Source organism: Rhincodon typus, chromosome 28 (assembly GCF_021869965.1).
Source record: "Rhincodon typus isolate 14 chromosome 28, sRhiTyp1.1, whole genome shotgun sequence".
Lineage (NCBI taxonomy): Eukaryota > Metazoa > Chordata > Chondrichthyes > Orectolobiformes > Rhincodontidae > Rhincodon > Rhincodon typus.
Genome location: NC_063359.1, coordinates 29,632,973 through 29,705,061, shown reverse-complemented (window position 1 = coordinate 29,705,061; position 72,089 = coordinate 29,632,973). Strand labels below are relative to the sequence as shown.

Genomic DNA, 72,089 nt, shown 5'->3' with positions numbered 1-72,089 from the left:
CAAATAAGAATCTCATTAATTTTCTCTCCTCACCTAGATACAAGATACTATAATTATATACAACACAGGGCAACTTAAATTGACACTCCCCTGTTATATTGTAAGGATTTGCTATGCAGAAGGACAGCGTTTGATTTAGAAGTGGAGACTGACCAGCATTTCAGTTCAAAGTGTATTTTGCTTCTGATCTCAGCCAAAAATAATTCTAAAAAAGGACATTTTAAAAAGGGAGTAGATGTTGTGCGCCAAAGTCTCTTTTTATAAGAAGAGACTTTAGTAATATTTGAGAATTACTAAATATGACTTAGCAGATGAGGAACTGAACCAGTTGCTTAACTCCATTGTTTGTAGCGATTACGACTACAGTGTAACCTGCAGAGAGCAATGCCAAGCTATTGTAACATTTCCTATTACTGAACTAAACAAAACAATCCACTCATTGCTACTGAAGCTTCATACTGTTCAGCTGGTAGGAACTCTTGCAATGCAACTGTTTAAGGCAAGTCAAGAGGGGAACAAGGAAGTCATAGAACAGTAGTGTGTTTCTAGAACTAGAAGAATTAGTTACAAAACGGCAGACAATTTGAATTCAATTAGGAATGCTTTGGGGCAGTTTCATTATGGATGTAGCATGGCTGCCTATCTACACATCAGAAAAACCCCTAACAGAAGCGAGTTACGCCAGACCCGAAACGTTAACTCTGATCTCTTCTTCACAAATGCCGCCAGACCTGCTGAGCTTTTCCAGCAACTTCTGCTTTTGTCTGCGAGTTACTGGCTGTCTTTAGTTAAAGATTTCAGATAGCCATCTGCAGTGGTCAGGACGAGGTGGAACACAAGAATCAAGTGCAAGTGTTCTTTATTTTAAGCCCTCAGAGGAAGGTCCGCAAGGCAAGGACTTGTTGCTCAATTTCCACTCACCCCCCACCCCCCACCTCCAAATTGCTCACGTAGGGGAGCCACTTTCTTGAACTTCACAGTCCATCTGGTATTGTAATACCTACAGTGCCACTGAAGTGGCATTAGAGCTCAAAGCTCTCAAACAAGGTGTACATGACCCTTTTCTTATCTTCCCTTGTCCAGATTTAAGTGGACAACTCCCATGTGAGACGATCACATTGTAACAGCACCCTCTCCTGCCATAATATTGCAGTTTTTGTAAGAAATCAGACTGGGAAAGGAATGCCTGTATATTACAATGTTTGTTTAACATTGAAAATACTTCCAATGTATTAGGTATTTATGAAAATACAGGCTTACACAACTCCCTCACTTATGGGATTGTCCCAATTGTACAATAGAGTAATCCAGTTCATTGCTGAACCTTTACATATCAGAAGGCTTTGGTCTACATGGAGTTAACAATGGCATCTGGAATAGTGTTACAGATTAGTCTCATTGCCACCCACCTCCACCAACCCTACCCCCATAGAGATCTAAATTAGAGAATGGTTATCAAAAATATGTAGAAAAGAATTGGGTAAAACAATGAATTTCTGCCTGTGCTTCAGTCACTGGTCAGCACTTGTCAAGACATGTATCAATAGTATGTCCATTAGTAGCTATTGATGTGTCCAGAACGGTCATGGTTATACAGCATGGCAACAGACCCTTCGGTCCAACCCTTCAGAGGAATGGCAGGAATCTGGGTGAGAAAGACAACAAGATGCAGAAGAATGTCCCAAAAAGAGTGCTCTGGGAATTTCAGACTGACTGAGGCAAGCAGTCAGCTACAAACATGCTTCCAGTTCCTACAATGTTACAAAATGCTTATGAATCCTACTGCAACATAAATGTTATATTTGAGAAAGCTTGTCAAAGCAGGTGCGGAATGTTTTGGCAGGCCACTCAAAGAAACAGAATGCTTAAAATTGGCTTCGAGTTAATAGGCAGCTCCCCTTAAAATGGCTGCATATATGCCACTCACTGATCCAAATAGGATATCCTATTTCCTGTTTATTCTGATTCTACACGTTTGGAGTTTGAGCCAGGATTCTGTAAGCAGGAGGAAAAAAGGTTCATGTCAGAGAGGTTAGTGTAATTTGTTATACCTAATAGCTGTGAACTTGATTAAACACCCTTATGAACAAGATACTACAGTAGATAGCAAGAACTGCAGATGCTGGAGTCAGATACAATGCAGTGTGGAGCTGCAGGAACAGCACGTCAGGCATCATCTGAGAAGTAGGAAAGTTGATGTTTTGGGTTAGGACCATTTTTCAGAACACAAGAAGGGTCCTGACCGTAAGTGTCGACTTTCCTGCTCTTCTGATGCTGGCTGACCTGCTGTGTTCCTCCAGTGCCATGTTGTGTCGTCTCAAGATACTAAAGTACTCTTCAGAGAAGCTGGCTAGAGAATGCATACTGTCGTCAAGTAGAGAGAAATAGGAGTAGGTTAATCTCCTCAAACCTTCTTAGCTATTTAATAAGTCCATGACAGATCTCCACGTTCCTCAATTCCCTTAGAAACCAAATTTCTCAGATCTCAAACTTGAATATACTCAAGTGAACATCCAAAGCCCTCTAGGGTAGAGGGCTCCCAAGCCTTACAGCCCTTTGAAGAAATTTCTCAATCTAAACTGACCAATTCCTTATTCCAAGATTCTGATCCCCATATTCCCTAGCTGGGAAACACTAACATCTATCCCATTAACCCCCTTGAGAATGTTATACATTTCAATGAGATCAACTCCCATTCTCAAGTCCACAGAATATGGGCATAATCTTAAGAGTCATATAGCGGAATAACAGACCCTTTGGACCAATTTACCCATACTGACTGGATATCCCAAACTGATCTAGTCCCATTTGCCACCATTTGGCCCATATCCCTCTCAACCCTTCCTATTCATATACCCATCCAGATGGCTTTTAAATACTGTAATTGTACTCACCTCCATCACTTCCTCTGGCAGCTCATTCCATACACACACCACTTTCTGCGTGAAAAAGTTGCCCTTCCAGTCCCTTTAAGTCTTTCCCAGCCAACCTTAAAACAATGCCATCAAGTTCTGGATTCCCCTACCCTGGGGAAAAGACCTTGTCTATTCACCCTATCAATGCCCCTCATGATTTTATAAACCTCTATATGGTCACCCCTCAGCCTCTGACTCTCCAGGGAAACTAGCCCCAGCCTATTCAGCCTCTTGCTATAGTTCAACCCCTCCAGTCCTGGCAACATCTTTGTAAAATCTTTTCGGCACCCTCTCAAGTTTAATAGCATCTTTCCCATAGAAGAGCAACCAGAATTTTACAGTATTCCAAAACTGGCCTCACCAATATCTTGTACAGCCACAACATGACCTCCCTATTCCTACACTCAATGCACTGATCAATAAAGGCAAGCATACCAAATGCCTTCTTCACCACCCTGTTTACCCAGGACTCCATTTCCAAGCAGCTATGCACCTGCACCCCTTGAAAGCTCTTCATAGGAGATCGTCTTATCTCCTGAACCCTAGTTGCACTCTTAAAGTATATACACCTTATGATCAAAACAGCAGTGAGCCAGGGATAGTAGGAACTGCAGATGCTGGAGAATCCGAGACAACAAGGTGCAGGGCTGGATGAACACAGCAGGCCAAGCAGCATCATAGCAGCAGAGAGGCTGACGTTTCGGGCCTAGACCCTTCATCACGTCAGCCTCTCTGCTCCTATGATGCTGCTTGGCCTGCTGTGTTCATCCAGCCCAGCAGTGAGCCAGGTATGGTTTTACAATTAAAAAAAAGTTGTTCAATTTCCTCTCTCTTACTCCAAACCCTTTGGCTGAAAAAGGGTAGCGTTCATACACAATCTTGTACATGAGAAAGCATTACCTTGCATACAGTGAGGTTGAGTCAGCCTGCAAGCTATTATCACATCAGGTATCCAACTTCAGTAACAAGTGCCTAGGTCTGTGACACTAATGAGTGTTGACAGTCCTTTCAAATGGACACTGAGGACATGTGTCTGTTACTGTTTACAACCAAATGGGTATAGACAAAACACGGCAAAGGAAAAGTTCAGAAAGTATAGAGAACTACATTGCCATATTAAGATTAGATAGTAATTCTGAAACACTCCCTTGTTCAAAGAGACCACAAACAGATTCATTCTTTGTTTGGTTTAACTGGAGATTATTTCACCCCCTTCATTTATTCTATTTACTTCTAATTATTTTAACAACAACATTTTAAATCACAAATTTATTTTGTGAATTTATAATGGCCAATCAGTACCCATAAAAGGCTTCACTCAGTCTTTTTAAAAATAACAAGGAATGTAAATTTAAAGTTGTCTCTCTCAATGAGATGTCAAAATTTAGTTGAAAGATGTACACTGAAATGAAGAGATTGAAGGTAAATACTGCTCAATGAGACTTAAAATTAAAATAGAACTGCTGAGCTATTGCTATTGTAAATAACAGCTGCAGTCAAGAAAAATTGTTTGCAATTTTTTTGAACACCTTCATTTAAGTCTGCATTCACTCCATTGTCGGTAAACCACTTAATAAGGCACACATTATTCTCAAGAAAAGAAAACCCACATTATTTCTTGAATTCTTCAGTCCAGCTGTTTGGAAATCTCCTCGTTATAAAAACACAAAACAATGCGGTACTAAACTTCTCTGCATGCTTCCTCAGTGTGAAAGCTGTGTCTGCAACCAAAGTAACAGCTTACTTCCTCAGAATTTGATCAATCCTCCTTAACTTCCTCCAACACACGTTATAGTGACTACCTGATAAACTACACATGAACAAATACTGAGCTCAGTGATTACAGTAATGTAGTGAGGACGATCATTCTATATACTCTTGCCATTCGCAGATGTATTTCCCCCAAAATATTGAGCAAGACGGTTGAAAATAACACCTGTAGGACATTCTTAACTGCCCACTGATTTCAGCATTGCTTTCCTAAAAGATCATTAAAACAAAAATTGCAGGCAAGTGTTTATGGCCATTAAATTAAAATGCCAGATTTATCAGTCATAATTGAATTCACTGGTTAGTCACAGTTCCATTTAATATTTCACTTATCCACAGCTTTAAAAAAAGACATTACAAACCATTGGAGAATTAGAGTTTTAATCAAAATAGCATTTTTCAAAAAGTGAACCATAGTGTTAACAGGTGCTCTTTTTGTTCTAAAGAGAAAGATAAAGATAAAAGGTAAATTTTACAGTTTAAAGAGCACAAAACATTTTAAAAATGATCATGCTATTGTCTTGTTTCAGTAGAAGTTCACTAAAGCAAAAAAGGGAAGTGAAATAAAGGAACTAATGAATACAGATGAAGCAATATAGCAAGATTACCAACAGGTAAATTTACAGCTAAGCAACTGAGAGATACAGGTAAAGAATTATAGTTTTATGAGACTAGAAGGCTGCTTTCCCATTAGAGACAGATAGTGTTTAAACTGAGGGTCACCACGCCACAGGCAAGGGGAAGAAATTGAGAAGGACAACCCTTCATGGTAACCTCAGCAAGGGCAGAAATTTAACCCACACATTCTGCATCACGAACCAGCCATCAAGCCAACTGAGTACATCACTTAACACTGAAGGACTTTTGTGGTGCACTGGTAGTGTCCCTACCTCTGGATTAAAGATTTTTTCCCCCTAAAGATTTGACTGCTTGACACACAAGGGTCTGGTCTGCAATGTACATCAGCCTCAATAGCTCTGGGCTTAGGGGAACAGCAGCAGAAAGGATTGGGCACAATTTAGAGTCTCGATTCAGAAACAAGTAAAAACATGCTTTAAGTGACATGATCCTGATGGGGGGTTCGACTGTGCTTTATCCACTTTCTCATAGGGAATGAGAATTGAGACTACATAGAGCTGACCCAGAGGAAAAGTACAACAGGACAAGCTATCTATGAAATCATGCAGTGATTCATACTCCTGACAGTCATCAAGAATAGTTTCTTCCACATTTAAATTGCTGCTCATTACCCGGGTGCGGCTGCATCCCCATTTGACTGAGATTCAGTATCTTGAGACTGGGGAATCAGAACTCAATCATCATCTCATGAACTGAGTGTGTTTATTTTAAAATAATTATATAAACTGTAAGTCAAGCCAATGTGGTCGAAAAAGAATCATAAAAATTATCTTGCATACACTTCCAGAAATACTGGCAGTTTTTCCTGTACTTGGTCCAACTGCAGAAAGGCTCCCACTAATTGTGGAAGTGAACCCTCGTCGGATTTACTACCTTTAAAAAGGAAAAAGGGGGCACTCAAGGATGATCATTTTAGCCCCAGTATTTTATTTTGAGTTCTTTCATCCCGTGCCATTACTCTGTCACAAATACCAAACACTAGTGTGGATAACCGGTTAACAATTTCCACAGATCAGTGCGTCTGAATAGCCGCTGCTGGATTATAATCGATCGGAGACGTGGCACCAGCTGTATTCCCAATGTCTACTGAAAAGATTCTCGCCCTGTCACTATCAAAATGATGATGTCGAGCCGTTATGGCAATTTGGTTGATAAAAGATGCCCAACTCCAAAAGTTAACTCGTTTAAAAGCAGCCACGGACTAGTTAACTTCTATAAATGGCGAGACGAGTGAAAATCACCACAGCAGTAAAAATAGCCCAAATTCTTCGGCTTTACCAGAAGATAAACAGTTTTTAAACATGGAAAAATGTACTTATACATTACAGCATTAGTCATCAACAATTCTTCCCATTGACTCATTCTCCCAACAGACCACTATCAGCTTAGCGAAACAACTCTAATTGCAGAAAGTTTGCACAAACTAAATTCTTTTAAATCAAAAAAAACTTTTAAACTGAGTTCGACTTTTTAAAAGAAAAACCAAGACCATTTGAAGATTTTTCTTTTAAGTGGAAAAAAAAGTCCTTCCATTCTCGCAGCCTGTAGGAAAATATGCAAAAACTTGAATTAGATCAATAGTGGACCCCGGTTAACGCCCATTTGAGAAGGAAACAATACTCCAGGCAGGGAATTAACACAGAATGCAAACGGAGGCGAGGACAAGTCTGAACATTGTGAAATCCTTTTAAGTCTGCAGGATTCTAGACGGACAAACACCCATATTTGGTTACAAATATTCCAGTTTTCAATAAAGTGAAAATTGAATAATTGTGCAGGGTGAAGTGGTAAAAGAACATTTTTTTTTTAAAAAAAAGATTTTCAACTACAAACCACATAATGAGAACGATAGTCGGCGAAAGTCACGCACACTACCCATAGCAATTTCACCCAGTCCCATACAATAAGGCCGAGCACAACTCCCTCATTCATTTCTACATACAGCACATTCCTCAGCCTGAGCAGCTCGCAACTCGGGGAATAAGACAAACGTAGAGTAAAGAACGCCCCTTACCTCCCGATCTCACTTAATGCACAGTGACAAACAAACCCTAACGAAGGCACAATGGCTTTGAAGCAGCTGATATGTAAGTAGGGCTTGGCTTAAACAACCCCGCCCTCTAAATCCACATCTCAATTCTCCTGCCTCTCGGTCGGGCAAGAATAGAAACTCACTGAGGTGGCGCCAGTGAGCTCCTGAAGTGATATCCGCAGCTGCAGCCTGGTCAGATTTCAAGCGAAGCCTTTTCATTTCAAAACACTAACAACATGTTTCCTTCCATTAAACCCGTGCATTTTTTTTCCCCCTGTGATTTTGTCAGTTCCTAATGAATTGTCATTTAGGGCAAAGTATGAGAGATTTCGAGCAACTAGCCATCCTGTGAATCAATTTTAAGTTACTGTACTAGGAATTCTTTGGGATTAAAGTGGTAATTGAAGGAGAGCCAATGTTGAATATTCGACCCCAAAAAAGGCAAATCTATAAATTTTCAGCATTCAATTCTGTATTTTAGGCAATAAAACCCGCAAGAACTGCAGATGCTGTAAATCAGAAACAAAAATTGAAATTGCTGGAAAAGCTCAGCAGATCTGTGCAGCATCTTCTGAGGACAGGTCACTCGACCCAAAACATTAACTCTGATTTCTTTCCGCAGATGCTAGCAGACTTGCTGAGCTTTTCCAGCAATTTCTATTTTTGTTCCATGAGTTTAAATGATGTATAAAATCCAAACAGAAATTGCAGGAGAAACTCAGCAGGCCTGGCAGCATCTGTGGAGAAATCTTCAGTTCCAGACCGGCTGAGTTTTTCCAGCATACTTTTTATTTCAGATCACCAGCATCTGCAGTATTGTATTTTATTTCAATGATGTTTGTTTTCTCCTCTTTGCCTTCTTGAAATCGATTCAATACAAAGTGCCTCCTTTTTGAACAATAGTCCCAAATTTATAATTTAAATAAAATAAGAATGCTGAAAGCACAATAAAAAGTTGTTTGTTAATGCATAGGTTGTGATGAAGGATGAAGTAAAATTGGATCTGGAAAGTTTTGAGATAGAGTGAGGTGGTTCTTCAGATAGATGTGAAGGGAGTACATGGCACTAAGTGTCGATCTTAAGAAATATGCACATGAGTAGGCTGTTCAGCCCCTCAAGTTTGCTCCACCATTCAATAGGATAATGGCTGATCTGACATTCCTCACGGGCCTCACTTTCCCGCCCTTTTCCCGTAACCCTCAATTCCCAAAGGATTTATCTCAGCCTTAATTATAAACAAGGACGCTGCCCCCACAGCTCTCTGTGGCAAGGAGTTCCAAAATCCCAAAGCCCTCTAGGAGGAGAAATTTCTCCTCATCTCAGTCTTAAATTGGTGCCCCTTCGTTCTGAGACTATGCCCTCTGGTCGTAGACTCTTCCATGAGGGAAAACATCCTCTCAGCATTGATCTTGTCAAGCCCCTTAAGAATCGTTTATGTTTCAATGAGATCACCTCTCATTCTTCCAAACTCCAATGAGTAGACCTGTTTAGCCTTTGCTCATAAGACTTTCCCTCCATATCAGGGATCATCCCAGTGAACTTTATTTGAATTGCCTACAATAAAAAAAATTTAAGGGGTCAAAACTGCTCACAGTACTCCAGATGTGGTCTCCCCAGCACCTTGTGCAGATGTAGTAAGATTTCCCTACTCTTATGCTCCAACACCCTTGAAATAAGGGCCAACATTCCATTTGCCTTCCTGATTACCTGTGCACCTGTGTTCTAGCTTTCTGTGTTTTATAGAATCATAGAATCCCTACAGTGTGGAAACAGGCCCTTTGGCCCAACAAGTGCACACCGACCGTTGGAGCATCCCACCCAGACCCATCCCCTTATAACCCACCTAAGCTATACATCCCTGAGCACTATGGGCAATTTAGCATGGCCAGTCTGCCTAACCTACACATCTTTGGACTGTGGGAGGAAACTGGAGTACCTGGAGGAAACCCATGCAGATATGGGGAGAATGTGCAAACTCCACACAGACAGTTGCCTGAGGGTGGAATTGAACCCAGGTCTCTGGTCCTGTGAGGCAGTAGTGCTAACCACTGAGCCACTGTGGTGCACTCCCCTTGTGTTGCAGCTTTCTGCAGTTTTTCACTACTTAAATAATATTCTGTTCTTTCTGTACATCTAGGAGAGTTTTGTAATCGTGGGTCAGGATATTTTATGAGGAAAGATTGGACAGGCTGAGCTAGTTTCCAGTGGAGTTTAGAAGAGTGGGGGGGCGGTGGTGGTGACTTAATTGAAGAATACCAAATACTGAACTATCTTGACAAAGTGGACATGGAAAGGATGATTCTTCTTGTGCATGAATCCAAAACCAGGGTGTCACCTTTTAGGGACAGAGATGAGAATTATTTTTCTCTCAGCCAACTGTGTGACTGTGTCTCTGCCTCATAAGGTGGTGAAGGCGAATTGTGGGGGGGAGGTGTTCATTAAATAATTTTAAGGCAGAGTGGATAGATTCTTGTTAGACAGGGGAATCAAGGGTTATGGTGGGTAGACGTGAGTGTAGAATTCAAAACACATTCATAATCAAATGGAATGGCAGAGCAGGCTCACGGTACTGAACGACCTATGTCTGCTCCTAATTGCTTTGTTCAATACACAAAGGGTCAAATTTCCTGGTATATTTATTTACTTTGTTCTTCTCACAAAATACACGCTTTGCTCATTCATTCACTCTCTGTCCAATTATCTATAAATGGCCACTTTCCTTTTCGATTCCATATTTATTTACAGTTTGTATTAACTGTAAAATATTGAGACAAATGTAGATAAAAGGACACAATTTATCTCCAGTGTTGGAACATTTCAGGATAAATATTTATAATGATAATGTTCTTATGGTGTAAGATACATCGTATTGTCTGAGAAGTAAAATGAAGGAGAATACAAATAATTGGGAATGAGTTTAAGCAAAAAGAACTCTCATTTTGGGACCAAATCTTGGAAGTATGTAATGACCTGATAGCTTTTTTGGGAGAATTTCCCAACTGTCTGAAAATCATAAAAGCTTATTTTAAAATAAAATGTAACCATTATTCTTTTATATATAACAATCAAGAAAAAATATTCCCTCTAATAGGTCAGCCATTTCCCAACTAATGGTGACAGGAAGGGGTAGAAAATATATGCAAAAGATGGAAGAAAAATTATAAGCTGAGTAAGTAATAATGGTAAGAAGTTAAAGCTCTTCATTTTAATGCATGCAGGAATTGTAACAATATAGACGAGTTATTGGTACAAATGGAAAAAAGTGACTACAATTTGATAGTTATTACAGAGATGTGGTTGCACGGTGACTAAGACTGCAATTGGAGAATTAATAATGGGGAACACGGAAATGGGAGGTCATCAAACCAATATTTTGTATCAATCTTCACAGTGGAGGACTCTATAACCACTCCAAAAGTAACTGATAAACAAGGTGCTAATGGGAGGAAAGATCTTGTAACAGCCTCTATCATGAAGGACAAAGCATTAGACAAACTATTGAGACTAAGGGCAGGCAAGTCTCCAGGACCCGATGGCCTGCAACCAAGGGATTTAATAAAAGTGGCTGCAGAGACAGTGGAAGCAGTGTTTGAAATATTCTAGAACTCGCTGGGATCCAGAAGATTTCCAGTGGGTTGGAAAACTACTAATGTGATGCCCCTGTTCACGAAGGAAGGGAGACAGAGAATGCAGGAATCTATAGGTCAGTTAACCTAACATCATGGGCGGCACATCATGGGCTTAGTTGTTAGCACTGCTGCCTCACAACACCAAGGACCCAGGTTCAATTCCAGCTTCAGGTGACTGTCTGTGTGGAGTTTGCACATTCTTCCCAAGTCTGTATGGTTTCCTCCGGGTGTTCTGGTTTCCTCCCACAGTCCAAAGATGTGCTGGTCTGGTGGATTGACCATGCTAAATTGTCTAAAATGTCCAGGAATGTGTGGGTTAGGTGGATTAGCCATGGGAAATGCTGTGTTATGTGGATAGGGTGGGGGGTGAGTCTGGGGGGTATGCTCTTCGGAAGTCGGTATGGACTTGTCGGGACGAATGGCCTGCTTCCACGCTGTAGGGATTCTAAAATAAAATCTATCATTGGTAACATGTTAGAGTCATTATTAAGGAAGAAATAGCAGAATAGTCATCTCTACCCTGGGAAAAAGTCTATGACAATCCATTCTATCTACGTCTCTTTTATGAAAGGGAAATTATGTTTGATAAATTTGCTCGAGTTCTTTGAGGATCTAAGAAGCAGAGTTGATAAAGGCGAATTGGTAGCTGTATTATAGTTGGATTTTCAGAAAGCCATTGATAATGTATTACTTAAGGTTATTGCACAAGATAGAAGCTTGTGGTATTTGGGGTAACGTATTATCATGGATTGAGGACCAGTTAACACACAGAATGCAGAGATTTAGGATTAATGGAACTTTTTCTAGTTGGAAAATCGTGACTAGTAGAGTACCACTAGGATTAGTCCCAGAGCCTCCATTATTTACTACCTTTATGAATGACTTGCTGGAGGGGCAGAATGTAATGTGTACAGATTTACCAATGGTACAAAAATAGATGGAGGACATGTTGTGATGATGACATAATGAATATGCAAACGACGTACAGAGGTTGAATGAATGTGTAGAACTTGGCAAGTGGAGTTCAATGTAGGAAATTGTGACGTTATGTAGTTTGGTAGGAAGAATCAAAAGGCAGAATATTATTTAAATGGACAGAGACCCTAAAAAGGTGCAACATCGAGGGATCTGGATTTTCCTGTGCATGAGACACGACATGTTAACATGCAGGTTTATCAAGTAAGTAATTAAGCAAATTTAATCTTGTCTTTCATTGCTGAGGATGTTGGAGCTTAAAAATAAGGAAGTCTTGTTACAATTGCTTAGGATGTTGGTGAGGCCACATCTGGGATACTATGTACAGATTAGTTCCCCATATTCAAAAAAGGATAAACTGGCGTTGGAAGCTGTTCAAAAGAGATTGCTCGGCCTATTCTTGGGAAGAGGGTGTTGACATATCAAAACTAATAAACAGGTCAGACCTTTATCCTTTACAGTTTAAAAAAATGAAGGGTAATCTTTTTGAAAATTACAATAGTCTAAGGCGGCTTGACAGAATAGATGTTGTGAAGATGGTTAGTAAGTTTGCAGATGACAGCAAAATAGGTAGTATAGTGGGTAGTGAAGAAGATTATCTCAGAGTACAACGGGACCTGGATCAGATGGGCTAATGGGCCGAGGATGGCAGATGGAGTTTAATTTAGATAAATGTGAAGTTTTGCATTTTGGTAAGGCAAACCAGGGCAGGATTAATACAGTTAACAGTAGGGTCCTGGGGAGTGTTGCCGAACAAAGAAACCTAGGCATGCAGTTGCGTAGTTCTTTGAAAGTGGAGTCGCAGTTTGACAGGGTGGTGAAGAAGGTGTTTGGTATGCTTGCCTTCATTTGTCAGGACTTTGAGAATAGGAGTTGGGACATCATGTTATGGCTGTACTGGACATTGGTGGCGCCAGTTTTAGAATACAAAGTACAACTTTGATCATCCTTCTATAGAAAGGATGTTGTTAAACATGAGAAAGTGCAGAAAAGATTTACAAAGATGTTGCTGGGATTGAAGGATTTAAGCTATTGGGAGAGGCTGAATAGGCTGGGGCTATTTTCCCTGGAGCATTGGAAACTGAGGGGTAAACTTATAGAGGTTTCTAAAATCATGAATGGCATGAATAGGGTGAATTGCCAAAGTCTGTTTCCTAGGGTGGGGGGAGTCTGAAAACTAGAAGGCATAGGTTTAAGGTGAGAGGTGAAAGACTTAAAAGGGACCTATGGGGAAACATTTTCATGCGGAGGGTGGTGCGTGTATGGAATGAACTGTCAGAGTAAGTGGTGGAGATGATGATCTTACAAATAAAACCTTTAAAAAGCATCTGAATGGGTACATGAATAGGAAGGATTTGGAGAGATATGGGCCAAATGCTGGCAAATGGGACTAGGTCAGATTGGGATGTCTGGTCAGCATGGACAAGTTGGACCAAGGGGTCTGTTTCCGTGCTATATGACTTTATGACTCTGTGTTCCAACAGTGGGGGAGTCTTGATCTAAGATTACAGAATAAGGGGACATTCATTTAAAACTGAGATGCAAAAGAATTTCTTCTCTTCAGAAGGCAATGAATTCTCTAGAGAGATTCAGGAGGCTTGATCATTGAAAATAGTTAAAGGAATATAGAAACATAGAGTTTTACAGTACAGAAGGAAGACATTTGGCCAATTGATTCTGTACCTGCTCCTGAAAGAGCTACCCAGCTACTCTCATTTTCCAGCCCTATTTCCATAGCCCTCTAAATCAATCACTTTCAAATTTATATCCAGTTCTTTTTTGAAACTCCTATGGAATCTACCTCCACCACTCTCCTGATAATGCATTCCAAATTCTAACAACTCTCTGAGTAAGGCAATTTCTCCTTATCTCATTCCTAGCTCTCTTGTTGACAATCTTGAAATTGTGAGCCCGGGTTACCCAATATACCAATTGGTCGAAACAGAATATTCCTCTTTACCCTGTCAAAACTGTTCAAAATTTTGAATACCTCAATAAGGTTACCTCTTAACCTTTTCTGTTCCAAGGACAATAAGCCCAATTTCTCTCATCTTTTCCTTGTATCTAAAATCCTCCATCCTTGCTATCATTCTAGCAAATCTCATTTGCACTGTCTCCGGGGCTTTAACATCCTTCCTTAAATAAGGTGCTCAGAACTGAACACAATACTCCAAGTGTGGTCTAAACAATGATTTGTAGAGATGTAGCAACACATCTTTGCTTTTATACTCTACATCTAGAGGAGGTAGATGGACTTTTTTTTAAACTTAATGGAGTTATTCGAAAAGAGGAGTTGCGGCCTGGGACAGGTCAGCCATGATCTTACTAAATGGCAAAGCAGATTTGAGAGGCTGAATGACCCACTCCTGCTCATATTTCTTGTGTTCTTGTTGCTTATCCATTGCAAATAATTATATATTTTGATAAACCAAGAGGCAAATACTGAAAGATGAGATTATTATTATTTCTTTCACATATCTTTGGCTTCAATGTTATATCATATTATGGTGCCATCTAGAGGCTATGCATATTTACCCCATGAGGAACATGGCAACAGGATCTTGAATCACAACAAATATTTTGTATTTATAGAGCAATTTTAAAGTAGCAAGTATGTTCAAAGATGTTTCAAAGAAACATTAGCAAGCAAAATTTGACATCGACTTGCATAAATTAGGACAGATGATCAAAAGCTCAGTCGTAGATTTCTTATTCATCTTCTTATCCAAATGTCTTTTAAATGTTGTAACCATACCCGCACCCACATGTGAACACGTAAGAAAGTTGTCCCTCATGTCTTCTTAAATCTTTCTCCTCTCACCTTAAAAATATGCCCCCTACTCTTGAAATCCCCCACGCTAGGGATAGTGTTGGCTCACAGATGGCCCTATAGCCTTTGCTTCCTGGACTTTGGCTGATGCAGAGCGCAGATATGCCCAGATAGAGAAGGAAGGTTTAGTGTCCTCTTTGGTGTGAGAAAGGTCCACCAATACCTTTACAGACGTAAATCTGTAATAATAACAGACCACAAATCCTAGGGCTACTCAAAGAGAAGAAGACCATGCCGCCCATAGCTTTGGGTCGAATTCACCAGTGGGTTCTCATTCTAAGTGCATACAGTTACAAGTTGGAAGACTATCCGGAAGGCCAAGTAGCAAATGCTGATGCCTTGATCTGCCTCCTGCTGGCCGTTGGTACTGCCTTTGCAAGAGTCCATTCTGATTTTAATCTTTCTGTTCACCCTTCCGGTCACTGCTCACAATATCAGACTGCGGATGCAAAAAGATCTGTTCCTAGAAAACTAAAGCAGCTGGTGGTGATGGGTGAAACAAAACAGCTGGCACAACCAACATTGAAACCTTTCTGGACCCGGTGAGACCACATTACCGTAGAGGGTGGTATTTTATTATGGAGAGCAAGAGTGATTGTCACAAGAAAAGGTCACCACCAGATACTTGCTGAACAGCATCAGGGTCATCCAGGGGTGTCCAAAATGAAGATGTTGATAAAAGGTTATGTCTGATGGCCAGCATTGGATGCAGACAGAGCCACATTGGAGAGGCAGTGCCAACAAGGACAATGATTAGCCCCTGCAGCACCCCCACATTCATGGGAATGACCAGGTAGACCCTAGACTTGGTTACACATCGACTATGCTGGCCCTTTCCAGTGCTCAATGTTCTTAGTTGTTGTGGATGCCCACTGAAATTGGCTACACATGCAGAGAGTTCATTCGTCAAACATGGGGATGACGATGGAAAAGCTGCAAGCGTCTTTTGCAATACACAGGCTCCCAGAAGTATTGGCGACAGACAATGGGCCTTCACTTACTAGCAGGGAATTTGAGTATCTCCTAAAGTCAAATGGCATTCAGCACTCCATACGATTCATCGTCCAATGGTCTGGTGGAAAGAACAGCCCAAACTTTGAAGGCAGGCTTAAAGAAACAGCCTAAAGCTTCACTCAATACCAAACTGTCATGGTTCCTGTTTGATTTTTGGACCAGCCCTCATGCAGCTACAGGCAGAGTTGCCAATGGGGAGAAGACTCTACACCAGGTTAAATCTGATCTTCCTGGACCTGGAAGGGAGGACAAAACAGCATCAGGATTACCAATGTTGGAAATAAGACTCCTCTAAGCAAGAGAGGCAGTTTACTTCAGGGGACAAAGTTCAGTGTCTAAACCACAGGAATGGCCCTGCATGAATGAGGGGCATGATTGACTAGTGGTTAGGTCCCATGACGTACAAAGTTCAGATAGGTGCAGGCTGTCCTGAACAAACATGTAGACCACATGAAAGCTGCAAACTCGCAAATGGGGCAGGAGCAATACATACCTGGCCCCTCGGAACAGCTGGAAAGGCTGTCAGAACCCATGCATTCTCCCCCTCCATCTAGCATCGAAGGAACCTTAGAATCTGAGATGGACATGGTGGATATCACAGCCTTGACTTCTTTACTGCCTGAAGAAGATGAAATTCATCAGAAATGCTCCAGATGCAAGAGGCAGACCACATTCTGGGACACGCTGCCCATATCTTAAGCTACAAGATAAAGAACGTGCGTAAGTCCTCAGACTCAAAGGGGGAGGGATGTAATGATTGTACTGAAATCAGCCAGGTGGACCTCATAGATATGACTTCCCTTATTGGGGACATTAACCTGGTTCTATCAGGGAGCCCTGGCTGGAAGATATGAGCAGGAATGTTAGAAGTTCTGTTCACTTCAAGAACTCGCTCCGAGGAAGTCGGACCAGTGTTGAGTACTATACACATATAAATAAAGGGTGACTTGATGACAGGATACCGGCCTCTGTGGGTTTATTTCACAAATAAGCAAAGGAAGGATTTCCTCTTGATAAACTATTTCTTTTTGATGTCTGAAGTTCTAACAAACATCCTCAATCATCTGTTCCTCATGTATGTTTCCTGGACTCAGCCAAACTTCCCACCTCATGTATTTTTGAATATTCTTTTGCTCCCTGAGTACACATGACTCCTATTTATACAATCTATCCCTGTGGATGTGCTGCACAATGTCAATTTTGTCTCAGGGGGTAGTAGTCTTGCCTCAAATCAAATTGGATAATTGCTTCTGTAAAATGTCTTCAGATGTTTTAGAGGTGTTATCCAATGACAGTTGTTATTAATTCCCCTCAATCAACAACTGAAAAAAAATTTCAGGTGTATGAAGCCACAATGTTAAGTTGTTCATGTGAAAATTTGTTCTTGTATTTACTCATGTAAATTTTTGGAAAAGATTACATTGGATGCTGTGATGAAAGGTGGATCATTTATAGATAGTACTGCCATTTTTTGAATTTGGAGATGGAGTAATTTCTCTGGATTTCAGTCTCTCTAATGGATAGTGTCAGGTTGAGGCTTTGATTGACTCTGTGATTTGGGTTCATTCTAGCTATCGTATACAGTCGGTTCTGCCAAAACGCGTGTTTCTTCAATGTGAATTAGCTTTAACACAATTGAAGGATTTAGACCGTTATTTGTAGAATGTGAAATTTCCTTACCTGTATTGGCGATAATGTGATCCCAGCCCCATTAGTTTAAATGGTGCAGCTATTGCACGATTTTCTCATAACACAAGATCGCACAAGAATGGAACCGACTGATATAACTTGGATTTTTTTCTAAAAGAAATCTTTCATGTAATAACTTCTGTTCTGTTGTTAAAGAAAATCTACAGTCACGTGTAAATATGTCTTAGTGACTAACCACCATGTGATGGCCTAGTGGTATTATCGCTGGACTGTTAATCCGGGGACCCAGGTTCAAATCCTGCCATGGCAGATGGTGGAATTTGAATTCAATAAATATCTGGAATTAAGGATCTAATGATGACTGTGAATCCATTGCCGATTGTCGGGAAAAACCCAACTGGTTCACTAATGTCCTTTAGGGAATGAAATCTGTCATCCTTACCTGGTCTGGTCTACATGTGACTCCAGACTCTTAACTGTCCTCTGGGCAATTAGGGATGGGCAATAAATGCTGCCTAGCAGCGAAGCCCTCATCCTGTGAATGAATAAAGGAAAAAAAAGACTAACCAAACACAAAAGAAGTATTATCTATCAAAGCAGATTTGGGATCTGACTTGTCTAGTAATACCATCAGCTGGGATCATAACAATGCAAAGAGCTTTGGGGATTTAAAGCACTGATAAAATGCATCAAATTTTTGGATTTCTATTTATTCTGCCACGGAGGCACCTTAACATGACTTAAAAGGAAAGGAAAGACTTCTTTATAGCACCAGTTACAATCTCAGCACTTCATCAATTTTAACCAATGCAATGCTTTGGAAGTGTAGCCATTGCTGTATTGTAAGAAATGCAGAAACCAATTCAGACAAAGCAAGCATCCACAAACACCACTGAAATAAATTGATCAGATCATATGTTTTGCCAGGTGCTAGTTGAGGTATAATATTTGTAAGCACAGGAGGAAATATGGAATACAGTAATTACTCAGCAGGTCAGGAAACATCAGTTAGTATTTCAGCTCAGAACCACTTGGATAACCATGCTTACGATCTGAGATTGTTGAACCTTTGTTTTGCCTGAAAGGTTGTGAAGTATCTACAATCAAAAGATGAGGTGTTGTTCCTCGAGTTTCATTGGCACAATGTCAATATGGATGATTGCTTTGCAGAATACGTCCATTTCATCTGCAATCCTGAAGGTCCAGTGCTCTATCATTTCAATTCTCTGCCTCACTCCTACTCTGATCTCTCTAGTGTCCTACACTGTTCCAATGAAGTGTAGTATAAATTTGAGGATCAGCACCTTGTGTTTCAGTCATGCACTTTACTGCCTTCCAGACACAACACTGAATTGAACTTCAGATAATAACCTTTGTCCACATCTTTTGGATAGCAATTGTCAATAATGATGCTGTTTTTTTTCCGTTCATACCTCCTGTCGACTCATCTGTTATATATTTACTGACTTCATTATCATCCACTTTTGCCTTGCACTATTGTCCCTTTTGTCATTGAATTACTCCTGACTTCCACCTTATCAATCCCTTCCCCCATCCATGTAGCTATCCAAATGTTTTTTAAATGTTGCTAGTGTACCTGCCTCAACCACTTTCTCTGGCAGCCCATTCCATATACAAACTACTCTCTGCATGAAGAAGTTGCCCTTCAGGTCCTTCTTAAATCTTTTTGCTCTGACCTTAAACCTATGCCCTCTACTTTTCAATTCCCCATCCCTGGGAAAAAGACTATATGCATTCATCCTATCTATGCCCCCTCATGATTTTATACACCTCAATTCTCCTACATTCCAAGGAAAAAAGGTCCTATCCTGGCGATCCTCTTCTATAGGTCTACTAGTTCTGGCAACATCCTCGTAAATCTTCTTTGCACACTTTCCAGTTTGACTACGTCTTTCCTTTCACAGGGTGATCAAAACTGTACACAATACTCCAAGTGCAGTCTCACCAATAACTTATACAACTATAACATAACGTCCCAACTACTACACTCAATGCCTGTTGAGTATTTGCAGTGTCTTCTGGTTTTATTTTGGCTTTCCAATATCCAAAGCATTTTTGATTTTGCACTGGAAGAGCTATCCTGTTCTTCTTGAAATATTTGTACTTGCTATTATGCTGGAAACAAGCATTTCAAATTAAGTATTGAATTGAATTCCCTCTTCTTTAATTTCCTTCTCCAACTCAAGTTAGTTATTTTATTGTTTGTCATGTTGATTGAGGAACAATTGTTGCACAGGACAGACTGGAAGCTCCCTGCTATTTTGCACATCCCGCCCCCGGCTTTTCAACACCAATCCAGTCAAAGCCTCGGTTTAATGCTCCATCAGAAGAAAAGTATCAGCCCATAAGCTCAAACCTGGGGGGCAGAGATCATGCCAACACCCACTATTCTCACAAGTAGACAAGAGCATATGAACTGTGTCAAGTCAACACAATATTTGACCATCAAAATTTCAGTTTGTGCACGTAAATCTTTTAGAGATGCTGGCTAGACCAGCATTTGTTGCCTACTCTGAACTGCCTCCGAAAAGTTGGTCGTCAGCTGCCTATTTGAATTGATCCTTTGCATCCGGTTTAATTGTACCCACATTGTTACTTGGAAGGGAGTTCCAGTTTTTTGACTTAGTTACGTAGAAGTAAAGGTGACATGGTTCCAAGTCATGATGGTGTGCGGTATGGAAGGGACACTGGTGGGTGGTGGTGTTCCCATGTGCCTGCTGCCTTTGCCTTTCTGGATGTTAGAGGACTTGGGTTTAGAAGGTGCTGTTGGAGGACCCTTGGCTGCATTGCTGCAATGTATCATGTACATGGCACACTGTGTGCACGAGGTGGAGGGTGTGAAGGTTTAAGGCAATGGCGGGAGTTGGGGAGGGGTCTGCCAATCAAATAGACTGCTTGTCATTGATGACATTAAGCTTCTTGAGTGAATTTCATGTACACATGTCAGAGATCATTAATGATAAACACTGGCATTGTTATAACTTACGGTTAGGTAACTAAATATAGCGGTTGTACTTAAGACAAGTTGGTTAATTTGTGTTCTCGTTTCCCCAGTTTTGGCATTCCTCTGCTGGCCTTATCTCATGCTGTGATACAATTCCAGGAACATTCCTCAATTCTGTCATATCTATGATCATATTTCCTGTAGGAGTCCAGAAAAAAATACTACAGGTGAAGATGTTTGTTCCATGTGTGCAGTGGTTCCAGTAGTAGTTTATTTCCAATGATTTATGTCTCTCATCAGTCACTGCAGGAATTATTTTTATGAGCATTGCTGACTCAGTCTTGGTCTCTGGGCAGTGAGCAGTATATTCCCTGGCACCAACAGTGAAACCACTAGAGCACAGAGTCAGGATTCCCTGAAAAGAGAAAGCAGAAAACGGAAATACAATCAATAAACAGAATTGCTGAGACAGACCTGTTGTGTATTGAAATATTCCAGGGGGCAGTCCCCAACACAGTTTTGTATGGATTAGCTATTTAATTTATAAATCATTTATCTGTCTGAAGAAAATTCTGGTTTTCAGGATAGGCCAACACAACTGATTCTAATTATAGGTTATGAAAATGTATGATAGAAAGGTGCATTGCAAAGTATATATAAAATATATCCGTGGCCATTTACCTGAATAATAAATCCAATGGCAATTCAATTGCTTCAGAAGAAGTGTCGAATTATGGCTCCATGAATCTGTAGCATTTCTGTCAAGGTTGGTTGCATGTGAAATTCATGGATTTTTTTCTGGATAAATACAAAAATTGTAACAGGGTGCTCACTGATGCATTGTCTGTTTCAGGCCATTAAAAACTTTGGTTCAGCATTAATCAAATGCTTTGAAGGAGAAAGGACATTAAAAATGGTAAAACTGTAATTGGTTTTACAGATGAAATAGTTGTCTTCTTTTTTAGTGTGTCAAATATAATTGCAGAGGTGGATGTTTCAGCATCTGTGAATATATTGCTGGGTGTGTATGGTCCTTTGTTCGTGATTGCTAGCCCTTACAGATCCTGAGGATTGCTGGACATGGAGAAGTTTTGTCGAAAGGGGAGGCACTGTCTTAGTGGAATCACTGATAGCAGTAATCCAGAGACTCAGAGTGCTCTCGGAGCCCAGGCTTGAATCCCACCAGACAACGTTGGTGAAATTTGAATCAAAGAAAAATCGGGAATTAAAAGTTCAAATGATGACCATTTAAACCATTGTTGTAAAATGCCACCTGGTTCACTAATGACCTTCAGCAACGGAAATGAGCTATCCTTACCTGGTCTGGCATACATGTGGTTGACTCTTGATTGCCTTCTGAAATGGACCAGCAAGGGACTCACTTGTATCAAACCACATAAGAGTGTCAAAAAAGAATGAAATTGGACAGACCACCTGGTATTATCCTAGGCACGGGATACAGCAATTGCTAACACCGCCATGTTGACCCTGTAAAGTCCTTCTAACAAACATTAGAATGCCAAATCAGGAAATCTGTCTCGCACACTAGTCAAACAACAACCTGATGTTGCCATACTCACAGAATTGGACCTTACAGACCATGTCACAGACAGTGCCATCTGCTCTGCCAGTGTGACCAGACATACCCAGCAGAGATGGCAGCACAGTAGTACAGTATACAGCTGAGAGGGAAGGAGTTGCTCTCAGACTCCTCAACTTTGATTCCAAAGCCCACAAATTCTCACAGCATCAAATCAAACATGAGTAAGAAAACTGCCTATTGATTATCATCTCTGTCTCCACTGGAGGTCACCAGCGTCACATAAGCCAGTCTTCAGCCAATTCAATTCAGTCCACATGATACCAAGAAACACTCCTTACGTCATTACAGCCCGTGTTCAAAAATGGACAAAATGGCTGAATTCTGGAAGTGAGGTCACAGTCATTACCCTTGATATTAAGGCTCCATTTGACTGAGTGTGACAAAAAGGAGCCCTAGCAAAATTAAATCCAATGGGAATTGGGGAAAAACACTTCATTGTTTGGAGCCATACCTGGCACAAAGGAAGTTGGTTTCGGTTTTTGGAGGTCAGTCATCTCAGCTTCAGGACTTCATTGCAGAAGTTCCTCAGGATAGTGTCCTAGGCCCAATCACCTTCAGTTGCTTCATCAACAACCTTTCCTCCATCATAGTGTCAGAAGTGGGAATGTTCATTGGTGATTGCACAACCTTCAGCACCATTTGCAGTTTATTTCCAAATGCAGCAAGACCTGAACAATATCCAAGCTTCGGATGACAGACAGCAAGTAAGATTTGCACCACACAAGTGCCAGGCAATGACCATCTCCAACAAGGGAGAATCTAGCCATTGCCCATTGCCATTTAATGGTATTATCATTAGTGAATCCCACACTATCAACATTGGCCTGGCGCAGCGGTCTCCCATTGTGGCAGCCTGATCCTGGAGGGTGGTCTCTGCTCGGTATGGCGGTCTCCATGTTTGGTGGTCTTTTCCCAGTGTGGAGGTCTTCTTCGGCAGCAGCTTCCGGGTGTTCCAGTGTCTTAATCGACTTTCCCCGAACTGAAATTGATCTGAGATGAACTCTGTCTTCATTTTTACTTTCTTCTTACCTATGACTTCTGACATTAATTCAAGCACCACATTATGGTGACTTATACAGCTTTTTGCTGTTTTTCCCGTAAAAATACACATGACAATAAATTGCTATTCTATTCTATTCTATTTCTGAGGTTACCATTGTCCAGAAAACAGAACTGAATTCATTGGCAAGGTAGACGATTTGTGCAGGACACCTTTTACCATGAGAATGCTGTTGTACATCAGTGGACACATGGTCCTTGACAAAAAGGTAGATCCAGTGGCAAGGAAACCTCAATAACTGGCGATCTCCCTCCTGCTGCAGCCTTCATTCACCCTTACAGCCATTGATATCACATGAAAATAGAATCATACAGTGTAGAAACAGACCCTTTGGTCCAACTCATCCATGCCGACCAAGTTTCCCAAACTAAACTAGCCCCATTTGCCAGCATTTGGCCGAAATCCTTCTAAACCCTTCCTATTCATGTACCTAACCAAATGTCTTTTAGATGTTGTACCTGTACCTGCATATGGCAGCATGGTGGCTCAGTGGTTACACTGCTGCCTCACAGTGCCAAGGGCCTAGGTTTGATTCTACCATCAGGTGACTGTCTGTGTGGAGTTTGTACATTCTCCCTGTGTTGCGTAGGTTTCCTGCGGGTGCTCCGCTTTCTTCCCACAGTCCAAAGATGTACAGTTTAGGTAGATTGAACATGCTCAATTGCCCTATAGTGTCCAGAAATGTGCAGGCTAGGTGGGTCAGCCATGGCAAATGTGGGGTTTTGGGAATTGAGCAGGGGGCGTGGGTCTAGGTGGGATGCTTTTTGGAGGGTCGGTGTGGATTTGGAGGGCTGATTGGTCCGCTTCTGCACTGTGGGGATTCCATGATATCTTCCACGTGGATCACTGTTGAAGACTTATTTTGGATTGTGTTTTGTCTGCACCCCCCCACCCCGATCTTACTGTCATGTTGAGAACTCCTGATGGACTGCTATCAGGATCAATGGAACACTCAAGCCTCTCTAGCGCAGCAAGGTGGCAATCCACAAAACTGAATCAGCCTTAAAAATACTGACGCTAAGTGCAGATCAGAGGCTAGGAATCCTGCATTGAGTAACCAATCCCCCAGACGCCCTCAAAGCCTGTCCACCATCTACAGGGCACAAGTCAGGAATGTGATGGAATACTCCTTACTTATCAAGATGACTACAGTGCCAGCAATAGTCAACAATCTTGACACCAGCAAACGCAAAGCAGCCTGCTTGATTGACACCGCATCCACAAACATTCACTTTTTCAACACTGATGTACAGTAGCAACAGTGTGCACCATCTACAATATGCGCTGGAGAATTTACCAAGGCTCCTCAGACGGCTCCTTCCAAACTCAGGACCACTACCATCTCGAAGGACAAGGGCAGCGGTATGTGGGAACACCACCCTCAAGTTCCCCTCAAGTCTCTTGCCATCCTGAATATATCGCCATTCCTTCACTGTCGCTAGGTCAAAATCCTAGAACTCCCTACTGGCATTGTGGGTCTACCTACAGAAAATGGACAGCCACAGTTCGAAAAAGCAGCTCACAATTGCCTTCTCAAGGTCATCTAGGGGTGGGCAACAAATACTGGTCCAGCCAGCAATGCCCACTTCCTATGAATGACCTTTTGAAAACAAAATCAGTTGTTAATGATGGTGGGCAATTAAGCAACTCACTGGAGAAGAAGGCTCGTTAATATCTCTGTCTTCAGTGATTGTGGAGTCTAACAGTAGTACCAGCAGGCTGGGTGATTAGAAAGGATACGCAGCTACTTAAATTAAAGAAGAATATCAATGCACTGGTAACAGTTCAGAAGATGTTTACTGGCTTAATGCCTAGAATGGGCATGTGGCCTAATGTGGGATGGTTGGACAGGACAAGTTTGTATTCACTGGAATTTAGAAGAGTAAGAGATGTCTTCTTTGAAACATACAAGATCCTGATAGATCTTGACAATGTGGCTGTGGAAGGGATGTATCCTCTTGTGGGAGATTCAAGAGCTAGGAGTCTAAGGGATTGCCCGTTTATGACAGAGATGAGGAGAATTTTATTTTCTCACATTGTTGTGTGTCTTTGAAATTGTCTTCGTCAAAAGGTGGTGGAAGCAGAGCCTTTGAATCTCCATGAGGCAGAGATAAACAGATTCTTGGTAAGCAAGATGGTGAGAGGTTACTGGGGCTCACCAGAAATGTGGAGTTAGCCATGATCTTTCGAATGGTGGAGGGGCTGAGTGGCCTACTCCTGCTCTGAATTTGCATAATTGTAAACTTAATGTTGATCAGGGGTCATAGATGTCTACAGTATGTAAACAGGTTGTTCAACCCAACTTGCCCATGCTGCCCAGTTTTCATAATTTAAGCTAGTCCCATTTGCCTGCATTTGGTCCATATCCCTCCACACCTATCCCATCTATGGATCTGTCTAAATGTTTCTTAAATGACGAACTGAACTCGCTTCCACCTCTGGCAGCCCACTCTAAACACTCGCCATCCTCTATGTGAAAAAATTCCCTCTCTGGACCCTTTGCTCAGAGATAGTAAACAAGGGCAAAATTAATTGGCACTTGGATGAATTTAGGTTATTAAATGAAATCCAGAACAAAGGTAAATGGTGTTCGAGCAACTTGATTCAATTGTTCAATGGAGTCACAGACAAGGTTGATAAATGATAGTACAGTTGATGTTATGTTTATCCTCAGGTGTACCGATGTGATATTTCTCCAATCCCACCATGTGTGTAATTTCTCTGACTAAGGTTACTAATGTATCATCAAGTTTGTGGGTTTCTTTTGTAATAGTCTTCTTCGCTCACCAAAAACTGGATTCAGACATCTCAAAAATACTCTGATTTTTTTTGAGACCATCAGAAATAGGAGACATGCATCTTCTAATATTTCTGGTTGTACTCAAACAGAACTCCTGGAAGGAAATTTACCAGAGATAGTAGGAACTGCAGATGCTGGAGAATTTGTGATAACAAGGTGTGGAGATGGATGAACACAGCAGGCCAAGTAGCATCAGAGGAGCAGAAAAGCTGATGTTTCGGGCCTAGACCCTTCTTCAGAAATGGGGGAGGGGAAGGGGGTTCTGAAATAAATAGGGAGAGAGGGGGAGGCGGATAGAAGATGGATAGAGGAGAAGACAGGTGGAGAGGAGACAGACAGGTCAAAGAGGCGGGGATGGAGCCAGTAAAGGTGAGGGTAGGTGGGGAGTTAGGGAGGGGATAGGTCAGTCTAGGGAGGGGGAGGTCTAGGCCCGAAACATCAACTTTCCTGCTCCTCTGATGCTGCTTGGCCTGCTGTGTTCATCCAGTTCCACACCTTGTTATCTCAGTAAATTTACCAATTGTACAACTTAATCTCCCTCCACACATCCCCACCAACTTTATCCCTTCCCCTGCCCAAATACACAACACGGGTCTGATCGGGAGTTTGAACCTGTTTACATGTAACATTGTGGCTCTTATTGCCTGTAAACCATTGAAAAAGACACTCCTAAAAATGTCTGAATCTTACACAGGCTGAGCATTTTAAAAGAAGAAGCTGATGAGAACATTTCGTATCGCCCTTTGTTTTACAAACTGCAGAATTTTATTTTGTACAAAAGTTGAGTGTCAAGAATATGTTTTAACTATCTAATCTCGTTTGGAAAGGGCAAATAATTGTAAAAATGCTGGCCTTACCAGCAAAAAACAAACTAAACTAAATTCAACTTTTCAAATTCTCTAATTAGATAGGAAATGTGAAACTACTCCAATTACTTGCTCAGAAAGACTGACTTAGGCCAGTCTAATGAAAATCAATCTCAACAGCAACTAGGGACGGGCAGTAAATGCTGGCCCAGCCAGTGGCACCCACATCCCATGAGAATAAAAACTACTAATTAGCTTAATGATGGCTAATGGCTAAAGTATATATTATACAATATTGTACAAAATCTAGAAAGATCCACTTGGACTCGAATCTGTGAGACTGTATTAGTCTGAACCTGCTGGGGACAGTGAGCTTCAATCTGACAACATGTCAGAATCCATAAGGAAAGGTAAGATTACCCTCACCTACCATCGAAACAGGAAACATAGAATCTTGGAACATAGATTCAGGAGTTGACCATTCAGCCCACTGAGCCTGCTGCCCCATTCAACATGATCATGGCTGATCCTTTCTTTCAATGCTTTATAGTGTCTCCTCACACTCCCTGACACCTTTAGTTCTAAAAATCTATTTCTTTCCTAAATGCATTCAGTAACTTCACCTCTGAGGGAGGAGCCACCTTCTGCCCTCCAGAGGATGCACTAGGAAGGCTTTCCGCTGCACCCTCCAGCAGCTCAGATATTGGCACCTCAGTGGGTTCATTAGCAAGGTTAGGTTTGAGAACACACTCTGGTGGACATTTTGGCACAACGTCTCTGTAGTTGTCCATGGTAGAAACACCCAGGCTGTTGCCACTCAGCGGACTGCTGGATCCCAGATCCTTCTCCTCGTAAGGAGGAGAGGACCCCATGGTGTCAGCCGTGAATATATTGTGTGATCATACACGGAATGAGGAGCTGTGGGCAGGTTTGTCAATGACACTCGGGTAGCTGGATCAAAGGTTGGAGGAACCCATCAACACTATCTGTGCTGTGCTGGCTCCTGTATGCATATGCCTGGTTGTCTCCACAGAAAGTCAGGTTCAGCAAAAAGCTCAGTGGCTGCTGGAGACACACGCAGACTTTCACTCCATCTCACTTTAGCCATTGGTGCTCAGCATCGAAGACAAGGTGGGTGGGGAATGAGCGGCTCCTTCCTCTCTAGAATCAGGGTGATTCCAGCAGACCTGCAGACAGAGGAAGAATCACACATCAGCCCCCTCAGAAGTTTCCTCCGATGACCCAAGGTGGGCACGTGGGACCTCCACCTCCACCCTATCTGTGACCCACAACCCTTTACAAGTTGAAGCTGAGCAGGATAAACCTGCATCTGGGCAGGACGTTCTCAGCGTGTCTGGGCTTTCTAGCCACAAATGCCACCCTGCACCATCGCGTTCCCCACCTACCCTCGCTCCATGGTCATCTGCCCAAACCTTCAAGGTCAACATGCTCCATAACAGGCTTTCTCCGCCTTAGATGCAGACTCCAGCAGTGCACCTAGACATAGTGCAAAGAGGGAGGAAATGAGACATTGACGACATATTTCACTCTTTAACATTGACTACAAATTCTGTCCAAGATCATAGTTAATTGGAACAAGTCTGCATTGCACCTGGCAAGAACATCTCTGAGAGCATTAATCTCCTCAGAGGTATAACCACAAAGGGCAGACACTTAACCCATCAGCTTACACCAGAGAAAGGACTTGGACAGAATATCACAAACCCACATAATGATGTGCTCTCCAAAATTGAGTTTAGGGATGGAATGAACAACTGGATCCAATCCACAAAGATCAGTACACAGTTTCAATTAATGGGCATGAATTGTTAAGTTTTCTGATCAAATATGGAATCAGGTAGGGTTGTCTTCTCTCCCCTTACCTGTTCATAGGTGGCATTGAAACTGTTGTTGAGGCTATCAGGAATAATGCAGGACTAAGAGGCATGACAATCTCAGTTAGGGAGACACACAAGTCAAAGCCTCCCTCTGCATAGATGATGTCACAGTTGCCTACTCGGATTCACTGTTGGTGTGAACACTGCTAAGCATCCATGACCTGATTGAATTGAGTCAAAGCTCAACCATGGGAAGAACAAGATCATGTTCTTTAGGAACAGGCCAAGGTGATCATTTGTACACTTCACCATCAGGTCAGATTACCTGATGTGGCTGCGGATATGGTTCAGGACATTCATCAAAAAGTGAAAGGAACAGGTAACCACGGTGAAACAAAAATAGGACTTGTGGGTGTGATGATCCCTCACCATTATGGAAATACTACAAGTTAGGAACCTGGTAATCAAGTGCAAGGTGATCTCAATACTACTATACGAGGCACAAGTATAATTTCTATAAATGATTTGAATGTGAACATAGGAGGTATGGTTAGTAAGTTTGCAGATGACACCAAAATTGGAGGTGTAGTGGACAGTGAAGAAGGGTACTTCAGAGGACAACGATGATCAGATGGGCCAATGGGCCAAGGAGTGGCAGATGGAGTTTAATTTAGATAAATGTGAAGTGCTGCATTTTGGTAAGGCAAGTCAGGGAAGGACTTATACACTTAATGGTAATGTCCTGGGGAGTGTTGCTGAACAAAGAGACCTTGGAGTCCTGACGAGGGGTTTCCGCCCAAAATGTTGACTTTCCTGCTCTTTGGATGCTGTCTGACTGGCTGTGCTTTTCTAGTTCCACATTTATTGAAAGAGACTTTGGAGTGTGGGTTGAAAGTCGAGTCACAGGTAGACAGCATAGTGAAGAAGGCATTTGGTATGCTTGCCTTCATTGGTCAGTGCATTGAGTATAGGAGTTGGAAGGTCATGTCGCAGCTGTACAGGACATTGGTTAGGCCACTTTTGGAATACTGTGTACCATTCTGGTCTCCCTGTTATAGGAATGATATTGTGAAACTGGAAAAGGCTCAGAAAAGATCTAGAAGGATGTTGCCAGAGTTGGAGGGTTTAAGCTGTAGGGAGAGGCTGAATAGGCTGGGGCTATTTTCCCTGGAGCATCAGAGGCTGAGAGGTGACCTTGTAGACGTGTATAAGATCATGAGGGGCATGGATATGGTAAATACACAAGGTCTTTTTCCCAGGGTTGGGGAATCCCAAACCAGAGGGCATAGGTTTAAAGTGAGAGGAGAAAGAGTTAAAAGGGACCTAAGGGGCAACTTTTTCATGCAGAGGATGGTGCATTTATGGAATGAGCTGCCAGAGGAAGTGCTGAAGGGTGGTACAATTACAACATTTAAAAGGCATCTGGATGGGTAAATGACTAGGAAGGGTTTAGAGGCATATGGGCGAAATGCTGGTAAATGGGACTAGATTAATTTACAATATCTGGTCAACATGGATGAGTTGAACCAAAGGGTCTGTTTTCATGCTATACGTCTCTATCACTCTAAGTAGGCCCATATCCTGATCCTGCACCACGGTGATCACCTGAGCCATCTTCCCCTTTGGCTGGAAGTTGAAAATGGTTCAAATCCACAGGCATACCACGTACAAGTCTCCAAACAAGTGGTGGAGGTGGATGGAAAACATAATCAATGTTACCCTCATCCTGATGGCTATCTGTATTTGCAGTTTCATGAAGCTGTATCCTTTGTTCACAAACACCAAGTGTCACTATGTGCTGAAGTGTTATCAGTCCCAGGTGTTGTGAAGAATGTGTCGGGTCACTTTGCCATGTTTCATTTCTTGGATACGTCACCTGATAATTCTTATGGATTTATTGCTGTTGCTTTTACAGACAGATACATATTCAGTTTTGTTGGTGGGTTCTGGTCTTTGTTGATTATTATTGGGATTTCTTGAAGAGTTTCAGTTTTTGTCAATGAACATCAGTCTTTGTTGTTGAGTATTTGAATTTGTCAATGGGTATTGGTCTTTGCTGATGAATATTGGTCCTAATTGATTATTTTCAGTCTTTGTTAATGAATATTGAAATTTACAGAACACTAAGATGTGTAGATAGAGTGGATATGGAGAAGATGTTTCCACTAGTAAGAGTGACTAGGAACTGAGGGCACAGCCTCAGAGTGAAGAGTTAACTGTGTTGAGTTGAGGAGGAATTTCTTCAGAAGGTGATGGATTTGCAGAAATCATAGCCACAGAAGGCTGCACAGGCCAAGTCATTGAGCATACTTGAAATAGAGATAGATAGGTTCTTGATTAGTAAGTGGATCAAGTATTACAGGGACAAGGTAGGAGAATGGGGTTGAGAAACATATTAGCCATGGTCAAATGGTGGAGCAGACTCAATGAGTCAAATGGCCTAATTTGGCCTACGGTCTTATGTTCTTTTTGGATTTTGTTGATTAGTATCCATCTTTGTGGTTGAGCTTTGGTCATTTTTGATTTCCACATTTAGAAAATTCTTCTTACCAAATTGCATAATCTCACTTTGCCACATTGTACTCTATATGCTACATCTTTGTCCACTCTCCCAGCCTGTCAAGTCCTTCTGCAGCCTCTCCACTTTCTCAACACTACCTGTTCCTCCACCTATCTTTGTGTTATCTGCAAACTGAGCAACAATGCCCTCGGTTCCTTCATCCAGATCGTTAATGTATAATGTGAATAATTGTATTTACAACATCGTCCCCTGCGAAACTCCACTATTCAGCATCAGCCATCCTGAAAAAGACCCATTTATTCCCACTACAGGCCTTCTGCCAGTCAGTCAATCCTCTATCCATGCCAGGACCTTTTCCCATACACTTATCTTTTTTTTGGTTTTCTTTGTCAATTTATTCATGGGGATGGGAGCCACATTGTATGTTTTTTCTCTTGCTTTTATACTGCCCTTGACTATCTTTGTCAGCCACAGTTGTCTAGTCCTCCCCTTAGTATGTTTCTTCTTCCTTGGGATGAATTTCTGCTGTGCCTCCTGAATTACCCCAGAAACTCCTGCTATTGTTGCTCCACCATCTTTCCTTCTAGGGTCCTCCTCCAACCAACTCTGGCCAGCTCCTCCCTCAGGTCCTTGTAGATATCTTTACTCAACTGTAATACCGTTACTTGGAAACAGTAAGAACTGCAGATGCTGGAAGCTAGAGTCAATAAATGCAGATCTGCAAAAGCACAGCAAGGCCATACCGCATCTGAGGAGCAGGGAAGTCAACGTTTCAGGCCAAAACCCTTTGTCAGGACTCAGGAGGGGGAGGTAAACCCAGAAATAAATAGAGGGGTGGCTGAGGGTAGGGTAGGTGGGATGGAGATAGGTGGATGCAGGTAGGTGGTTAATGCGGTTGGTCAGTGGGAAGGGTGGAGCGGATAGGTGAGTAGGAAGATAGACAGGTTGGGGTTAGATAGACAGGTTGGGAGGAGAGAGATTTCGAAGCTGGTGAAGCTGTAAGCTCCCGAGGCGAAATATCAGGTGTCGTTCCTTCAGTTTACGTTTGGCCTCACTCTGACAGTGGAGGAAGCTAAGGATGGACATGCCTCCAGGGGAGTGGGAGGGGTAGATAAAGTGGATGGCAACCGGAAGGTCAAGTTGGTTGGTGCATGCAGAGCGCAGGTGCTGCGCAAACCGGTCCCTGAGACCGCATTTGGTCTCCCCGATATAGAAGAGATCACATTGGGAGCAACAGATACAGTAGATGAGATTAGATGAAGTGCAGATGAATCTCTGCTGGATTTGGAAGGATTGTTTGGGGCCTTGGATGGAGGTGAGAGGGGAGGTGTAGGGGCAGGTGTAGCACCTCCTGTGGTTACAGGGAAAGGTACCGGGTGTAGTGGAGGAGTTAGTGGGGAGTGTGGAGCTGACGAGGGAGTCATGGAGTGAACGGTCCCTGTGGAAAGTGGACAGGGGTGGGGAGGGGAATATCTTTTTGGTGGTGGGGTCAGATTGTAGGTGGCGGAAATGTCAGAGGATGATGCGTTGTATTTGGAGGTTGGTGGGGTGGTATGTGAGGACTAAGAGGACTCTATCCTTATTGTTGTTGTGGGGAGAGGGTTTGAGGGCAGAACCACAGGAAATGGGGGGGATGCGGTTGAGGGCATCCTTAATAACATTTATCCACTCCACCCTTCCAATTGACCAACCACAATAACCCTCTACCTGCATCCGCCTATCTCCATTCCACCTACTCTCCCCCCAGCCCCATCCCCATTCCTCTATTTATTTCTGGGTTCCCCTCCCCAGTCTTGACAAAGGGTTTCAGCCCAAAACGTTAACTTTTTTGCTCCTTTGACCTGCTGTGATTTTCCAGCTCCACATTTATTGACTGTAATACTGATTCCAGAACCAATTTTTACACATTTTTTAATAAGCACCTGTTTTTCAGTTACATTTTCTCACAGGCATGGACTTTACAACAATCCCCAGTTAATGCTTACATTTAATCACAATATGGAGGTGCCAGTGTTGGACTGGGGTGGGCAAAGTCAGAAATCACGTGAAGTGTGACCTGACGAAGGAGCAGTGCTCTGAAAGCTTGTGATTTCAAACAAACCTGTTGGACTATAACCTGATGTTGTGTGACTTCTGACTACATTTAATCACAGTTAATATACAATAGCAAATAGTGAAAGGTCAAATATAACTCACTTATCATTCTATAGGAATGATCAAGTACTTGTATTTGCAAATCATTTCAAAGTTGGAAGCATTGGTACAGGAAGAGAAAGAGCAAGGTAATTGGATTAGAGTGACTTACTTTTATTGGCCCTAATAATGTGAATTCATATTAAGTGATGTATCTGATGACAGCGATGATCAGGAAGATTAAACTGAGAAAGTGCAACTGTGGATGAACATGATGGAACATCACTGCTCTACTTGGAGACAGTAACAGAAAATGTGATCTCATAACACAAGGATTTTTGCCATTGTGATTGGTACTGGTGTTATCATATTTGATGAATTACTGAGGATGCAAAAGTATTGACATCCACGTTATGTGGTCACTTGAGACTTCAACAGTTTACTGTACACAATGCAGATTTGTAGCAAATGAACATTATTAAAAAGGTTAATCTTTCAAAAAATGCACGGATGTAAGATAAATTCTCAGCTTCTGCTCATGAACAATTCAAATTACACTGAGAAGTGTGACACAAATAAGTTGCATCTTATTTGCAAATTGCATCTCTGGCTAGACCATGCTATAAACAACTAACATTGGTAATGCTTGGCTTGTGTAAAAGATTTTATGTTTATAATTGTCAAATTTTACTTAGCTTACATAGAACTCTTTTTATAATGGAAAAGAAAAATACTGTGGATGGCAGAAATCTTCGAAAAATACAAAATGCAGACAGACAGCATCTGTGGAGAGAAAACAACAAGTAAACCTTCTGTAATTGATAAAAAGATTAACAACCTGAATTGTTAACTTTGTTTCTGTCTCCATGAATGCTACAAGACTTGTTAAATATTTCCAACATTTTACATCTTTGTAGGGCTGCATTTTGTTTATTTTTAAAGTTAGTACTGACAAAATCAGCTCTGCATCATTAGGCATTAGTATCCAGCAATTTGGGATTGCCTTGGAGTCTACAAGAGTCTATGTAGTGTAAGAGCATGTTGCTGTGAACCACCCAGGAGAGTAATCATTACCAGTTTAAAATAATCTTGACATGGGAAAGAATAATCAAATCAGGTAATAATGAGTCTTTAAGTTAAACATAATACTTAATGTTGCTTTCTGATTGGTGTGGGAAGGCAGTGTGGACATGTTGGGCACTAGGAAAGGCATGACAGTTAGTAGCAGAAGGTCAAGTCACAGCCCGTCCAGAAGTATAACCAATCAAAGTTAGCAATTTACAACAAACTAAACTGACAACATAGGGAAGTGTAAAATAATAAAACAGGAACGGCTTATAAACAACAGAATGTTCTAGCATTGCAAAATTATTCAAATATTTGAGGTACAGAACTTGAGTACTGCTGAAAAAAAGTCATATTTACTGAAGATTTTTGTATTGGAGTCACATATAGGCCAGATGGGGGAAGAACAGCAGATTTCGTCCCCCAGTGCACGAGTAATCCAGATTTTTTTTGCAATTGATGGTAACTTCATGGCACCATTACTGAAATAAACTTTATGATCTTACGATACCTCATGTTCCTTTCCCCCTTGTGTTTAGTTTTCCCATCAACATCAGATGGATGCTTGCCAATCAATGTGAAACCCAAGTTAATGCTGAATATTAATGTGATCACTTTGGACTTGCTAAAGCAGATAGATCTCAGCTGCAATCAAAGAATTGCAGGTAGGGAACACGATGTCGTGACTTTGTTTTTGTTACAAAGAAAAGGGAACATTAAATGGTCAATAGTTCGAGAGCATAATTCCAACAATTCTAAACGGCAACAGGAAATAAAATTGTGAAATATGAACATTGCAATAAGCTGCACTAATAATGCCAGCTTCCAAGCCGCAATGCATAAATAACCCCAGCCTCTGTGCGGAAGATGATGAATGACGGAACCTAAAGGCGCTGACCTTTGACCTGCCCCTGCCCCTGTGACGTGCCGCAGGAAACCCCGTCGGAAGGAGGCGCCATCTTGGAAGTTGCGGAGGGGGAAGACTTTTCACAAGTGATTTTTTTTTGTTTTTTTTTTTGCGCGGGGAACCGAAACGAAGATCGGCCAAGAATTACTTGCGGAGGTCTGCAGAAGTCGGTAAGGTCGGGAAGGCAAGGTGAAAGGGGCGGTGGGTGGTGGGGGTTTGAGGTGGTCGGGAGGAGGCGAGTGTTTGGTGTGGAGCTGGAGGAGGAAGGCAGGGAGGGCTACTCCTCTTCCTCCTCCTCCTCCTCCTCTTTAGTGGCCTTTTGTGTTGTGGATGTGCTGGAAAGCGCTGCCTGATCCCGGAAGGCCGGCCTGGGGCCTGTTCAGCCTCACACTGCAGTGAGGGGAAGAAGCCGCTCCCCTTTCCTGCCAGCAGATCCCGCTTGGCCTGATAGCTCTCCTCCTTTCAGCCTCTGTGTATGTGTATCGATTCCTGTTTTTAAACCTCTTCGCCGCCGGTTACCGTGGGCCTTGCCTTTCTACCGCTGCCTGTGAAAAGGAAAAGACGAGAGGCCTGATAAATGTCTCCTGTTTTCCACCGCCCCCCCCCCCCCCCCCCCAGTTAAAAGTAACAATTCGGGTGGGTTTTTTTTTTTGGGCAAGTGCCTGACCGCATCATCCAGCTGACATTTGTGGCGGACTGATGCCAGTTTGGGTGGGGAAAGGAATTCTTGCAAAAAAAAGCAGGCTACATCGCGTGAATTTGGAGTCCGCCTGCAATTTGAATTCAATTTTATTGAACTGTCGGTGTTAACAGGAATGCCTGCCGAATAATGCAACCATTTAACCTAGCAGAAGTAAAATATTTGTTTAGTATTTTGTCTTGTAAGGGTTTCTTACTCGTACGGCAAATCCTCATGATGTTCACTCGCAGTGTCTAACTAGCATAATTCTGACGTTCATTTGGATAACAGTTTATTCAGTTATAAGCACAAGTGATACTGAACACAAGCATGTCTAGTAATACTACTTGTGTGCAGCACTGAATCAAAGGTTTCTTTTTTAAGGGTGTTGAGTTAAATTGTGTAGTGAACAATAGGTTGAATGCACCAGTTCACACTGCAGGAAACTTGGATCTGACAGGCTTCATTTAAATTAATGCATTAATGTGTCCAACTTAAATGAGAACATGTATGACTTTGAAAAAGGCAATTGAATGTGGCAAGTATTATGTATCTGCCATAGTTTTTCACACAATAGAAAGTAGTAACTTTAGGATAGATGGAACAGGCTATTTTTATGTGGATAATTGTAGTTGGGGAAAGAGATTTGCTTTAGGTAAGGAATGAATACATTGACCAAAGCTTTTGGAAAAAAGCTGATTTAGTCAAGGAGTCAGTGCAGAATTGTAACTTGATTACAACTGAAGGTAGCTAGTTGTCTTAACGTTTCAGTGCTGACTTGCTACAAGGACAAATCTCCTCATCCCACTCTCTTTGTGCCCCTTTAGCTTTTCCATGTAGCCATGCAAATGTTTTCTGTTCGGATAATTGTCTAGTTCTTTTTAGAATCATAGTTCAATCTGCCTTCACATTACTATGCGGCAGTGCATCCCAGGTTGTAACCAGCCCTTTCCGACCTGAAACACTGACTTTCCTGCTTCGAGGATGCTGTCTGTCATGCTATGCTTTCCAGCTCCATATTTTTTCATCCTAAACGTTTGGTGTTTACAAAAAGGGAAAATAATCCTTTGCCTTTAGCTTCTTTGCTCTTGCCCTGTGTCATGTAGTTCTGGAGCACTCCATTAATGGGAACAATTTCCCCTTTTTGAACATGTCTAGTTCAGCCCCTAGCCTGTCAGACTGTTCCCTTTTGGGAGACCAACCCCAGCTTCTCTAATCTTAATACCTACATTCAGGTGTAGTACTGTCAGTTTTAAAGCTTGCTAATCTCTGCCCAACAGGTATTAGCCCAGATGTCAGAACATTTTTTTGCACCAGTTTGCCATATGTTTATTAATCTGACCAACAGCCTTGTGGCATCTGAGATTTCTAATCTAGATAAAATTGGGTAGTTCTCTGCTACAGGCCTATTTCCACTGTGAGCTACGTTGAGACTTGAAGTCATTTTCTCTTTGGATCCTCATAACCAATAGAAAGTTATACTTCTGTTCATGACTCTGGTTCGGTCTTGATTGAGATCTGAGGTGATGGAATCTAGCCCACTAACCTTGAAAGGCATGCTTCTATCGAATTTATTGTTTTTGATATTCATTTTCACATCTGTTCCATAACCTAATCATAGGTTCTCTCAATCTACTGTTGTTTTCAAAAAAAAAATTTCTCTGCTGCCACTGGAAAGTAGTCAATTGTGGCACATTTGTGACCATTCAGTGTTCCTAATAAATTGTGGCCTGGGCCTATTATACATTGCTCAGTGCAGTGATTTGTGTAGTTGACCCATAGTAATTTGTAATTTTTTGAATTTAAATCATAATACTGAATATGCTAATCACTTTCAGAAAAAACATAATGGGAATCCAGTACCCTATATTAAGATTGTTTTTAGTAACTATAAGTGTTAGTGTTATAATGGATGCAGAACTACCTCAAGTACTTGATATTGGATTATTTTTCCATTGTGCTGACAAAGCGGTTGTTTGGCTGAAATTTAGTAGCATAAGTTTTCAAAATGTTGTGAAAGATTACAGAAAATGCCTCCAGTTGGTCTGTTTTTTTTGTTAATATGTATTGTTTGCATCTTGAAGAGTTCTGCTGTGCCAACTGCATACCGGCAACATTGTGTTAAACAAAGCTAATTTACTGTTGGCTCTTAGCCCTAATCCTAATGTAACAAGAGTTCGGAATAGACATGTCAATGGGTGTGGAATTTTGCTAATCCCACTATTACTGATAATTCACCTTGAGTGTGGGTGGAGTTTTGAGTCTGAAATCAATTGTAAAAGTTCCCTCTTTTCTTCTCATGATGCTAAGTTTGTAATACAAAAGCATGCATTGTTGTACAAAAAATTCAGTGAGGAAACTGATTTTGGATTCAAATTTAACTACCAATCAATAAATTTGTTGTTTGACAATTTATGTCATGCTGCATGTAGTCAGTGTTGTGATAATGAGCAATGTGGGACAAAGCAGTAGTTGACCTGCTTTGTAAATTCTTTTTCTGTGATTCGGGCATATTAGTCAATGATTTCTTTCAGATTTAATTTGTTTCTTGTCTGTATTCTCTGCTAGGTGGCAAGTAAAGTCTATGCTGCAAGCGTTTCCTTCACAGGTTTGGTACTGTGATAACCAGAGGGTAGTTGTTGCTTAGTGCTTTTTTTTTTGGGTTATTCGTTGCCTTGTGTGACTCCATAATGTTAATATCATATTGACATCTTTCAGAGGTAGTTTTCTCTTCAGATAGTTAGTTAATGTCAGCTGAAGTACTTAGTTCCTTGGTAAATGTTAGAACTCATTTATGTTGGGTTCCTTGGAATATTACAAAGCATTTCATGTACAGGGAATCATTATTAATCTGTTTCTCACTCAACTTGTGGTGCTGATGGATCTTTTAGATATCTTAATAATAAGATTGAGTCTTTCTTTGTAATCTCACTAAAAGAATTCAGTACAAATATAGAATCAAGTGCTAAATGTGCAAAATTGAAAAGCATTGCCATGAAGCATACCAGTATTAAGTATGCTAATATGCAGTTGCATTTTATTGGAGCAGAGTCTCAAATTTTGAAGTATTTGTTCTGCATTTCTACAGGCATGGCAGTGTGATGGTTTGTAACTGAAAGTTCTGTCAACTGAGCTGTAGTATACGTGGTAGTTTGCGCTGAACTGAATGTGCCTGAATTGTTGTCTTACTACAATTTGCAAGTGTTACATGTGATGAGTTGGTTAAAGGATAGTTGAGTGCAGATTAAAGCTGATGTTGAATCTGTGCATCACCTACACGATTTTGTATCATACAAAAAAAATTAGATCACCTGAGTGGCCTAATGTCGACTGTTAAGTGTATTCAGTACCTTTTGCAGTGTATGGACAACTTTAGAGAACACCAAGGGAAGTAGTTGCTTGACACTTGATCAGTGGCAACAATTAAATAATTTTAAGTATTAAGTATTGTTAATTGATCTATAGATCCATAAGTGGATCTAAAGAAAATGAGTACAGCTGTTTTTATTCAAACTGCTGGCTAAGTTATAGTGTTCAATCTGTTGACCTCATTTATGACTCCATTTATTCCAGTGGGATGCACCACAGCTGATCTTGTAAAATTGGGAGCTGGGTTTGGGACTAACTATTGTTGCTTCTGGAAACATTGAAGGTAGGTGAGATAAACATGACTTAAATTTATTAATCAGAATTTATAGTTCTAACCAACTTGAATGTTTTTTGATTTTAAATGGTTTAAAAAAAGAGGTAATTTTGCTTTGATATCTCATCTTCATGTGAGATGAAGAGCATCGATGGGAATCTATTGGATACAATTGCATATAGTAAAGTAAGCATTACATAAACTAATTTATTGTAACTCAAATGGCTTAGAGCTGTATTTTGAGAGATGGCAATTTGAGTTTTAGTCTGCTTCCATTTAAATCCTCTTTAACCTGCAGTTTTTGAATTTGGTGTCAAACATTTTAAGGAGGTTTCCCTCCCTTCCTTCCTTGTATGGAGGGATCTATTCTTGACCATCTTAATTCTAGTAGGATAGACTGGTACAAATTGGAATGATTTTTTTGTTTACGTCAAGCATGTTAATGTTAATGTTAAGGTTTAACTTTAACTTTTATTCTGTTCAATATTGCAAATATCTTCTGTGGATTGTATTTGAATTTGACTTCAATTGTCATACAATAGTTTCCTCCTACAGCTGTCCAGAAAATTTGAGGAAGGATAATTGATCTCGATGTGTTTATAATATCTGATTGTACTAGAAACATCTTTACCTTTGTAGATTAATGAGTAATGTTAATGTACAATGTTTTAGTTTTAGTTATGCATTCTTTCATGACTTCATTAGCTGTAAAATCCTTTGGCATTCTGAGGTACCTTTTTTAAAAATGCAGTCGCGATTGTAATGTAGAAAAGTCAGCCAAGTTTACACAGCAAGCTTTCTGTGATGTGACATAACCATGTAGTCTGTCTTAAGGGTGAAATTATTAGCCAGGATACTAGTGACAATTCATCGACTCTTTTTGAAATCATGCAAGGATATCTTTTGTATTCATCCAAGAAGGTAGATAGCACTAGAGTGTAACACATCATCCAAAAGGCAGTACTGCTGAAATAGAGCACTTATTTTATTGTACTGGAGTGTTAGCCTTGATTTTTTTTTTGTGCTGTGGTGCTGCAGAAGGACATTGACAATTTTCTGGCTTAAGAGTATAAATTCTAGCTTATAAGTTGAGTTTCAGTGCAGCATTCTACATCTGTTTACTTTTTTCTTTGGGAAAGCAAAATCAACTTTCTTTTAAGTTGTATTTAGCAAGTAAGTTGGTCAAATTGGATCCCAATTTGTTAATCTGTACTCAGGTGATTAATACTCAGGCACTCTCTAAAAATAGGAAGCATGAGTGCTAACTAAATTGAGTTCGAGTAGCACCCCACTAAGTTCTATTTTATGCCAGTGTCTTTAGCGTCTTTTAAATGCATTTTTAAAATGGCATAATTTCAAGGTTTTCTTGAATTCTAGGTGAGGAACATCATCTGGGATTCCTGCTTCAGATTTTCCCCATCTCCATTGTGGAAGAAAGGATATGTCTGAAAGAAATCTTGGCAAATGGGCAACTAACTTGCTGTTCAGGTCACTGTAAAGTGTAGACCCTGGGATGTGGTGCTTTTATTACTAGGAAAAGTGGTGATGGGGGAGTGGGATGTGGAGGAGAAAATGTTCAATTCTGCTCTGTTAATTGCTGCTTTTGTGACATTACTGAGAAGTTTGTGACTCAACTTCCATATTGGAAGTGGAGCTTGTACCAGGCAGGGCTTCCTAATGTTGAGGAATAGAATTGTTTATTCGCATTTAGCATGCCAATTTAGAGTATTTTTAATGCTGTGTTGATAGTAAATGAATTCTGTTCCCACCTACAATCAGCAATACAGACTTAATGACTTGGTAGAATTCTGGTACCAGAATAAGCTTTGCAGGTCTTGGAGTTGCCACTAAATTTGTCACCACCATGTTAAATTTTGACTAAAGATACATGACAAAATCAAATATAATTTTTCCTGATTTGAAGTGCACAACTGCACACAAGTAAAAATCTGATCAGGAAACAACTGCACTATCTCCATCTTGTACTCTGGGCTCACCTCAGTTGCTTCTTGAGATTGAGTAATATCTTTACTCAAACATTAATCCAAATGTGGTGTTGTGACTTGTATATGCAAGTTAGTGGTCTCGGACTTCTGTTATGAATAAGGTTTTGGAAAAATTGGGGGAATACGTGAACAGGCATGTGGGGTTAACAAAAGGTGGTTTTTGGAAGCCAGTTCATTCTGGACTAATCAAATTAACTTTTTTAAAAAAAAAAATCAGTAGTTTGGGAATGCTGCAATTTATAATTGTCCTTGTATATCCTGAGCGTTTTTGACAAAGTACAACAAGACTAGTTGACAAAATTGTGACTTGTGGAATAAGAGTGACAGTTAGCCTGCTTGGCACTGCACCCACCAGTAACCACTCCTTCCACCGCTGACACTGTAAACACAACTACTATTGTCTACAAGATGTACTGCTTGAATTAACTGAAATCCTTAGTAACTTCCAAACCCATGACCACTTCCATCCAGAGAGCCAAAGGCAACAGATACATTCGTAGGAATACCGCTGCCTGAAAATCCTCCCCCTCCCCCAAGCCACTCACCATCCTGACTTTGAAATATATTGTCGTTCTTTCACTGTCACTGGGTCAAAATTCTGGAATTCCCTCCCTAATGGCATTGTAGATTAATCCACTACACGTGGATGGCAGTGATTCAAGAAGGCAGCCCACCACCACCTTTTCAAGGGCAACTGGGGATGGCCTCTAAATGTTGGCCAACGATTGCCTGTGTCATAAATGAATTTTTAGGGTTGCTCAAGGCCTAGAAGCCCAGAATTAAGACTTTGGACAAGATTTTGAAGGTGATGTGAGGAAGGACTTTTTATTACGTAATGTGTGACAGTGACCTGCAACTTGCTGCACGTGTGGTGAATGATTACAAAAAGGAAATTAGAATTGCAGGGCTACTGTTATTGAGCAGAGGAATGCGATTGGGGTCATGCCATGGAGAGCCGACATGAGCTAATGCATGAATTGCCTCTTGCTGCAAGTGATTTGTTTGCAGCCTAGACAGCTGAACTTTGTATCTGAAGGTATTGTACTTGACTTACAAATACGGACTATCTGAAATGGTAAGAGTTTCGTTGCCAATTCCAAAAAGAGAAGCATCCAACCTGGAGTGCAGAAATGCTTTGATACACAAGAACCTTTGGGTTAGCAGGCCTGAAATTGCAGCTAAGCTTTTAAACTGTTGGGTTGGATGCTGCATCTAGTTAATGGGTAAATACTCTTGCAACACTGTGGTAGTGTCCTTGTTCTGGGCCCATAAGCTTGGGTTCAAGTCCCATCTGCTTCAGAGATGTCTGATAACAACTTGGGAAACTGCTCAAAGTATCTTTAACTGATAAATAGGAATGTTGTCATAATGGCTGAAGAGGTAATGCAGTTTTCTAGCAACTTTACGAGTGATCTTGGTTATTAAGAGCTACTGCTCCTGGGCTACATACAGTAATGAAGATGCCTTGCAGAGACAGGAGAATTTGTAACTCCAGTTGTGCTAACCAAGAACATGATGCAAAAGGACTGAATAGATTTATGTAAAAATCTTGTTGGAATGTACTGAAGGCTGTACTTTGACCATTAGCCCTACATCTAATATCTAAGTTCTAGGCAAAAGCTGATGTTGCCAGCTATTTTTAACACTGTTTTAGCTTCTAGTTCTTGCCATTCAGATGCTCTCAAAGGGCTGCATCACGAAGTGATGAGAGTTGCGAGCTGAAATGAAATTTGGAGCTATAGCTGTCATTCTGAGATTCTAGTACTGACCTCCAACATTTATTATTAGTTTCAGGACAAATTGAGAAATATCTCCTAATTATTTTTCAAGGTTGAACTGTGTATGCATCTTTTCAAAAAGACAGATTTTTTTGTTTAGGAGGCATTATCTGAATATGGCAAAACAAAGTAATTAATAGAAGCTTTGAGTATTTTGATGTTTTCTAGAGATACTGAATGAAGTGAATGTTTAATAGTGTAGGAAAAAGTATAAAATAATTGCATAACTTGAGGTTCCTTGTCTTAAATTAGTGCACCTCAATTAAATTAAAAGATTTTTGTGTAATTTGAATCCTCCAATGTTTTAAACATTGATTCTAAAATAAAACATTTCAGGATTTTACGTACGCCGAGATGAAATGTTTAATGCCATGCATCCAAGCTGGATCTATGCTGTAGATTTTATGTAGATAATCTTCTTAGATCGTACAACCTTGATTATCTGATTAATTTGCCCCACCCTGTCCTTGACAACTGGCCACTGCCGCTCCCACTTCAGTCTGCTAATTTTTTTTCGGTCTGTGCTGTGCTTTTGTTTTCTCTGCTGATCTGTTATCATTACCATTTCATTAATGCGCAGCTAAGGATATAAATGCCCAAATGCCTTGTTGCAGGGGGTCATAATTGGTCTAAATTTTGGGTTGACTTATTGAGTTAGCTGAGGAACCAGGTTTCTTTTTAGCTTTGTTTTTATAAAAAAAGTATACAAAGGAGTTAATGTAATGGAATGTAGAACTGAGAATTTAATTGAAATGTGTTCATTTGTTTTGTATAATGGAAATATATGGGACTACAAACTGATTGCATTACCATGGCCAATGTGGAATGTTTCAGAACCAGGTGTTGCAAAAGTTTCTTTTCTCAGTGTAGTGTTTTTGAGAATTCCGTTCCAATAGTTAACTTGGACATGTGTCTGTAGTATGTTCTGGTCCCATGGTCCAGTAATATCTGTGCTGTGGTGGATCTTTTTGCTTACTTTTCAGGCTCTGTTCTGACTGTCAAATGATTGCGTATTGTAAAGTGAACTGTGCACAGTGAATCACTTGGCAGTCAAACTGCAATGAATTTTTTTTGTATAGTTATAGTTTAAAAACGGGTAGTGGTTTTTAAAAACAGTATATTAATCAAAATGATCACTTCAAATGACTGCATGTGTTGGAATGATTGTTTTGTGCAAAACTTTAAGGGTTCAGTACAGTAGCAAAGAACTGGTCAAAACGCTGATTAATTTAAAATATCCATTTGACCAACTGAATCTCTTGTAGAAAAAAAGGCTGAGACTCAAGTCTAGAGCCTTGAGTCTCAAATGTCCGTAATCTTCGCTTCGTTGATAGATAAAATTACTAATTGAGAATGCTGACATGTTCACAACACGAGATTTCAGTACAGTGCCGTTTTTATGTTACTTTGTTCTCATTACACTTGTACTTCATTGGTTGCTCGTGGTTGCATTTCTCTGTTTGAGTTCAGTATGCTGCTGTGCATATGTTTTGCTATATCAGGAATCCCTGTCATTATGTATTCGTAGTGATTTACTGCTGTGACAATGGTGGGAGCAGCTTGGTGGTAAGGATTAAGAGCATGACAGCTAGATGGAGTGTAAGAAGAGTGTGATAAAGACAACTTGGGATGGATTGAGGAATCAGTTGTAGGATCTTGGAAATGCCAGAAGTTTGGCCTTTTAGTCACTCGACCTATTGGATTCATTGTTGATGTGTCTCCACAGAATTAATCTGACATGTTTTTTTTCCCCTTAATTCCTTGACAACAGTTTTTGGGAGTTTGAGTATCAAGCTTGGGTGTTCCAAAGTCCCACTATCCTGTTGTGAGAAGTGCAACCTGATTTCACTCTTGAAATGTTTGAGCTCTCGTTTGGAGAATGTACCATCCTGTAGCCAACAAACAAAACATTGGAAGCCAACTTTCTGTTAAGTGATTTTTATTTACTGTTTTGGCTAATGCAAGCGCAAGTTTGAGTTCTTTTCATTTGGCCATCCTTATACTTGCTGAAATTTTAATGATAACTCTAAAGTAATGGGAAGTTACTACAATGTATAATATGGCCACTTAAATGGGAATACGCAGAATGATTTTTGGCTGGTCTGTATTTTGTGCATGGTAGGGAGTACAGTGACTATCAAATATATTAAGATAGTAGTAGCATTTTATTTCAATTGACTTAAATACATCAAGCAAATGGCAAGAATTCATGCTCAGCTTGTGAATTTTATCCAATTAAAGCTGAGATCAGGAACTGAGTGTTCCTGGTGGAACCAGACTGAACAGGTGCTGCTTGAAAGCACTGTTGTTGACAGCCTTGATCACCTTATTAATGATCAAGAATAGACTGGGGCAGTAATTGGCCAGGTTGATTTTGTCTTGCTTTTTGTGTACAGTACATACCTGGGCAATTTTCCACATTGTCCGGTAGATGCCAGTGTTGTGACTGAACTGGAAGAGCTTAATTGGTAGAGTGGCAAGTTCTGGAGCACAAATTTTCAATACTACTGCCGGAATGTTGTCAGAGCCAGTAGCCTTAGTAGTATCCAATACTTCCAGTCCTTTCTTGCTGTGTTATGTGGAGTAGAATTGACTGAAGACTGTTATCTGTCATGCTGGGGACCACTGGAGGAGGTTCAGATGGATCATCAACCCAGCACTTCTGACTGAAGATTGCTGTGAATGCCTCGGCCTTTTTGCACTGATTATGTTGAGCTCTTCCACCATTTGAGGATCGGGATATTTGAGAAGCTGCCTTTTCCATTGAGTTGTTGAATTGTCCACCACTATTCACAACCGGTTTTTTTATTATTCGTTAATGGGAGGAGGACATTGCTGGCCAGGCAGCATTTATTGTCCATCCCTAATTGCCCAGAGCACAGTTCAGAGTCAACCACATTGCTGTGTGGTCTGGAGTCACATGTAGGCCAGACCAGGTAAGGATGGCATTTCCTTCCCTGAAGGACATTGGTGAACCAGATGGGTTTTTCCTGACAATCAGCAGTGGGTTTGTGGTCATCATTAGATTCTTAATTCTAGATATTTTTATTGAATTCAAATTCCATCTGCGGTGGGATTTGAACCCAGGTCCCCAGAATGTTATCCAGGTCTCTGGATTAACAGTTCAGCGATAATACCACTAGGCCATTGCCTCCCCTCCATGTGGCAGGACTGCAGAGCTTAGATCTGATCTGCTGGTTGTGGAATCACTTAGGTCTGTCTGTCACTTACTGCTAATGCTGTTTGGCATACAAGTAGTTCTGTTAGCTTCACCAGGGTGACACCTTTTTAAGAACACTTGGTGCTGCTCCTGGTATGCTCTTGTGAACTGTCCATTAAACTAGGGTTGATCCTTTGGCTTGGTCGTAGTGGTCGAGTGGGGAATGCATTGGACCATTAGGTTGCAGATGGTGTTTGGAGCACAGTTCCAGTGCTGTTGATGGCCCACAATGCCTCCTGAATGCCCAGTCTAGAATTACCAAATGTGTTTTGAAGTCTGTCCCATTTAGCACAGCAATCACACCCCACAACATGATGGAGGGTATTCTTTGGAATACTCTGGTGGTCACTCTGTGATAACTGTCATGGGCAGATGTATCTGCAGCCTGTACACTAGTATGGATGTGGTCTGTGTGGTTTTTTAAATTGACCTGGATCCCGTAGGCTTTCAGCTGTTTAACTAGCTGATTTTTTCAGGGCTGTTTCACTGTGGTAAGTAGTGGCATAACGGTCTTGTCTCTAAACAAGTAATCTAGATGTTCAAGTCATGTTCTAGGGACCTAGTTATTGAACTCTTTCTTGTTGCCAGATCAAAATCCTAGAAATCATTCTCACTTCCTCTTTCTCCACCCCCACCATTTTAAAAATAAAAGTCCTGTATAAAAGACTTGCTGTGACCATTTAAGTGAGCCCATATTCAAAGTTCAAAATGGAGACCAGAACGTTTGGCAAAATGAGATTCAGCATTAATTGTTTTGGTATTGCTCTGTGCAGGTAGCTTTGGAAAAGCTCTCCCAGTTCTGATGCTCTTTCCCTAGATGGGTTTTTATTTCGGTCATTGTTTTGATGCAACTGAGTGACTTGCCAGATTATTCTGCAAGACAAGAAAGTCAGCTTTGCTGTGGGTCTGAGACGCAAAAACCAGGGTCAAATTTCTTTCTGTAGAAGAGATTAGTGAAGCAGATGTGTTAATATTTTTTTTCATGATCTTAATCAACATGCTCAAACATGTCATGACGCCCTTTAAAATGTAGATGAGACTTGAACTTGGAGCTCCCTGGCTCGGAGGATGCTACCACTGCACCACAAAATTGGAAGTTTAAAAGAATAAAGGGTGACTAGAAAGGTCCAAAATTAGGATGTCCTGTTTAGTGCATAATTACTGTAACCCATTAAGTTGGAACCAAGTTTGTGCATGTGTGTATATTTTTTTTAAAAGTATTTCTAAGCAGCCAATTCAGATTTATTGTGAAGGTGTCACTCAGCATTTGGGAGCCGAACTTGGGATCGGCTCAGCTAGGGATACTACCACTGCACCACGGACTTGATGATCACCTTGCTTTTAATTTTTAAGTATGTTTGTTTAACTGTTTGAAAGTAAAAGAAGTATCTGCTGTCATAAGATTTGAAATCTAGGTAAAGCAGAACAAAACAACCAAAACTCCACTTTCCCTCCCCCTGCCTGCCCAAAGCTATGGGCTGCAACAGTGCATATTATGGGTCAGCTTTCTCAATGGACAAGGTGGTGGAGGAATATAGGAGTATCTTCAAGGTTAAGTATAAAGCAGCTTTTGTGCCACAGTAGGTCTGTGTTTTACTTTTTCTTTGTAGTTTGAAATTTTCTGTATACAATGACCAGTAATTACAACTGTCCAAGATATTTGTATCTCTGCATGCTCTGCATACATATATGATGTAGCCTTAGCACTCTGGATTTTGGGTGCATCTGTTTTTTAATTTTGTGGTGTTCTTGTTTCCCTTTTTTCCAAAAAAAATAGAGCCAAGATGGCCACAGCACCATACAACTACTCCTACATCTTCAAATATATTATTATTGGTGAGTTTGTTTTGAACTCTTGACTTGCATCTTAGTATTAAGGATGTTCATGAAGAGCCTCAATTAGGACAAATGAACAGAAATGTGAGGCCAAACTCTGTTGAAGTGAACCTATTCAAATATAAAACTTGAAGTTAATGTGGATGTTCTGTTTCTCATTCTTGTCACCCTACATGCAAGAGTACCTACTTGCTGTTTTCCTATAATTATGATACTCTGTAATTAAACTTTTAGCTACATTACACGATTGATGTCAAAAGGGAAAGGAACAGTTACTATCCGTGCCTTAAGTGCTAAAAATGACGTGCACCTTGCCTCTTATCATAAAGTTTGTGATTCTCAGCTTTGAGGGATTACTGCACTGAATATTGAGGTGAACCATAAAAAATCAGATTGTGTTCTCAAGATTTCTGATCCCATTTGAAGAGAGACCCTGTCCTTCCCAACTTCTTCTGATCAACCTATGCTATCAAATGCAAATTAACCTGTAATTTATTTCCCTCCTTTGAGGGACCAAACTGTGTGCAAATTAGCTACATAAACTAATGGGTTTTGAGAAAGCAATCTCAGGTTCAGATGTGACTGATCAGAAGTTTTTTAAACAAATCCCATGTAATGTTTAGGCTTTAGTCAACATGTCATTTTAATTATAATGGGTAGAATTTGTGCATGACTCTGGATCGAAAATCTGAGATTCCTGTAAATGAAATTGGCATGTTCATTTGCTCACTCTGAAAATCAGGCCAGAACTTGCAAACCATAAGGTTAAATGCAGTCATTTGCAGCTTTTATCACCTAATTGACAACATTTATTTTGGTATTCTTCTCTAAATGGCTTCTAGACTGAATTTGAAGTTTTTCTAAATTGTGGGGCTGGCATTCCTTGGAAACTATATAATTTTGTCTTTTGGAAAGGCAGCGCAGTTTTGTGGTTTTTGATAGGTTAATACAATTGTTAACATTTTAGTGTCTATTTTTGTAGTTTAGTGTGGGGTTACCTGTTATTGTTGCCAATAATTCCAATTTATGCTGCTGTTTCATGGCTCTTAGCCCAAGTGTCTAAAATATACATTTTAAATTTCATATTTACATTGCTTAGTGCATGTTGCCACATTTATTATACAACAATCAAAGTTGAGCAGAATGTTTAGGTGCAAGCTTTGGTATAGAGGAAGTATATTCTCAGGTAAGCCTTTAAATTTTAAAGGCTGTAGTATTGTCATCAACACTTGTATATTTTCTTTCACCAAAAGACCGCAAGATAAATTGAAATAGTAAAATGTCCAGTGAATCAGAATAGGAAATATTGTTGAACTTGTTGTATTCTGTGAGTTTATTTGAGGTGAATATAAAAAGATTGCATTTTGAAGCTGGTATATAAGTTGCTAGCATGAACTCTTAATTGCAAGTAACTTTTAAACTAGTCCAGAATAAGTGGGTTTTATTGTACCAAGGCTTAAATTCTGAATCTTTGCCTTTGTTTCTCCAAGATCAAAAATAAAACTTGTATCCATGAGCTGTAACATAGTATTTTGAATCTGTCGTGCCCCATATAATCTAAAATTACTTTAATATTAAACTCCAATGTGATGCTGATATCAATGGTGTACTAAAGAAAAGCTTTGTTCTGTTTCGGATTTGGAGTGTATGGCCTTTGTATGGCAGACTCCATTTCCTTTTAAAAGCTATAATTGAATAGGAAGCCCAAATAAGATTTTCTTGGACCACACCGTAAGGGAGAGGAAATGGGACTAGCTGAATAGCTGTTGCCAAGAGCCAGTGTGGACTCAATGGACCAAATGGATGCTTTCTATGCTATAGCTGTTCCTTGATTCCATAAAGATAGATTTATCTCCTTTAAAGCATAGAATCCCTACAGTTTTTAGAAGCAGTCTGTTTGGCCCAGAGTCCACATCGACCTTCCAAAGATTATCCCACCCACACCTAACTGCCTAGCCCCTACCGAGTAACCCTGTATTTCTTATGGCTAATCCACTTGGCCTTCAAGTTCCTGGGTTCTATGAGCAGTTTAGGACGACCAGTCCACCTAACCTGCACATCTTTGGACTGTGGGAGGAAACCAATGCAGACACCGGGAAAATGTGTAAACTCCACACAATATGGTAGAATCTAATCCAGTTTGCTGGTGCTGTGGCAGCAGTGCTATCCTGTTGAAACTTTTTCTTATTCACTCGGGCCTTGAGCATCACTGGCTGACCAGCATTATTATTTTTGTCCATCCCTGGGACCTTTAAAGTCATACAGTATGGAAACAGACCCTTTAGCCCAACTAATCTATGCTGACCAAGTTTCCCAACCTAGACCAGTCCCACTTGCCTGCATTTGGCCCATGTTCCTCCAAACCATTACCGTTCATTTTAGTTATCAAAATTTCTTTTAAATGTTGTAGTTGTCCTGCATCCACTGCTTCCTCTGGCAGTTCATTCTGCATACAAACCACTTTTTGTGTGGTGTTTTTAAAAAAAAAAAAAAAACAAATTGACTCATTTTGTTTTAAACTTTCTCCTAGAGTTTAAAAATATGCCTGCTCGTTTTGAGCTCCCTCACCCTGGGAAAAGACATTTTTGCTATTCACCTTCTCTATGCCACTCATGACTTTATAAACCTCCTATAAGGTTCACCCTTCAACCTCCTACACTCCATTGCAAAATGTCCCACCTTGTCCTTATAACTTGAGCACTCCATTCCCAGCAGAATCATAGTAAATCTTTTCTGAGCCATCCATTTAATAATATCCTTCCTCTAGCAGGATGGCCAGAACTGCACACTCCAGAAGAGGCCTCACTAGCATCCTGTACAACATCAACATGATGTCCCAACTCCTCTACTCAAAGGACTGAGCGATTTTAAGGCGAGCGTACTAAACGCTGCCTTAACCGCCCTGTCTACCTGTAATGTAAATTTTGAAGAATTGTATACCTGATCCCCAAGGTGTTTCTGACCCTGCCATTAATTGTATAAGTCCTGCCCTTGTTTTGTTTTTACCAAGTCCATTTGTTAAATAGAAAGCTAATACTTCATCCCCCTTTTTAACAGTGCAGTATTCCCCATGGATACAAGAGAAATACTATGAAAGGACTGCCTGTGTGGCAAAAGTTGTATTTGGAGATTTGTTCAAATGGCTTTGGGAAGGGATTGTGAGTAAATGCTGCAACTGAGTGAGTTTTTAGGCAATTGATGCATGCCAGTCTAAGTTGAAAAGTCTGTTCCACTTAACCAGATGACACTGCAATTTGCAATCTCGCACAAAAACATCTCCAGATGAACTTTAGAATTGTAGAGAAATTTTATATTTGGATCAGGCACTGTTTCTTAAAGACAATTTCAACATTTATGTTGTTCATGTATTTAATGCCTAAAACTGGAAATAAATATTGAAACCTTTATAGACTTTCTAGCTGAATCACTGCACTATTTCTTTCCAAGGAATTCATGTTGATGACTTTGGAATAAAAGCCGAAAGCTGGGATTTCAAGGAAACCTGCTAGGTTGAGAGCAAAAGGAGTGTGAAAGGAGGCGGCTGAATGCACAATAGTTTTTTTTAATGTGGACTTGATACTTTTTGTGATTGATCTTAATTTCTTTTTACTGTAGGTGACATGGGCGTAGGGAAGTCATGTTTACTTCATCAATTTACAGAAAAGAAATGTAAGTAAATGCCCTGAATGTGGACAAGTGTTTCAAAGTACGAACATTCTCGTGCACTGACTCCCAAGTTTTCTATTGAAATATGGTTTTGTATCCTGGTTAAAGGTGACTAATTATGTGGCAGCACACTAATCAATAACCCAAACCATTGTTGAGAGTGGGAGATTGACAACGTATGTTGGAATATTTTGTCTGCATGCAGCGGGGTGGGAAGGTTAATATTTCTCTCAGAACTGAAGAGGAGGCTCTTGCCAGTGTGCGCTAGTATACATGTATGCTTACTGTGGCACCTTGAGTGCATGATTTTTTTGTATTTGCATTCTATTTATTGTAAATGCTGCTGTTGCATTTGTTGAGCTCTTGTAACAGTGTCGGTCAGTAATGACCCGCATAGATGTATATTTCTCAATCAAATACTCTGAACAGGATTTGAACCAGAGACTAAGCGCTGATCTGTCGCCTGATCGTTTCGCTCAGTTCTCATTGTGTAATTTGTATTCTTTTGATTCCAAACACTCATCTACTCTCCCCACATCATTGAATTCAGAAGCTAATAATCTTGAAGATGAAAACCATTTTTACATCAAAAGATCTGTTCCCAAGTGCCTCTTCCATGTAAATTTTCTTGTCTGTCCTTGAAAAATGAGAATTTCTTGTTAACACCCCTCTGTCACAATTTGAGTCAAATTTTTGGGGGCACCTAACTATTGATGCCATGATGTCATATGATTTTAATACCTAGTCTGCCACTAATGCTGATCTGTAGTAATGTTAGTATTTCTGAAAGAAGTGCTGATTTGATTTGAAAAGCAGATTGTGTTCTTGCTAATAATGTACATGGACAGAGGAGTGCAGCATTACAGTTAATAGTACCAGTGGATGTTTTGTTCGTGGCATATGAGCCAATGAAAGTCATCCAAGCTGCCATGAGTGTTGGCCTTAAAATGAGAAACTGAAGTAGTAAATCCATTTCAATTTGTGTAATTTCACCCCATTTTCCTCTAAGACTTGGTTAATGATCTGTTATTCAAATCTCTGACAGTGCCACAGTGAGTTGGCTGCTTAATCATTTTTCCTGTCTCCTTTTATCCTTCCCAAAGTGGAAATGTGCTTCTTCTAACTCCATCCAGCACCACTGTCAGAAAGAATGCATCATATTTAATTGATTTTGCTGCTCCAATTTCTGATTCACCAGAGCTGAAGTTTGTATTAAGCAATTGTGCTTTGAAATATCTGGCTCCAATTAAAATTTAATAGGCCCTTAATTTCATAACTCAGTCTTGAAAACCATTGGTAAAACTTTTTTTTAAAACTGAGAAGGGGGGTAACAGCCTAGTGGTATTGTCAGTGGACTGTTAATCCAGAGACCCAGGGAATATCCTGGGGACCTGGGTTGGAATCTCGCCATGGCAGATGGTGAAATTGGAATTGAATAAAAAAACGCTTGAAATCAAGGGCCTAATGATAACCATGAATCCGTTGTCAATTGTTGGAAAAACGCATCTGGTTCACGAATATCCTTTTAGGAAAGGAACCACGTGCAACTCCAGACCCATTGCAGTGTGGTTGACTCTTGACTACCCTCTGGGATGGGCAATAAATGCTGGCCTAGCTGGCTTTGTCCTCATCCCATGAATTTTTTAAAAAATAATGCCAAAGCAGGACTGTACACCAAGTGTATGGAGGTGCCAGTGCTGTTGATGCTGTGATTTACTGTTGCTTCCATCTGAGGAGTCTTGGAATGGGTTAGGTTGCCAAAAGAGGTAGAGCAGCAGTAGAAAAAAAATCTCCAGAAACCTGTTTTTCATATGTGCGTAAGCAATTGTTTGCTTTCTAAGCAATCAGTAATTTGTTACCAATAGATTTATAATTTAAAGTACACTCTCATTTAGCATGCATGTTAACTTCTCAGACATTACTTTATGTAGTAAAACTACAACAACATTTTACGCAATGTAATTGGATAATAAGTACATCTCAGAAGTAATTCATTTTGTAATGTTGATAACTAATTGCCTCCCAAGCACCACTACTGACTTTTTAAATTTTGTTTCATTTTTGGTCCTCCTACCTGGGCTGCTGTCTTTTTACATCTTTTTTCCCTATTTTGCCTACTGACTTAGTGTAGGTATAATGCAGCATTCCCTTCCTCTCCATTCCCATCTCTGATCTTTTATCCTTCTCCTATTTCTAAGTAGGTGTATTGTTATGCCCACTAAAATCAAGAGGAGGTGAGACTAACTTAAAACATAAGCCTGAATCTTGCTGTTCTAGAATGCAGTTAAAAAAATTTTGAATTCAAATTTTTGGGAAGGGTTACTGTACTTTTGAGACACCTGAACATGACACATTTTTCAAAGCTATAGTTAATCAGATAACTGAGGAACTATTTAGAAAGTTAAAATGTGTTCTTGCAAATCAGCATATACACAGAGCAGAATGCCTCAACTAACCAGCTGTGACAATGTGCAGAGGTGGCTGAAGTTATTTTGTGAATGTAGAGATGTGTAAATGAGTTTGTGATGAGCATTTCGGTATTCAAAGGTTCTTGTAAGATAGAGACTCTTTGCCTATACATAATTTCATTTCAAGAGAACTTTTTTCCCCCGGTAGTTATGGCTGATTGTCCCCACACAATTGGGGTAGAATTTGGAACCAGAATAATTGAAGTTAGTGGTCAGAAGATCAAACTCCAGATCTGGGACACAGCTGGCCAAGAACGGTTTAGAGCTGTTACGCGAAGTTACTATAGAGGTGCTGCTGGAGCTCTCATGGTCTATGATATCACCAGGTAATTATATAAGACCATTCTTGATATTTCTGTTTGGAATCTTGGGCTGTAAATGGTAGTTGCTGCACACAACCAGCTGATTTTTAATACTGAACATAATAGCTTGCTGTAGGTGCAATTGTAATTGCGTTTGCCTTGATTGGGATTTTATTTTAGATTATGATGTATAATTAATGTGCCAATCTAGTTTGAAGGCAAATATAATGGACTTCATTGCAAGGGAAATGTAATGTAAAAGTAGAGAACTTTTGCCACAGCTACACAGGACGTTGGTGAGAGCACCCCTGCAGAGGTTTGCACTTTACTTAAGGAGGGACATTGTGCAGTTGGAGGCTGTACAGAGAAGATTCACAAGGCTGTTTTCTGGGACAAAAGAGTTGCCTTACAAGGCCAGCTTGAGAAGGTCAGGCCTATGCTGAGTTTAGTAGAATGGTGATTTAATGGACGCATATAAGACACTGCTTGACAGACTAGATCCTTAGTGGGTGCTTTTCCTCAGGAAACCTAGACCTAGGGGGGCACAGTTTAAAATAAAGGGCTTCCCATGCAAGCCAGATGAGAAATTTCTTTAGGGTTATTAGTTTTTGGAATTGTTACCCTTGGTGAGCTTATTGGTTATGTTCAAGGCTGGTTTTTGGCAAGTGTTAAGCAGTAAAACCACATCAGATCAGCCTTGATCCTACTGACTGAAGTAGGCTCGCAAAGCTTAATGGCCTACTCCTGTTTCTTGTGTTCATAGCCAGGTCAGTGAGCACAGGAGTGATGGGGAAGTGTGCATTCGTATAAGTTGAGACATGGACAGTAAAGTTCTCATTTTGATAATCTTGTCCTCAATGATTAGAATGTGAGGTCAGTTTCTGCCTATATTAAATTCTCTTATTGGACAGGGTAGCTTTGTGTGAGATAGCAAGAACTGCAGATGCTGGAGTCGGAGATAAGTGTAGAGCTGGAGGAACACAGCAGGCCAGGCAGCATCAGAGGAGCAGGAAAGCTGACATTTTTGGGTCGGGACCCTTCAGTAATGTTCTAAGTGTACTTGTTCTGACAGTGGCATGTGCTGTTTAATTAAATATACTTCTGTATTAATTGTAATATCCCTGTATATTTTTCTTACTTAGGAGAAGTACTTATAACCATCTTAGCAGCTGGCTTACAGATGCAAGAAACTTAACTAATCCAAATACTGTAAGTTAAGTGGCTTGGGGAAAAGTATGCATGATGTGGTTTTAAAATATTCTACCCATTGTCTCTTCTTCCCCTCCACCCCACCCCACAAAGAAAAGTTGGAAGACCAAAGGTCACAGGTGTCACAGAGCAGCACAAAGTGAGTGGTAATGATCCCAGATAATTGGGAGAAGGTAGATGTGGGCTTCACAGGGTTGGGAACTGAAAGCTAAAAAGATTTTTGAAGCAGACCTGGAAACAACTTGATCTTTGTTGGGGTCATTGGTCCAGGAAGAAATGGGAAGAAGTGTGTGAGAATTGGTGCTCAACCTACAAAGTCAGTTTTGCATAAGAATGACCTAACACCTACTATAGACCCCCCTCTTCTTTACAGCCATTAACACACTCTTTGCCTTTTTGTTCTGTGACACCCGGGACAACTATTTCTTCTGTCCCAACCCCACTGACTAAATTACTGAATTGTAAACCTGCCAAACATCAAACATGCTTTATGTACATTCGAACATTTCTTAGAATTAAAATGTGTGAAGCATTGCAAGCTTGATTGTAGGATCAACTGAGTTCTAGCCAGCAGAATTTCTGCTTGCCATCTCTATCCCAAATGTATACAGTAAACTGAAAAAATAACATGATCTGATATTTATGAACTTGCAGGTTAATTCTGCTCTATCATGTTCGCTAGCAGTAGCAATGCTAGCTATGTTGTCTAAGTTGGCTTTAAAAATGCTACACAAGCTTAGTTATGACGTGTGTGCGTGTCCAAATCTGTATGAAGGCACAAACCGAAATGACTGGATGCTATACATCAGGAACAAAAACAAAGTTGCTGGAAAAGTTCAGGTCTGGCAGCATCTGTGAAGGAGAAAACAGTTAACGTTTCGGGTCCAGTGACCCTTTCTCAGAACTGATGGCTGGGAAAACGTCAGTTTATAATGCAGAAAATAGGGAGGTGGATGGGGTAGAGAGTAACTGACAGGATAGAGCCCAAACAGTAAGACAGTTGGACAAACAAAGGAATTACTAACAATCAGGCTGGGAGGGTGAATAGTTGTTAATGGGGATTGTTAGTGACTATCAATAAGGGGTGTGTAATGGCAGGCTGTATGATAACAAGGCCTGGTGTGTGGGGTAGGGGGCTGGGACATGGGAGAGTTTAGGCCCTATAATTATTGAACTTGATATTGAGTCCAGAGGGCTGCAGGGTCCCCAAGCGGGAAATGAGGTGTTGCTCTTCCAGCTTGCTTTGGGCTTCGCTGGAACACTGCAGCAAGCCAAAGACATGTTGGCCACAGAGCAGGGTGCAGTGTTGAAGTGGCAGGCAACAGGTAGTTCAGGGTCTTATTTGCTAGCAGAACGTACATGTTCTTCGAAGCTGTTGCCAAGTCTACGCTTCATTTCCCCAATGTAGAGGAGACCGCATTGAGTAGCGAATGCAGTAGACTAGATTCTGGGAAGTGCAGGTGAAGTGTTGCCTCTCCTGGAAGCTATGTTTGGGCCCTTGGATATTGGGGAGGGAGGAGGTAAATGGGCAGGTGTTGCGCCTTCACCGGTTACGATGGAAGCTGCCATTGGGGGTGAAGGAAGTGTGGACCAGGGTGTTGTGGAGGGAACGGTCCCTGTGGGAGGGAGGGGAGGGGAATGTGTCCAGTGATGACATCTTGCTGGAGGTGGCGGAAATGGTGTCTGATCTTCTGGATGTGGATGCTGGTGGGATGGTAGATGAGGACAAGGGGAACCCTATCGCTATTGCGGGAGGAAAGAGAAGGGGTGAGGGCGGAAGTGCGGGAGATGGGTCCGACCCAGTTGAGGTCCCTGGTAACCACGGAGCTGGGGAATCCTCGGTTGAGTAAGTAGGTGGACATTTTGGAGGCTCCCTTGTTGAAGTTGGCCTCATCTGAACATGTGCGACGGAGACGGAGGAACTGAGAGAATGGGATGGAGTCTTTACAAGAATTGGAGTGTGAGGATGTGTAGTCCAGGTAGCTGTGGGAGTCAGTGGGTTTGTAGTAGGTATTAGTGGCCAGTCCATCCCCAGAAGTGGAAACAGGGATGTTGAGGAAGGGAGAGTTGAATAGACCAGGTGAAAGTGAGGGCAGGGTGGAAATTGGAAGCAAAATTGAAGTTTTTCCAATTCTAGACGAGAGAGGGAAGCAGCACCGATGTATCGGAGAAAGAGTTGAGTGGGGGCCAGATTAGGACTGGAACAAGGAATGTTCCACATACCTCATGGAGATGGGCATAACAAGGGCCCATGCAGTTACCCATGGCAACCCCTCTTAGTTGAAGAAAATGAGAGGAGTTGAAAGAAGTTGTTGAGGGTGAGGACCAGCTTGGCCAAGCAGAGGAGGGTGGTGGTGGGTGGGGATTGTTCAGGTCTCTGCTCCAGGAAGAAGCAGAGAGCCCTAAGACCCTTCTGGTGGTGAATGGACGTGTAAAGGGATTGCACCTCCATGGTAAAGAGGCGTTTGCTGTAACCAGCAAACTGAAAGTTTTGAAACTGGCGTAAGGTGTCGAAGGAATCACTGATGTACGTGGGTAGGGATTGGACCAGGGGAGAGAAGACTGAGTCAAGATAGGAAGAGATGAGTTCTGTGGGGCACGAGCGGGTGGAAACAATGGGTCTGCCCAGACAGTCCTGTTTGTGGATTTTTGGCAGGAGGTAGAAATGAGCTGTGCAGGGCTGAGGGACTATCTGCTTGGAAGTGGAGTGGGAGAGATCACGATGAAATGAGATCAGTTACTGTAGTGGATACAATGGCCTGATGTGCCATGGTGGGGTCATGGTCCTGGGGAAGGTAGGAGGAGGTATCTGAGAGTGGATACTCAGCCTCTGCAAGGTTGAGGTCAGTATGCCAGACTACAACAGCACCACCCTTATTGGCAGGCTTAATGACAAAGTCAGGGTTAGATCTGAGTGCGTGGAGTGCAGTATGAAGGCAGACTTTTTAAACCTACAGATTGTAGTGTATCCTCTTGGGTTGTGTAATGTTCAAACCAGCTTGTACAGTTTAAAATGAACCGGTGAAAATTGGCATTCTGGAATGTGTGTGTCTTGGTTTTGTTTGCACAGGTGATAATCCTAATAGGAAATAAAGCAGACCTTGAAGCTCAACGAGATGTAACGTATGAAGAAGCCAAGCAGTTTGCTGAAGAAAATGGTAGGTTTGTGCATGTAGAAAATACTATTAGCATGCTAATTTAGCGTTTGAAAAACAGTGGTTGATATGGCTCTTTCATACAAACATCCTAAAATTTAGTTCTATGATCCAAATCATTATTTTGTGGACAGTAAGAATGAAATATGCACTGCTCCATGCACCCTTTAACCTCTTACAAAAAGGCTCCAACAAAGTATTTACTGATTTAAGTGGAACTCTGGGGTGTCTGCAATCTACAATGAACATCAAAGATATCATACAAAATTCTATACAATATTTCCCTTTGAATGCCTTTGTTTAAGCAATGTTTAATATTTGTCAGATTTAAAGATTCTCAACAATTTTCTTATTCCTATTGGCCCACTTCAGCACACTTCATGCTTTTGCCTTTTTTCAATGTTGCCTTCAGACTGGTTGCCTCTCTATCTAGGTATAGTTGTACTCTCTAAGACTTGTATAAGGAGGACATTAGTACTGTAGTGAGAGATGACTGACATTCTACTATTCAATACCTAGAATCAGTTTGGATGCAACTAAGACTGCAAGAAACAGAATATTGGGAATTTTGTAGAGCTCAAAACAGCAGTAATGTAAATCGTGGTACAAAACAAAAAGGCATGTAACAGTGAGATATCATCTTACTGGTAAGGTGGCAGCAGAATAAGTCACTCCATTTGGAGCCATGCTCTGCTCGCCAGTTCCCTTTCCTTTTTCCTTTTTCTGCTGTTCTCTCTGTCCTCTCTGTAGTAATTATATCACCCTCACCCCCTGCCCTTTTAACTGCCTACCTAAGGAGTCAGCTCGTGACCAGGAACTGCGTGGCGGGAACTGAATGTGTGGGACATGTTGTGCAGCGATGGCAGATTTGAGCGTGGGGTGGAGTGAGGGTGAGAGCGGGCCAGTGTGGTGGCAGCAGTCAGTAGACTCCTGGATGTCCTAGCGAATGGAGTAGTGCCTGCACCATTGTGGAGATGGGACTTGGGACTCTGAGATCTGGCTCTGTTAAATCTTTTAATTCTGGCTTTTGTAACCTAGTGGGTGCCAGTGAATAGTGACTTCGTGCACTTTTTGCTGTACTTCTGTAATCCTATACTTAGATTTCTTTTTGTCACGTACTAAATCTAAATGAGATGGGAAATTCCATCTGAACACAGGCTGGCTAAATCTAATTAGTGAACATGATGTGGAGAATGAATTTTTGGAATGGGGTGCTTTTCTAGGGCATTACATTGAGCTAACTAGGAAATGGGCTAATTTAAATCTCAATGTGCAATGTAAAAGGGCTAAAGCAACCTGTTAGGAACAAGTTATGTAAAATTCCACTATATTTTGGAAGTAAATAGTTCACTAAGAAATTAAGATAATTAGTCTGCACAACATGGACTGGATGGTTACATTTTAAAAGGTATGATGATAATGGGCAAAGGCTAGTATTTAAAGAACTAATATCTAGTTTTCAACAAAAACTTTGAGAAGCTAGGGAAGAGCTTGCTGAGCCCCTTGCTGAGATATATGTATCATTGACAGCTATGGATGAGGTGCCAGAAGACTGGAGAGTGGCTAATGTGGTGCTAACATTTAGAAATGGTGGTAAGGAAAAGCTGGGGAATTATAGGTGAGCCTGATATCAGTGGTGGGTAAGTTATTGGAGGGGATTCAGAGACAGGATCTACGTGCATTTGGAGAGGGAAGGACTGAGTAGGGATAGTCAGTATGGCTTTGTGCATGAAAAAAAATCATGTCTCTCCACCTTGATAGAGTTTTTGGAAGAGGTGACCAAGAAGATTGAAGGCAGAGCAGTAGACATTGCTTATATGCACTTTGTCAAGGCATTCAACAAGGTTCTACACGGTAGATTGTTTTGCAAAGTTAGATTGCATGGAATTGAATTTGGGGGGAGCTAGCCAATTGGATACAAAATTGGCTTGATGGTAGCAGTCAGGGTGGTGGAGGAGGGTTGTTTTGGACTGGAGGCCTGTGACCAGCCTGATTGTCCACAAAGATCGTGGCTGGATCCACTGTTCTTTTTTGTCACTTATATAAATGATTTGGATGTGAACATAGGTATGGTTAATACGTTTGCAGATGGTGCCAAAATTGGAGGTGTAAGTGGACAGCGAAGAAGGTTACCTCTGAGTACAATGAGATTTTGATCGGATTGGCCAGTGGGCTGAGGAGTGGCAGATGGAGTTTAATTTGGATAAATGTGAGGTGATGCATTTTGCTAAGGCAATTCAGGGTAGTACAGTCAATGGTAGAGCCCTGGGGAGTGTTGCTGAACACAGACCTTGGAGTGCAGGTGCATGATTCCTTGAAAGTGGCGTTGCAGGTAGATAGGATAGGGACGGCAGGTGCATTGAGTATAGAAGTTGGGACGTCATGTTGCAGTTGTACACGACATTGGTTAGGCCACTTTTGGATTATTGCATGCACTTCTGGTCCCCCTACTATAGGAAGGATGATGTTAAACGTGAAAGGATTTAGAAAAGACTTACAAGGATGTTGCCAGGATTGGAGGGTTTGAGCTGTAGGGAGAGGCTGAATAGGCAGGGTCTATTTTCCCTGGAGCATCGGAGGCTGAGGGGTGACCTTAGTTTTATAAAATCATGAGGAGCATGGATAGGGTAAATAGACAAGACCTTTTCCCCAGTGTAAGGGAATCCAAAACTAGAAGGCATAGGTTTAAGTTGAGGGGAAAGATTTAAAAGGGATCTGTGGGGCACCTTATTCACGCAGAGGGTGGTGTGTGTATGGAAAAAGCAGTCAGGAAGTGGTGGAGGGGAGTACGATTTACAAGAATTAAAAAGCATCTGGATGAGTACATGAATTGGAAGAGTTTTTGAGGGATATGTGCCAAATGCTGGCAAATGGGACTAAATCAGGTTAGGATACCTGGTTGGTGCAAGAAAGTTGGACCGAAGGGTTTGCTTCCACGCTGTATAACTCTGACTCCTGTAAAAGCGTGTTCATTTAAATACATGGCAACCCATCTTAGGAGACTGTTCCCACTGAGAATAACAGAAGAAATCCAAGATTGTACTGTATTTAAGGAAGAGGTTTGTGAAGGTGTCTTAAAAGTAAGCCTGAGGGTTAGCAGCAGTTTTTAGTATTCTGCAAAACAGGAGCAAAAAAAAGTAAGGAAAGGAAAGTGGAATAAGAGTAAACTGGTGAGAGATAAAAATGGACTAACTGCTTCTGTAGGTATGTAAAAGGTGGGGGGAGGGGAAGCAAAAATGAATATGGGTCCATTATTCCAGGGGAATTTCTAAAAGTGGATGAGGAAACTATCAGAAACTAACCATAACTTCTAGGGCTTTTTTAGGAAATTTGCAGAATCTGGGGACTAATGTAAATGAAGAACTGAAAGATATTACTATATTAAACTAGAAAAATGGGGTTGAAAGTAGACAAATTCCTTGGATCTCAAGTGCTTTGAAAGAAGTGGGTGTGGAGTGAGAATATTGGTGGCTATGTTACAAAATGCTATAGGTTCTGAAATAATTCTGTAGTTTGGAAGATCGCAACTGTAACTCTACTGAAGAAAGGAGGCGTAGAGGAAAAACCAGTACTATAGCCCTGTTGGTCCAGCATCATTCATGGCAGAGAAATGCTTGGATCTATGAAGTACCAATAGCAGAACCCTCTTTATGAAGAAATATTGGGCAAAATTGACATTTATGAAGAGGAAATACTATTGCACAAAGCTGTTTGTTCTTCGAAGATGTAACAAAATCATTGAGTGGGAACATGGGATAGGGGAAATACATTACTATGGATCAAGAACTGGTCATGGGCTAAAAACAGTGGGAGTGAATAAGTCTATCAGTTTGGCAGGCTGAGACTCCTTTGGTGCTGCTAATTACATAATACTAAAAAGAGGAAGTGGAATAGTGGTTTTGTAATTTTGGATGATATAATTGGGTGGAATTGCTTAAGAGCAACAATGCTACTATAGTTTAAAGGTTAAACTTGAAGCAATTCTTTTTTTAAAATATTGTACAAGCAAACTGAAAACTGCATTGAGTAACTATTGAGATGAAGTAACGAATTGGATTAGGCATTGGTCAGGTTTTGTTTAATGAATCTTAAAGCTTTCCTAAATGTGCCTTTTTTCTGTTAAAATATTTGTCCATTGGGCACCGATGAACTTAAGAGCCAAAAATGTCCAGGAAATCTTGTATTATAGGTTTATTAATTTAATTGTCAATTGGTTATGGAGGATTGCTGCTTGAGCATGAGCATCCACCGGTTTAAAAACTGGTTCCCTGCTGTTTCCTGGCATTGCCTCCCCTAGGATATTATCACTGGACTGTTAATGCAGAGACCCAGGTGATATTCTGGGGACCTGGGTTCAAATCTTGCCATGGCAGATGGTGGAACTTGAATTCAGTAACTATCTAGAATTAAGTGTCTAATGATAGTGATTCCATTGCTGATTGTTGGAAAAACCCATCTGGCTAATGTCCTTTAGGGAAGGAAACTGCCATCCTTACCTGTCTGGCCTACATGTGATTCCAGATCCACAGCAATGTGGTTGACTCTGAACTGCCCTTTTGGCAATAAATGCTGGCCTAGTCAGTGACTCCCTCATCCTGTGAATGAATAAAGAAGGAAAAAAAAAAAAAAAAATCCAAGATTAGGTTATAATTTAATCAAAATCTTAAAGGATAGTGCAGAATACATGCTCTGGATAGAAGGTTTAGTAAAATTTTCCACTTGAGTGGTGCGAAGAATGTATAGTGACGACTTTAATGGTAATCCATCTGATATTTGCTGACTGGAGGTGTTTGGGGTCCTTTGTATGTGCTAGATCTTTGCTCAAATAATCCAGAACTGATCTTTCTTTTGTCTTCCACAACTTCAAGTAGTTATCCAGATTTCTGTTTTTAAATGCATTCGTCTGTCTGAACCACTCCTTGTACAAGAAAATTTCACGTTCTTAAAATCTGTATGAACTGTGCACTAGGGCATTTAATTCAACTTCCGCAGTAAGGAATTTTGCAAAGTGACTACCCTCCAGAGGAAAAAGTTCCTCCTTGTCTGTTTTAAATGGGCAAACCTTTATTCTGAGATTACTCTGGTCCTGACCAGGACCAAAAAGGGAAACAACCTCTCTGCATCTACCCTGTCAAACCTCCAGGAATCTTGTTTCAAGAAAGTCTCCTGTCCATTCTTAACTCCAACAAGGACAGGCTCAACCTTTCCTCTTTTTTTTTTTTAATTTTAAGAACCTGAGATTAGCTGCCTTCAGCTCACTACACTCATTTGGAGGCATATTAGAATGGCAAATGCAAATTTATCAACTGGTGTGTTCATGTTTTTCAGTCTTCCCAATGCTTTTAGAACCCCTCCTCCTTTGTGTCATCACCTAATAAAGATTTAATTCCATACTGAAGTCTATATATAAAATAGGATGTCAACACACAGTGGTCCTTAGTACTGTATTTCTAACATTTCTCCAATCCAAGCAACATTCAGTTTATTCTGATGAATATTCTCCCATGGGATGTGAGCATCACTGACAAGGCCAACATTTTATTATTCTTGATCAGCTTGTGAGCTGCCAATCTGTAGTGTAAATATGCTTCTTCTTAAGAAGGAATTATATTGACAGTGTATATTACTGTGTGGCTGTGACTTACTGCTGAGTTAATTAGGTTAAATATTTTGTGGGTGGGGATAAAATGTGATCAAGGGAGAAAGGCCACCACTTTACTGGTTAGCTTTATAGTATTTACAACATGTAATGCTGTTCTGTTGTGGTTTTATGCTGCACAAGAAATCTCAATGCAAATTGGGAGTTGGATCTGAATGTTGTTCGTTTAATGCACTAAAAATAAATGTGAAGTTCTATTTGCATTGCCCCCTGTTTCCTCCTTTTCTGACACATGCCTCCCCTTACCCTTGCCACAGAAGCTGCTCACCATTTGAATTTGCCATTGAATTTGGTAATGGCAGATTCACAAGCCTTGGACAGTAATGCAGAATATGTAACTGTAGTATCGCTCCTTGTAACTAGACTTGGGCTCTGAGACATTTGTTGACTTGGTCTATGGTCATTTCAAGGAGTCTAGTTTTGTAACCTCCAGTCTAGTGGGGAGTATTTCTGTGCTTATAATTGTTTTGTTTTATTTTGCTATAGGTTTGCTATTCCTTGAAGCAAGTGCAAAAACGTAAGTGTGCTGCTTCACATGCATCATTCAGTGAGCTTAGTTCAAGGGTCTGTGAATAATGTCACTTAAAACTTTTACTATAAGTCATAGACTGTTGTGGAGTGTCATTTTTCTGGCTGCTGTTCTGTAGTGTGTCCCAGGTGTTATTTCTTAATGTTTTAAAGCTAATATCTTTCTATTGGGACTCTTATAAACTAAATTATATCAATCTGTATCTTTCCCTAGCATAAATTCTGTTCTATTCCCTTTGAGAGAATTTCTGCACGTTATTACTTTTTGATGGTTGGGAGGGTTTTGTATGTTCTTGATGATCTTGTCATAGTACAGCATTTGGACTGGTTTTATAAAATTTTGTAATTTACTGAGTGGCTGTGCCCTCTGGAAGCTTTTAAGGATTTGACATAAGTGCGTAGGTCTTTCCAGGCAGTATTTCATTTGAGGCCAGAATTTATTTTGATCTTGAACATTTTATTTATTATAGTTTACTTAAAGATATACATAACACTACTTTTTGTTCTTAGAGGTGAGAATGTTGAAGATGCTTTCCTGGAAGCTGCCAAGAAAATCTACCAGAACATCCAGGATGGCAGCCTGGATCTCAACGCTGCTGAATCTGGAGTACAGCACAAACCTTCTGCTCCTCAGGGTGGTCGACTAATCAGTGAACCCCAACCCCAGAGAGAAGGCTGTGGCTGCTAGTGATCTTCAGCCAGCCAACCTCTTGATCTTTCACATCTTTCTCTTGTGTCTTTGTCAAAGCAGTATTTCTAGCTGCCTCCTCGTCTGCTGATAATCTGACAGGATAAATTTTGCTGCTGTGACAACAGTTTAACACGATGATAAATGGCTCTTCGCTAAACCACCGTAGATGTTTATCAGGTTACAAGGAAATGAGTAGAGTAATAAAACCTCTCCTGCATGGAATTTAGAATTGAAATATTTTCTTACTTGTTCTTGTGGTAGTTCCTCCTCATCCCTCTATTTGTGATCTGACTTCAGTGCCCCTGTCAGCTAAAGTCCATGCTGACATTGCCTAATTTAATTTCCTCCCTCACAGGGACTACAAGCATAACCTTTGCTGTTCATTCGAAAGACAAGTGTACAGTTTAAAAATTGTCCTGTTCTGCCATACAACTGTTGTCTGTGCTGTTCAAAGTTACTGATAGGTTCTTTGACTGTGAACCGACATCCAACTCAAACCAGAAAGGGTGTCTCTAATGTGTAGAGTGTGCTTGTTGCTGTTCATAAGATCCCCACCCAGTTACATGTTTTTCATGGGGTTCTAATTCCAGCTCTTTGTCTTAACTTTGCACAGGGGAATGGCTATTACTCATCTTTCCCTCAAGACGCAAACGAAGGCTTTAGTGTGCTTTTTGTCATTTTATTCTTTACATTTATTAACATCGTACGTAAATATGTATAAAATTTGAAGGAACTGAACTAACATTTAAATACATCTGTGTATATGATTTTAATGAAGAAACAAATTGATCACTGGCACTGAGTACCAGTTTGTACAGAACAATCTAAGAGACCATGTTGCCCATTAAGCACAAAATGGATAAAATCACATTTTAAAAAGAAACAAAACAAGCAGTACTTTAACACTATCTGATTTTCGTATTCTCTTGTTGTCTTGTTCCATCATTGCACTGTGGAAAATCTCTACCGCTAATAATCCTGTTGTTGTGCAATCGACCGTGTAATGTTCTCTATAGATGTCTTGCATTTATGGCTGTATTTGCTGCCTTACACCATTCAAAAAAAAACTGGGTGAATGAATGCAAACCTTTTAACTTTTAACTCAACTCAACACATTTAGGTGCAATTGTCCGTAATGAACTGGATATCCAAATTCTATTCAAAAAGCAGACTTTAAGGGAGATTTATTTTTTAAAAATTTGTTCACTGTATTAAACACTTGGGGTAGGGTGATTCTGACTTCACTTTCAGGTGTTGAAAGTAGCTTAAGTATCAAATGGTGATTTAGCACGTTTTGCCTTGGGTGGCATAATTGTGGTTGAAATGCTTATTAATGATCTGCATCTTCAGTTGTGTATAAAATGGGTCTGTACTGTTTAAGCACTACTTCTATCAAGAAACTAATAATGTTCAAAATCCCCATAACATGGACATGAGCAGTTGAAAATTCTCTCACCCTTGTAGATCCTGTACAGAAATGCTGTGGGAAGGCCCAAGCTGGAATCTGCAATATATTGAAAATTTTGTCAATTTGTACACTGTCCCTTCTTTGTAGTGTATTGCTATTAATTTTAAGAGCACAAGGCTTTTTGTTGATTGTCGGAGTATTATCAAAGGCAATATGGTTAGGAGTCTCCTGTCTTGATTACAATGTTAAGCCTTTGCTTACTGAGGTGTTGCCCAGGGACCACGGCCTGCAAGTACAACATGCAGGGATTTGACAAGGTGTTTCATTCTAAATTTGTGAAAGTTTGCTTTAGTTATTAGATGGTATGAGATCTGAACTACTCTTGAACAGCTTACAGTAGGACTTGTTTATATCTGTGACAGAAAATTACTTTGAACTGCTGTATCTTTCATTTGATGGAACAAATGCTATTAATCTGAATATTTGTAAATAAAGTAACTGTATCTAGTTAATTTGTCCTTGTACTCTTTTTAAGAGTGTAATTACATATGATCCTCCTGCCTCTAAGCAGTTGTTTAATTGGCATTCCTTAATGTGGCAGATAAGGAGCTAGATGTGTGCAGTGCCCTGGCAATGCAATGTATACTCTGAAAATAAACAGTTCATGCCAGGTTGTTGTAGCCAAATGGCACTGAACTTGGGATTTGTGGAATAAATTATGGAAGCTGGCAAACCCTCCTGAGTTGCCTTACCTTTTTTTCTTGAATAGACCTTTTATAAATATCAGCTTGGGGACATCTTTCACATTGTTCATTGAAATTTTGTGACGTAAGGAGAATGGAGCAAGTTGGAATGTTGTCTTGACTATTCATCATCAGTTTGCTTTAAATCCTACATATAACAAGTTCCTCCTCAGACTGTTTGTTTAGTTCTGAAGCTTAACTCTGCATTTATAATATTTTAAATTTTAACATTGTTTGTATCTCCAAACAAAAATGCCTTCTAGTGCTTTGTTTTATTATAGGAATAAGTCCGAAGGTATTTTTGACCAGGAGTTAACCATCATTAAGCTTATGCGGTTTTGCTTCTGATCTGCATATATCCTTGGCTAATTATCAGATATTTGGTTTTATGCACTCGGCCTAGAGATTTTTGGGAGCTCCTGGCTCACTACTTCCATTTGATCATCTGCTGAAACTGAATCTTTGCATAACAAATGTTCTTGACCTCCTCCTCCTCCTCCCCCCGTCCTTGTTGTAAACTGTTCTTCCTTGCACAGGCTGTTGTCCTCTTCTATATGGTCATCATCTTTGACTGAATTGTATTTTTCAATAACTGCTCCCTCTGTCATCTCCCCATTCTTCTCTACTTAACCAGCTTGTTCATTTCTGAGACTGCTGGGTCAATGCCAAGTTCAAATCAACATAGTACAATTTTTCTGAGAATATCCTCACCTGGTTCTACTTCCATCTCCCAAACCATAGCCAGTGCATCTGTCAACACTTTCTTTTTCTCTTCTGCATGCATGCTGGGAATCCTCAATCTTTCCCATTTGGATCCCCATTTTGAAGCTATTAACTTGTTGTGACTGCTTAATGAGACCTTCTTAAAAGTGTAGTGGTGGTCAGGGATGTGTAAGTGCTGCTGTGGATCCCTGTAAAAACACTGGGTATGGAATAGAAAGAGTTGAGGCAATTTCACTTTTTCTGCCAGGCATTTAGGCCACAGTTTGGGGTGGGGAGGTGGTGGTGGTGCCAAAGAGAATTTTAAAGCTGTCTGCTGGCAGCCATTGTTGCTTCAGGTTATGACCCCAAATGTCAGCTCATTGATCACCATCTTTGAATCTCTAGAACAGGACTTCCTATTCTGCTGACCAACGTTACTTGGACGTCTTTAACTATAGGAACAAAGTCCACTGGTGTCGTCAGATTTGACAACTGCAGCTGTACCTTTTCTCCATGTCCAATCAGATTATTTCCCTGTCATGAGGGAGCTTGCACTTTTTTGACCTAATCATCCTTGCATTAGTAATTCCAAAGAGACATGTGCTTTTTTTTTTTGAAATGGCTTCACAGAATCAGCTGTTAGGATACAGAAGGTGGCCATTTGACCCATAATGACCTAATATGTTTTTCCTGTAACTCTGCCTGTTGTTTCAATTCAATGAGTTACCTAAGCTCTGGAATCCTTTTGGAGCAGCAGTTAGAGGCAATGAGGAATTTGCAGGAGCTGAGGGTGTTTGTTGGATGGCAGTTGCAGGAAGGGAGATTAAACTGCAGATACCGTCCAATGGGTTATCCACTAGGAAAGGTAGGAGAGGAAGGGAGGGAGGTTGTGCCAGAGCCTCCTGTGGCTGGCTGTCTATCTCAAACAGATATGCTGTTTTGGAAAATGTCAGGGGTGGTGGACTCTCGAATGTAGCGCTAACAGCCAGGTTTCTGGTACTGAGACTGGCTCTAATATAACTAAGGGTACATCAGGTCCCAACCAATTGATTGTGATAGCAGACACTCTAGTCAGAGGCACAGACAAGCATTCCTGCAGCAGACAGTGAGATATCAGAATTGTGTGTTGCCTCCCTGGTGTCGGGATCAAAGCTGTCTTTGCAAAACATTCTCAAAGGAGAGAGGGACCAGTGAGAGGTCATTTGAATTCAATAAATGTCTGGAATTAAAGAGTCTAATGATAGTGAATCCATTGTTGATGGTCAGAAAAACCCATCTGACTCACTAATGCCCTTTAGGGAAGGAAACTATTCCCTGGGGTGGAGAAGTCTAAAACTAGAGGGCATTGGTTTAAGGTGAGGGCATAGGTTTAAAAGGGACCTAAGGGGCAACTTTTTTTTATGCAGAAGATGGTGTGTGTATAGAATGAGCTTACATGTGACTCCAGACCCACAGCAATGTGGTTGACTGAACTGTCTTCTGGGCAATAAATGCTGCCTAGCTAGTGATGCCCTCATCCCATTAATGAATAAAGAGGAAACAATTGGAGGAAGGCCAATTCTGCAAGTATTGGGCAAGAACTTTCAAAAGTTGACTGGGGTCAATGTTTGCAGGTAAAGGGATACCTGGAAAATAGGAAGCATTCAAAAATGAGATGAGTCCAGACACTCTGTTTCTGTTAGGGTGAAGGGCAAGGCTGGTAGGTGTAGGGAATGCTGGATGACTAGAGAAATTGAGGTTTTGCTCAAGAAAAAGGAGGAAGCCTATGTCAGGTATAGACAGTAGAGATCAAGTGAATCCCTAGAAGAGTGTAAAGGTGATAGTATACTTAAGAGGGAAATCAGGAGGGCGAAAAAGAAAAATAGCTTTAGCAAATAGGGTTAAGGAGAATCCAAAAGGATTCCACAAATGCCGTAAGGACAAAAGGGTAACTGGGGAGAGAATAGGGCCCCTTTAAAGGTCAGCAAGGCTGCTTATGTGTGGAACCACAGGAGATGGGAGAACATACTAAATGAGTGTTGTGCATCCGTGTTTTCTGTGGCAAAGGATTTGGAAAACAGAATGTGGGGAAATAAATAGCGATATTTCAATGTCTGTTACACAGGAGTTGTTACTGGACATCTTAAAACACATCAAGGTCCCTGGGAACTGATCAGGTGTACCTTAGAAATCTGTGGGATGCTAGGGAAATCATTGCTGGGCCCCTTGCTGAGATCGCACATTGCTTGTGGCTAGAAAACTCGGTTAGCTGATGTGGTGTCACTATTTAAGAAAGGTAGTCAGGAAAAGCCAGAGAACACTAAACCAGAGAGCCAGACATTGGTGGTAGGCAAGTTGTTGGATGGAATCCTGAGAGAGAAGATTTACATGCATTTGGAAAGGCAAGGACTGATCAGGGATAGTCAACATGCCTTTGTGCGTGGGGAGTTGTCTTACTAACTTAATTTGTGGTTTTTGAAGAAGTAATGAAGAGGATTGATGAGGGCTGAGTGGCGCATGTGATCTATATGGACTTGTGTAAGATATTTGACAGAGTTCCTTGTGGTAGGCTGGTTAGCAAGGTTAGATTGCATTGAATCCAGGGAGAGCTAGCCATTTGTATACAGAACTGGCTCAAAGGTAAAAGACAAAGGATGGTGGTGAAGGAGGGCTGCTTTTCAGACTGGAGGCCTGTGATCAGTGGTGTGCCACAAGGATCATGGCTGGGTCCACTTTTTTTGTCATTCATATAACTGATTTGGATGTGAACATAGGTATGGTTAGTACGTTTGCAGATGAAACCAAAATTGGAGGTGTAGTGGACAGCAAAGAAGGTTACCTCTGAGTACAGTGGGATTTTGATCAGATTGGTCAGTGGGCTGAGGAGTGACAGATGGAGTTTAATTTAGATAAATGTGAGGTGCTGTGTTTTGAGAAGGCAAATTAGGGCAGGACTTGTACACTTGGTGGTAAGGTCCTGGGGAGTGTTGCTGAATAAAGAGACCTTGGAGTGCAGTTTCATAGTTCCTTGAAAATAGTGTTACAGGTAGATAGGATAGTGAAGGCATTTGGAATGCTTGCCTTTGATCAGTGCATTGAGCGTAGGAGTTAGGAGGTCATTTTGGTTAGGCCACTTTTGGAATACTGTGTGCAGTTCTGGTCTCCCTGCTATAGGAAGGATGTTGTGAAACTTGAAAGAGCCCAGAAAATATTTAAAGAATGTAGCCAGGGTTGGAGGGTTTGAGCTATAGGGAGAGGCTGAATA

The 72,089-nt window shown here is 40.8% G+C and overlaps 2 protein-coding genes and 1 long non-coding RNA gene across 7 annotated transcripts in view; 1 reads left to right on the top strand and 2 right to left on the bottom strand.

Moving 5' to 3' along the window:
• Nucleotides 1-7,468, bottom strand: part of gsna (gelsolin a) — a 70,643-nt gene extending 63,175 nt beyond the window's left edge. The window contains exon 1 of the mRNA XM_020514350.2: nucleotides 7,339-7,468. The gene's annotated coding sequence lies outside the window, so the exon portion shown is untranslated. The remainder of the gene's footprint in view (nucleotides 1-7,338) is intronic.
• Nucleotides 7,469-27,486: 20,018 nt separating this feature from the next.
• Nucleotides 27,487-35,093, bottom strand: LOC125486365. Its single transcript, XR_007265045.1, has 4 exons — nucleotides 34,606-35,093; nucleotides 33,881-33,963; nucleotides 28,095-28,185; nucleotides 27,487-27,875 (listed from the first exon to the last, which is right to left on the bottom strand). It is a non-coding gene; the product is annotated as an uncharacterized LOC125486365 (long non-coding RNA).
• An 8-nt stretch (nucleotides 35,094-35,101) lies between these two features.
• LOC109914743 (ras-related protein Rab-14) lies at nucleotides 35,102-68,135 on the top strand. 5 transcript variants are annotated; one of them, XM_048613499.1, is made up of 10 exons: nucleotides 35,102-35,322; nucleotides 39,405-39,483; nucleotides 45,030-45,185; nucleotides 48,256-48,314; nucleotides 51,930-51,983; nucleotides 54,597-54,774; nucleotides 55,893-55,959; nucleotides 59,030-59,117; nucleotides 65,260-65,290; nucleotides 65,812-68,135. In XM_048613499.1, the coding sequence occupies exons 4-10, from the start codon at nucleotides 48,263-48,265 to the stop codon at nucleotides 65,987-65,989; spliced, it is 648 nt and encodes a 215-aa protein (XP_048469456.1). In that variant the 5' UTR covers nucleotides 35,102-35,322; nucleotides 39,405-39,483; nucleotides 45,030-45,185; nucleotides 48,256-48,262; the 3' UTR covers nucleotides 65,990-68,135. The 5 variants fall into 5 exon arrangements, with proteins under 5 accessions (XP_048469456.1, XP_048469453.1, XP_048469454.1 ...); XM_048613500.1 differs by lacking the exon at nucleotides 35,102-35,322 and adding an exon at nucleotides 35,473-35,625; XM_048613496.1 differs by lacking the exon at nucleotides 45,030-45,185 and having other exon boundaries at nucleotides 35,103-35,322.
• Nucleotides 68,136-72,089: the final 3,954 nt, after the last annotated feature.

Bases quoted from the DNA above. Each gene is read 5' to 3' on its own strand.
- LOC109914743 (XM_048613499.1), top strand. From the start codon at position 48,263: ATGGCCACAGCACCATACAACTACTCCTACATCTTCAAATATATTATT. The intron at 54,775-55,892 runs GTAATTATATAA...TTTCTTACTTAG, and splicing joins ATGGTCTATGATATCACCAG to GAGAAGTACTTATAACCATC. The intron at 59,118-65,259 runs GTAGGTTTGTGC...ATTTTGCTATAG, and splicing joins GCAGTTTGCTGAAGAAAATG to GTTTGCTATTCCTTGAAGCA.